This window comes from Polyergus mexicanus, unplaced genomic scaffold (genome assembly GCF_030449975.1).
Source record: "Polyergus mexicanus isolate NDT 795.1 unplaced genomic scaffold, iyPolMexi1.0 SCAF_26, whole genome shotgun sequence".
In the NCBI taxonomy this organism is placed as follows: Eukaryota; Metazoa; Arthropoda; class Insecta; order Hymenoptera; family Formicidae; genus Polyergus; species Polyergus mexicanus.
This window is the reverse complement of record NW_027223346.1, coordinates 2,225,660-2,288,387: the sequence shown is the minus strand read 5'-3', so window position 1 is coordinate 2,288,387 and position 62,728 is coordinate 2,225,660. Positions and strand designations below refer to the sequence as shown.

Sequence of the window (62,728 nt, the reverse complement as noted above, 5' to 3'; positions counted from 1 at the left end):
AAGCAGTGGTATCAACGCAGAGTACTTCCATTTTATATAGGAGTTGCATAATTTGGGACCTGTCTCCAAAGTATCCGTTTATTATATATACATTTGTCCTCAAAGTATGCGGTAAATATATGAAAGATCTTATATATGTAGAATATCTCATAAAATCCATAAAATAATTTATTAGCGCGTTGTAGAGGTAAAATAGAATAAAACATTGTAATACAAAAATGTTGAGTCTGCCATAATTTTTGTGTTATAAGTGATCAAAGTTTGCCAATGATATGTAGAACTTAGGCGCTTAGGTCCGTAATTACACATACACATGTGCCGATGTCATCTGTTATCCATTTTTGAAATAATTGTGATATTGATTTTTACGGCAAGGCTGATTTTATTTTATTGATTGAAAAAATCAATGACGAATCGGTAGTCCATCGGTCGTCTATATGTAGTTAGGCGCCTGAGCACGTGAGATCTACGCGATATCAGTGGTAAACTTTGATAGCTTATAACTCAAAAACTATTGCAGCCTTATTCTTGTTTAGAATTTTTTATTCTAGTTTGATTCTAGCACACGCTAATAAATTATCTTTTGTATAATAAACGAATACTTTGGAGACAGTTCCCAAATTATGCAAAGAGGAAGTTCTTATTCTGTCTATGAATTATGCGCGTTCAAACTTGAAATCTTTTTAAAATTAACTGTATATACAAGTTTTAAACCTTGAAATAACTGTTTAAGTCTAGAAACTAGCTTGATATTAACCCATATTAAGTTAGCTCCCCCCCCCCCACCAACGCCAAATTAAGTCAAATACATCAAATAATTTAGTGCTAATTATGTGCTAATTAGTTGCCGTAGTCCGAATTTTGTTGCTCAAACCGTTTAGCAGGAATTTACATTCAAAGTGGGGGGTGCTAGCTTGACATTAAGCCAGCCCCCCCCATAGTGAAAAAAATATATAGAATGCTCGAATCAAAAAATAAAATACACTAGAATTTGTTGCTATTTTGTTGCTCTAAAATAACATAAAAATATTTTAAAAAAAGTATATTATTTAATTAATACCACTATATACTCAGTCTCGCCGCGCCGTACCATTCACTTGCGCGAAGTAAAAGTAAATAAAAAAATGTATTGCTCGCATGTTTTTGGTATTAAAATAATCTGTGGACGATGTACTATCGAAATATATAAGAAACTGAATTTGTTGCTCGTCTTAAAGTATTAAAAATCGATACTTTATCGCCGCGGACCCTATATGACGCGCTTTCCTAATATATAAATTAACTAAAAGAATTTGTTGCTCGCATGTTTTTGGTATTAAAATAATCTGTGGACAATATACTATCGAAATATATAAGAAACTGAATTTGTTGCTCGTCTTAAAGTATTAAAAATCGATACTTTGTCGCCGCGGATCCTATATGACGCGCTTTCCTAATATATAAATTAACTAAAAGAATTTGTTGCTCGCATGTTTTGGGTATTAAAATAATCTGTGGACAATATACTATCGAGATATATAAAAGTCTGAATTTGTTGCTCTTTACAGAATACATATGATTATCTTTTATCGTTCTATATCTCGAAATTTCATTTTTGTTAATTTCAAACAGTTTTGCATATATGTATATATATAAAAAGGCATAGTAGTGTCTTACGCCAATATGTAGTATATATGTTTCTTGAAAAGAGAAGCCTTTTCATGTCATCGTGCCGAAATGTTCGGCAGCGCTTTGTATTGTCTGAAAGTAGATAAAGGCACGTTTTGTTTTGACATCGGATCCGCGTCGCGCACGACTATCTCGCGTTCCTTCTTTTTTATAGATTCTTATATATTTCGATAGTACATCGTCCACAGATTATTTTAGTACGCAAAACATGCGAGCAACAAATTCTTTTAGTTAATTTATATATTAGGAAAGCACGTCATATAGGATCCGCGGCGACAAAGTATCGATTTTTAATACTTTAAGACGAGCAACAAATTCAGTTTCTTATATATTTCGATAGTATATTGTCCACAGATTATTTTAATACCAAAAACATGCGAGCAACAAATTCTTTTAGTTAATTTATATATTAGGAAAGCGCGTCATATAGGGTCCGCGGCGATAAAGTATCGATTTTTAATACTTTAAGACGAGCAACAAATTCAGTTTCTTATATATTTCGATAGTATATTGTCCACAGATTATTTTAGTACCAAAAACATGGGAGCAACAAATTCTTTTAGTTAATTCATATAATATAAGAGCGCGTCGTATAGGGTCCGCGGCGACAAAGTATCGATTTTTAATACTTTAAGACGAGCAACAAATTCAGTTTCTTATACATTTCGATAGTACATCGTCCACAGATTATTTTAATACCAAAAACATGCGAGCAACAAATTCTTTTAGTTAATTTATATAATATTAGAGCGCGTCGTATAGGGTCCGTGGCGACAAAGTATCGATTTTTAATACTTTAAGACGAGCAACAAATTCAGTTTCTTATATATTTCGATAGTACATCGTCCACAGATTATTTTAATACCAAAAACATGCGAGCAATACATTTTTTTATTTACTTTTACTTCGCGCAAGTGAATGGTACGGCGCGGCGAGACTGAGTATATAGTGGTATTAATTAAATAATATATACTTTTTTAAAAATATTTTTATGTTATTTTAGAGCAACAAAATAGCAACAAATTCTAGTGTATTTTATTTTTTGATTCGAGCATTCTATATATTTTTTTCACTATGGGGGGGGGGCTGGCTTAATGTCAAGCTAGCACCCCCACTTTGAATGTAAATTCCTGCTAAACGGTTTGAGCAACAAAATTCGGACTACGGCAACTAATTAGCACATAATTAGCACTAAATTATTTGATGTATTTGATTTAATTTGGCGTTGGTGGGGGGGCTAACTTAATATGGGTTTGATATTAGTTAATTTTCTGCAAAATAATTATTAATTAGACATTTATATATATAAATATGAACATATAGATCAACATTGTGATAATATTCATATTATAAATTTTAAGAAAAATACGTTTAGTAAAAAAGCAAGATTTTATTAATTTTTGTCGAGTGTTACGCAGCTTAGTATGTAAAAAATTAAACTTGAAGAAATTGAAACTTTTTGTATGTATAAAAAAATACTTAGAGAAAAAGACTTTAATAAGCAACGAGCGACGATTAAATTAGAAGAAAAAGTTACTCGGGGTCATGTCCTTGACAACACATGTCAAAGTCAAGGTCATCGGAGCTGGCTCCCCTATACTGCATAATTACCATCTTTTTTTGTTAATAACTTTTTAACGAATCGCGACCGCCACTTATTTCAAGGTCAAGGTCACTTAGGACGATGACTTTGACAACATATGTATGTCAACATCACTATCCTGCGGGGGTGGGACCTTAATATGATGTTATAGCCCAAAACGGCTATAACCAAATTAGCATAATTATTAATTATTAAATATTATTTAACGTCTTCCGACTATAACTCCAAGCCGAGGAAGACGTCTAAAATTAAGAGCGCAACCACTGACAAAGCGAGGCACGCGCGGAGGCCACGCGATCGCAAGACTTGAAGAACGACCCGCCGGAAATGCAAGCAAAGAATATACATAGCTTGCATCCGGGTTTTTCCACCCAAAATCGAGCGACACGACCACCTATGGTCCTGTCGCTAAGCTATCCCCTCCGAAAACGAATCAAACAGGAGGTGATAAAACTACCCATCTCAAACGAGCGCTAGGCAGTCTTAATCGCAAAATCACACGAAACAGTTATAATCATACAATTATATAGTGCGAATAGATTAACAATAGTAACCACGAGACGAACAAACGTAAATGGTTTATTAATAAAGAACTTCTCAGCTGATCTCGCGACGGCAGCCGCGATATCAGGCATGCGAAGCAACTCTATACCGCGATAAGCCGAGTTGAAGTGCGAGAAAGAAAAGAAGATATAAAGTTAATGTATTCGAATAAACGACCTTTTATTCTAATACGATTCCATAATTAATGAAAGCGACGAGAAGACCCTGTACGATCCTGAGCTGCTAAGTTCCAATTGGCCAACGATCCCAACAAAATCTCTGTACCTCCACGGAGGCACAACAATGCATATTTACCTTTTATTTTTAATTTGTTGTAAAAATATTACTATGTAAGAAAGTGTTCGGTAATTTGCGCCCCACTCATCACTTGCATGTGAAGCGGGTTAAACTGAATAGGAAGGTTTTTTACCATTTCATGCGATTTTTGCAATAATTAATAAGAAATTAATTAATAAAAATCAATCAATCCGCGCGAGTACAATTGCGCGACGAAACAACCCAATCTTACGCGGCGAAAAGAAACAGTTTAATGTTACATAAGTGCTCGGCGTGCGACGGGGGAGAGGGAGAAGAACGATTTACAAAAGACAATAGCCATGTATGTACATACACGTGCCGGTATGAATGGTGTCCGTTAGATGTGTGTGTACGTGTAAGCAACCGAAAATCATACATACGTATATGGATGTACGAAGTGGCACCCCTATGTTACGATACCATAGTTCTGTTAAGAGTTCTGAGTTATTTAGAACAAAAGAAAGAGTTCTTGATAATTTTTATAAAGAGTTCTGTCCATTATCACAATGAAAGCAGATTTCGAAAAATGGGGGTGCCAATTTCACGATTTTTGACACATCAAAATTAAATAGTCCTGAGCATAGTTCTGATGCTGTTTTGAATAGTTACATAGTTCCTCATACTTTTTTGCAAGAGTTCTGCAGTTTTTAGTTTAAAAAATTAACTTCAAATATCAGAGATATTTTCGAAATCACGAGTTCTGATCGAAAATGTCAGAGTTCTGAATTACATTCGATAAGATAAATATAATCGCGAAAACCGTATGGTCCTAGCTATTATAGTTACCGAAATATTGAATTTTTAAAATTAATATACTTTTATAAAAAATTTTGGAAATCACGAGTTCTGATTAAAAATGTCGGAGTTCTGAATTATATTCGATAAAACAAGTATAATCGCGAAAACCGCATGGTTCTAGCTATTATAGTTACCAAAATATTGAATTTTTAAAATTAATATACTTTTATAAAAAATTTTGGAAATCACGAGTTCTGAATAAAAATGTCGGAGTTCTGAATTATATTCGATAAAACAAGTATAATCGTGAAAACCGCATGGTTCTAGCTATTATAGTTACCGAAATATCGAATTTTTAAAATTAATATACTTTTATAAAAAAATTTGAAAAACACGAGTTTTGATCGAAAATGTTAGAGTTTTGAATTACATTTGATAAGACAAATATAATCGCGAAAACCGCATGGTCCTAGCTATTATAATTACCGAAAGATCGAATTTTTAAAATTAATATACTTTTATGAAAAATTTAATAAATACAAGTTCTAGTAAAAAATCTTAAGTTCCGAACCATACTCGATAAGACGAAAAAGAAAAGTAAAGATTTCATAACTCTAGTTTTAATTGCATAACTCTATTATATCATAGTTTCTGAGATATCGCGTTTTAACTATATTTTATATACAATATATATTGGAAATCTGGCGGCGCGACTTTTGTCATTTGATCTTAGGAGAATACCATGTTTCGCCGCTATCTCGCAAGAGTATCGAGCCGCGCGATAGCATTGTTGTCGGCTCGATCCAAGGAAAGTCGGGTATTTCAGATCTTAATCGTTATTATTTATCACAAGCTTTAAAGATATCCCTACAAGTTAAATTTATTAATTATTTAAGTTGCTCTTAAATAATAAATTGTCAATTTTCTTTGTCTTTAATTTGACAAAAGATCATTTTAATAAAAAAGAGAAGTATGAGATCGAAATGAGATAACGAGATAATGATAAAGACAGCGCGGTGTCCTATAGCTGTCTCGCTACACGCGCTGCATTCAAGCATAGAGCGAGTGAGATAGCTATTGGACACCACTAGCCGACATCACGTTTTGCATTGCTTTCTCTCTCGATCGTGCGACATGCGATGCAATGAATATCGGAATACCCCCCCCCCCCGCCTCCTTCCACTTTCTCCTTCACTCCTTGATTTTCTTTGCGCTTCAAATTACACGTGCGTACGCGATTTTCATTTGTATACGGTGATGCTTTCGACTGTACATACACACCCGCCACCAAACACCATTTTTGCTGGTGTATATAACCATACAATATGCGAAACACACAGGGAATTTATTTTACTAATATTATTTACCAACTTATACATTATAAGCTGCTTTCAAAAAAAGTATAATATTGATTCAATATTTTTTTTTAAATACGATAAATTTTTCAGCTTATGTTTTTGCTTATCTTCGGTAATACAATTTATGACATTAAATTATTTGATACATGTTATGACTCTAAAATATGCTGTTGTTTATGAAACATTTTTGAAACTTAAATATTAGAACGTTTAAGTAGTTTTTGAATGTCAAAATCGATATTTTAAATGTATAAGTATAAATATTTTTTAACGTATATAAAGTTTTTTGACATGTATTTAAAGCATGATTTGAATATCATATTATGTTTTTTTTTTAAATAATAATAGAAAGTAAATATAAATAGAAAAATGTAGAGAGAGTAGAACTTCATTGACTTTTTTAATTTGCAACATGTTATGTCCATGTCTGGATCATTTTTATTGTCTGCACTTATTTTTTTTTTTTACTTTATTTATGTGTTTCATTTTTCTATATTATCGAAGATAAGCAAAAATGTTTGTACATGTTGCAAAAAAATTGACTCAATATCTTTACTTTAAAAGTAGAGTATAAAGTATGAAGTACTGTTTTATATACTGTATAATCAGAAGACAAATGCATCATTTGAGATCATACATTTATAGTTTATTACTTAATCTATTTTTTTTTCAAAATGAATTCTTCATTTTTTGTAAATAAATCGCATATTGATTTTGATCGTCTTTTACAAGACAAGCAGAAATTACATGGAGTATTCCGCCTCGTTCCCACTCAGGAGACACTCTATTTTGATTATTATAATATTAGTGGCGCCATCTGTTAGTGACCTCGAATTATACATTTAATATATATGCGTAATGTCCTCAAATTAAACATTTAATATATGGATACTTTGAGTCCTGACCCCGAAATATGCAAAAGTCTCCAAAATATTCATTCGCCCGACATTTTGTCCCCAAAGCAAACGCTTGACATATATATATATATATATATATATATATATATATATATATATATATATATATTGGGTGATTGCATAAGTTCGTGCCCGATTTAAATATAAACTTCAATAGATTATATTTTAGAGATAACACTTTTATTAATCAATTATATAGTCTCCATTCTTTTCTACAATGGTTTTCCAACAATCTATAAGCTTGTCGATTCCATTTTTGAAGAAAGAACTTGGTTTTTCTTGAAAAAAGTTTGTAAGGTGGTTTTCGATAGCTTCCTCGGAATTGAGATTCTTGCCATTTAAACTATTCTGCAAAGACCGGAACAGATAAAAATCTGAAAACGCAATATCTAGAGAATATGGCGGGTGCTGCAGAATTTCCCATTGCAACTCCTGCAGTTTTCCTGCAGCTTATTCCTTTCAGTTAGGAGATGCGGCACCCACGTATCAAGCTTGGAAATGTATCCAAGCTTTTTTAAATGACGAAAAGCGATTGAATTATCGATGTTCAGCCTCTCAGCAATATCCTCAGTTGTAATCCTTGGATTTCTTTCCACTAAGGCATGCACAATGTCATCATCAATGCCAGAAGGCCGTCCAGAGCGGGATTGACCCTCCATGTTGAAATCACCATAAATTGACATAAGACAACGTCATCTATTCGGTGTAACCAACAACTACCACACGAAAACAATAGAACTCCGCTATGCAGTAACTTAATGCCATCTATGAAAATCGGGCACGAACGTATACAGGGTGTCCCATTTTAAAGGACCCACTCAAATATCTTAGAAACACTGCGTTAAATCAAAAAATATTTCAAACAAAAGTTGTGTGGCTTCAAGGGGGCCATAAGATGGTGACAATGATTTGACCTTGGAAGATCATGTGAAGGTCAACTTTAAAATCTTAAATGGAAACTGTTCAAGAAAGTAAGCGTTTTATAAACTATATTATTAATTTCGTTTCTCGAACGTTCTAAAGCGAGACGTTACGTGCGAAGCCTTGTTTTCATTCCGTGTTTGCGGTTTCTTCGTATCGTTCGATTCTGACAATCACCTCGTTGTCGATAGCCGATTGGCTCTCGGAATCGAACGATCGAAATTCCTCATTTTTTGTAGTACCCGTATCAACCAGGACTATTGTACGTGGATCGAAGAGAAGGTTTTTCGTTAAGACACTTCGTCGCAAGCCTTCACCGGGAGCACACCAAACGCCTCACGCTCATAAAGTTATAATTAAACGATAATTCGTGTGTCCGCTCATATCTTGCTGTCGCGTGCGATTACCTAAGACGGTCCGGGAGTTGGTGTCGAAAGGAATAAATACTGTTCAACAAACTAAACCCGGACAAATCAATTACGTCCTATCTCTCCGATCGGCGAAGCAAATAAATTCTGTTAATGTGGACGTGTAAATCGAAGGCGCGGCTACATTATATGGTCCTTCGAGCCGGATTTTGGAAAAACAGATAGTGATTCGGTAATCAGTTCGCGGAGTGCGAGTGAGAACGCTGACACGCTAAGGTAACAGCACTTATAAAAACTATCGCGAGACGGAGACGGTGCGCGATATCAAAACATCTATCCGCATTCCGCTGCCGTAAATAATAACGCGAGTGCGTTGAAAGGACTTCCGGGAAAATAAAGTGCGCGAAGTCAACCTTGCATCCCTTTGCATTATTAAAGTTGTGCTCTTAAGCACAACGTATCATTATTATTTGCGCCCTGCGTAATCCGCAGTGCCGCGCAAATCTCGCGCTTCTTAGCGCTTTGCACAGCTTAAGTGCAATCTTTGTGCTCTTTAGCACTCCGCACCTCAAAGTGCGTCCTGCGTAATCCGCAGTGCCGCGCAAATCTCGCGCTTCTTAGCGCTTTGCACAGCTTAAGTGCAATCTTTGTGCTCTTTAGCACTCCACGCCTCAAAGTGCGTCCTGCGTAATCCGCAGTGCCGCGCAAATCTCGCGCTTCTTAGCGCTTTGCACAGCTTAAGTGCAATCTTTGTGCTCTTTAGCACTCCGCACCTCAGAGTGCGTCCTGCGTAATCCGCAGTTACACATAGTTGTCGCACGCTTTAGCGCGCGGCACTGTTAAGTGAAAATTATAGTGCGTCTTCGCACATCCGCGTGCGACGGACCAGTCGTCACGCTTCAGCATCTCTACAACCCAAAGGTGGTGAATTGTTGCTGAAAGGCTTCATCTTATCGGCCTACCATCATGACGGACTCGCTGCAGGGCCTCCTCATCGAGCAATCTATTACAATAAGCTCGATGAAACGAGTGTTCCCCAACTTTAAGAAAATGGGCAAGGCCAACGTCACGCAATACAAGGCGAAGAGTCGACTGGACGCCTTGGAGACATTATGGGAAAGGTGTCAACGTCTCAACGTCCAGCTTCAGCAAATAGCAACGGCCGACGAACAGCGTACAGTCCCATACTTCACCGAGGAGGAATTCTTTACGGCCGAGGACGTCTACCACGAAGCGGCGGACTACCTCGCAGACGTGATAGGTAAATTCTCCCGGTGCGACCCAAATGCGGCATCAACGGTAAGCGACATTTCTTCCCGCGAATTGTCTGGTGCGGTTTCATTGCAATTACCACGCATCCCGTTGCCGAAATTTTCCGGTAATTTCGCGGAATGGGAAAACTTCCGCGGAATATTCGAATCGCTCGTCGCCTCGAAAGAATCGCTGTCAAATACGCAGAAATTACATTATTTAAAAGCCAGTGTCACGGGCGAAGCTGCTGTATTAATTAATCATGTTAAGATTGCAGACGCAAATTACGATAGTGCGTGGAAATTACTTATTGAAGAGTACGATAATCAAAACGCGATTATTCATGCGCATATTCATGCTTTCGCTGATTTGCCTATTATGAAAACGGAATCCGCTGTCGAACTCAAAAGTTTACGCGATACCGTTGCCGCGTCATTAGCCGCGTTAACAAATTTAGGCAGACCTGTTGAAAAATGGGATGACTTATTAGTCTATATTGTTTCGCAAAAATTTAGTCCACGCACACGTAATGAATGGAATCTGCAACGCGGTAAATCAACCGCATCTCCGACGTACGAAGAGATTCGAGATTTTATGACGTTGCGAATTCGAGGACTAACCGATCATTCTAAGTTAAATGCCGATACTTCGTCTCATAAAAATAAAGGCTCTAATCGGGCCTCGGTGAATAACGTAGCCATCGAAAAATGTTTGAATTGTTCCGGCAATCATAATTTGATGTTATGCGACGAGTTTAAGCGTAAATCCGTCGAACAGAGAACTCAGTTTCTCAAATCACACAAATGTTGCTTTAATTGTTTAAAAGTCGGCCATTTCCCGACCTCTTGCAAGAGTAAAAAACGCTGTAATTTGTGCCGACGAGCACATCATACGCTCTTGCATCGTGCATCAAATATACCAGTACAGAAGATTAGTGAAAATTCTGTTTTGGAAAACAAAACTCTTAACGCTCAACCGAGCGGCTCGGCCACCCCTGAGATAAAGAACGAGACCGCCGTCGCTTCCGTTCAAACGATTCATTCGCCGCTGAAAAATCCGCCGAACGTGTTACTAGCCACCGCATGGGTAATACTGCGTACCATCGAAGGACGTAAATTTAAAGTTCGTGCGTTGTTAGATCAAGGCTCGGCTGTTAGCTTTATTTCGGAATCGTTGTGTCAAACTATGCGCACGAAACGTTCTCGCGCAAGCCTCCACGTACAGTGTTTCGGCGAACGATACAGTGGCGTAGCGAAATCTCAGGTGTCTCTTACTCTCGAGTCTTGTAATGGGCGAGGTTCCTCAACCTTTTCTTTGACTGCTTTCGTATATCAAAAAATTACGTCATACGTTGGCTCAAAGACTAAAACCGTAGATTATTGGCCGCATTTACGGAAATTATCTCTCGCGGATCCGGATCCGTTTAGCAATCATCCGATCCATCTGCTCATCGGATCAGATTTATATGGATCGTTATTAAAGCAAAAGATAAAACATGGTCCGACCGGAACTCCGACGGCCCAGCTTACTGCTTTAGGATGGATATTATCCGGTCCTACCGGAACTTCTAATTCAATTACCGGTTCCGCGACTTCATTAAATTGCGTAACAATTCCTTCGCTCGATTCTCTCCTTCAAAAGTTTTGGGAGATCGAGGAAATTTCTTCCGAAATTCAGCAGTCGGAAGAAGATAAAAAATGCGAACAACATTTTATCGAAACACATCAGCGTGCCGAAGACGGCCGCTATATAATACGGTTACCATTTAAAACAAACCCTCCGCTCGATATAGGATCTTCGCGCGAAACTGCCGCGCTTCTTTATTCGAAATTAGAACAACGCCTACGAAAAAATCCGGATCTCGCGAAACCCTATCATTCTTTCTTAAATGAATATAAATCTATGGGTCATATGAAACCTGTCTCCGACGAAAATCCGACGCTTAACCAAGCGGTGTATATACCGCATCATCCGGTACTACGCGAGTCTAGCAGCACGACGAAACTTCGCGTAGTATTTAACGCGTCGTGCAAAACGAGCAATGATTCTACATTAAATAATCATTTAATGACCAGGCCTAAATTACAACGCGATTTGTCCTCAATTATCCTTCGTTGGCGTCAGTGTCGTTATGTGTATACTGTCGAACTCAAAGAAGCTTCCTTGTTTTGGCTCCGTTACGTGCAACAACGTCATTTTCCATCCGAAATTCAAGCGTTAAACGATAAAAGTTTACTGCCAAGAACCAGTTCTTTGTTATCGCTTTACCCCTTTCTCGGGAAAGATAAATTAATTCGCCTTGGCGGGCGGATTGACCATTCGTCACTCAGTTATGATGAACGGCACCCTATAATTTTACCGAAACATCGAATTCCGGATTTATTAATCGCTCAAGCTCATAAAGCCTCTCTTTATGGAGGCACTCAATTAATGTTAAGAATTTTACGCCAAAATTATTGGATAATTTCAGCGCGCACCAGTGTAAAATCTCTTATACGTAGTTGTGTAAAGTGCGTACGCGAACGCGCACGTACCTCGCAACAGCTGATGGGGAATCTCCCCCAGCCCCGCGTCACGCCTTCGGCTCCGTTCTCGCACACAGGCGTCGATTACGCCGGGCCGATGAATATAATTCCGTCAGTCGGCCGCGGTCAACGATCCAAAAAATATTATGTTGCCGTTTTTATTTGTCTCTCGACAAAGGCCGTCCATTTAGAATACGTAGATGATTACGCTACTAACGGTTTTCTCTCCGCCTTTCGGAGATTTGCAAGCCGTCGCGGTCTTCCATCCGACATGTACAGTGATAACGGCACTAATTTTCAAGGCGCGGACCGCGAATTAAACACTACCTTTCAGCGACTTGTCGCTGACCCTCAAATACAAGACGCTATCGCTAATGATAACGTAAAATGGCATTTTATACCTCCCTCTGCTCCGCATTTCGGCGGACTTTGGGAAGCCGGTGTCAAAGGATTAAAGTTCCATTTGAAACGAGCGATTGGTTCCCGAACATTATCGCAGATCGAGTTCGCTACGCTGCTGTGTCAAATCGAGGCTTGCCTAAATTCCCGCCCGATTTCCGCGTTACATGATGATCCGAATGACTTTTCCGCGTTAACTCCGGGTCATTTTTTAGTCGGTCGCCCGTTAGTAAGTCCGCCTGAAGAATCTGTTTTAGATATCGATTCGAATCGGCTGTCTCGATGGCAGCAAGTGCGTGCGATTTTAGAACAGATCTGGCGTTCTTGGTCTTCTGATTATTTGCATACATTGCAACAAAGGCGTAAATGGCAAGAAAACAAACCGGAGCTCAAAATTAACGAGCTGGTATTGTTGAAAAATAATTTGGCACCTCCTTCGAAATGGGAACTTGCCCGAATATTAGACGTACATCCGGGATCGGATGGGCATGTCCGAGTAGTTACATTGCGTACTGCCAAAACCACTCTAAAGCGACCAATAACGCAGATCTGTCAGCTACCGATATCAAGTGACACTGGCTCTTAAATTAACTTGCGTTTTCTTTATGCGTTAATAATTAAGTTTGACTTTAATTATCGTCACGCTCTGTATATGTACATATATCTACTCTAAGAACGCTTATGTAAATAACCCTATGCTAAGATTTACTGATTAAGTTGATTCATGTATTTCGATGATCTTTATCTGTACTCTTTCCTATTATTGTATGTTGAAAAATTTGCTGTAGAGCTCTTCGGACCGTCTGATCGAGAATTATCATTAAGATGTCGTGTATCGATTATAGTGGTAGGATTTAACCAGTTATTTCGTAACCTACCCGGTATACGAGGCGAGCGGGATGTTCAAGAAAGTAAGCGTTTTATAAACTATATTATTAATTTCGTTTCTCGAACGTTCTAAAGCGAGACGTTACGTGCGAAGCCTTGTTTTCATTCCGTGTTTGCGGTTTCTTCGTATCGTTCGATTCTGACAATCACCTCGTTGTCGATAGCCGATTGGCTCTCGGAATCGAACGATCGAAATTCCTCATTTTTTGTAGTACCCGTATCAACCAGGACTATTGTACGTGGATCGAAGAGAAGGTTTTTCGTTAAGACACTTCGTCGCAAGCCTTCACCGGGAGCACACCGAACGCCTCACGCTCATAAAGTTATAATTAAACGATAATTCGTGTGTCCGCTCATATCTTGCTGTCGCGTGCGATTACCTAAGACGGTCCGGGAGTTGGTGTCGAAAGGAATAAATACTGTTCAACAAACTAAACCCGGACAAATCAATTACGTCCTATCTCTCCGATCGGCGAAACAAATAAATTCTGTTAATGTGGACGTGTAAATCGAAGGCGCGGCTACAGAAACCCCTATTTTTTATTTAGTATTCGTGTAGTTTATCTCGAGAGCTTTCCAAAACACTATAATAAAATATTTTTTATTAAATACTTTTTGAATTATTTTATATTTTAATCTGACATATTTTGATATAAAAAATTAAATATCTCGTAAAATATTTAGTTTTTGATAATCTTACCGTAATACTTCTATGTACAGAATAATGAGACAAATCAATTAGCATAAAAAAAAATTGTTTTTAAGAAAATTATTTACAATGTATTTTTTAAAACAATTATTTGTTTTTTTTGGCACTAATTAATTTGTCTTATTATTCTGTACATAGAAATATTACGGTAAGATTATTGAAAACTGAATATTTTACAAAATATTTTATTTTTTATATCAAAATATGTTAGATTAAAATATAAAATAACTCAAAAAGTACTTAATATAAAATTATTTTATTATAGTGTTTTGGGAAGCTCTCGTGATAAGCTACAAGAATACTAAATAAAGAATGGGGATTTCCATTTAAGATTTTAAAGTTGACCTTCACATTACCTTCAAATGATTTTCCAAGATCAAATCATTGTCACCGTCCTATGGCTCCCTTGAAGCCACACCACTTTTGTTTGAAACATTTTTCGATTTAGCGCAGTGTTTCTGAGATATTTGAGTGGGTCCTTTAAAATGGGACACCCTGTATATAATATATATATATATATATATATATATATATATATATATATATATATTTATATTTATATATATATATGTAACACTGAAGTAAAGTTCTGGTATCTCTTTTCAGAATTATTTGAATTTGTGGAAAATGGAAAAAAACAAGCGGTTCAATCCATATGTCAGCGTTGATGCTGAAGAAGAAATTGTTATCTCTGGCATTGCCGGACGATTTCCTAATTGTAACAATATAAAAGAATTTCAGGACAATCTTTTCAATAAAATGGATCTTGGTTCGAGCGATCATCAACGCTGGACCAACTGTAATAAAATTTTTTCTCAAAACTATCTGGGGAAAAAGTTCACATATAATCACATGCATAAATAAATAAAATTACATATATAAAATATATTTACAAATATTTTAGTATAATTTGTTATCTATGATTTAATAGTATGACAATATTATATTTATTCAAATTATTTTAAATTTTAACAGTTATCTTCGAGATGCCTCCTCGAATAGGAAAAATCAATAATATAGAAAAATTTGACGCAGAATTCTTTAACATATCGGTCGAAGAAGTTCATGTGATTGATCCTGGATACAGAATCTTATTTGAGCATACCTATGAAGCAATTATTGATGCGGGTGTAAATCCTGCAGAATTACAAGGAACTAACACAAGCGTTATTACAGCAATAACTATTTGTGATTCACATCAGTCATTAATATAGGAAAAACCTCACGTATGTGATTCATATTGGTTATTCAGTAAGTTAATATCAGAAATCGATAAAACAAACGCGCTTTTAAAAGTATATAAATATATTATTATGTATACAAAAATATTGCTAAATATGAAGAAAATATTTATATGAAATATTTATATATGTATACACGTTGTCCGATAATTTTCACACCTGAAGTGTGAAGGTAGATTGGCTCAAACTGAATTGAAAAATCCTGAATCATTTTTTTTTATAACGCTTAATAAAAGAGTTATTATTGAGTAAAATCAGCACCATTTACTCAGACGCACGTCAGTGAGCCGCGCGCCGTGAAGTGTGCACCGCCGCATACTACCAAGTGCGCGGCTCACCGACGTGCGCCCGGCTAAAGGTCAGCGCTGATTGATCAGACTTTATTCAATAATAATTACTTTATGAAGCGTTATAAAAAAAAAATGGTACAGGACCTTTTTTTTCAATTTGGCCCAATCTACCTTCACACTTCGGGTGTGTCAATAATTATTGGACACCCTGTATATAAAAACTATATTATGTTTGCTAATAGATTGCTGGACTACCCATTCTTGGATGCCATAAAGGCATGATAGCAAACAGAATTTCTTATTGGCTCGGCGTTACTGGACCATCGTATAATATTGATTGTGCATGTAGCTCGAGTCATTTCGCTATGACGGAAGCTTACAGGATGATTCGATCTGGCATTTGTGAAGCGACTATTATCGCTACTGTCAACTTGTGCCTCCATCCTTTTGTAACTCATCAGTTTTTTCATATGGGTATGTGGAAAATAATATTATTAGGTTCAAAGATGTTGCGTTGTTAAATGGAATAAATATTTATTCATACATTTATCAAAATAATAATATTTAATCAATGTTTGTTAAATTATGTTTTGTTAAATGTAGTAGTTTCTGTTTTTGAACAACATAATTAATTTGCTTATACAGGGTGTCCGATAATTCTTGATACACCCAAAGCATGAAGGTAGATTGGTTCAAACCGAAAAGGAAAATCCTATACCGTTTTGCAGAATTCGCAATATTGTTGAGTTATTAATAAAAGTTAGTAGTGATAGTAGGCCGGTTCTAAGCCAGGTCCTCTGAGGGGGGTGAGGGGCGAGAGGAAACCGGCGGGGGGGTATGACGTCACGGGAGGGGAAGGGGGGAGGGGGGTGACGTCACGGGGGTATGACGTCACGGAGGGGAGGGGAGGGGTGACGTCACGGGAGGGGGGTGTGACGTCACGGGTGGGGGGGGTGACGTCACGGGAGGGGAGGGGGATGACGTCACGGGGTGGGAATGACGTCAGGGGGGGGTGACGTCACGGGGGTGAGTATGACGTCACGGGGGTATGACATCACGGGGGGGATGACGTCATGGGGTGGGAATGACGTCACGCGGGGGGTGACCGCGGCGAGGGGGAGGGGGACCGCGGCGCGGGGTCCGCGGAGAGGGGGAGGGGGACCGCGGCGGAACGGTAGGCGCGGGGTCCGCGGAGAGGGGAAGGGTGACCGCGGCGGAACGGTAGGCGCGGGGTCCGCGGAGAGGGGGAGGGGACCGCGGCGGAACGGTAGGCGCGGGGTCCGCGATGAGGGGGAGGGGACCGCGGCGGAACGGTCGGCGCGGGGTCCGCGGTGAGGGGAGGGGGAACGCTGCGAAACGGTAGGTGCGGGGCCGCGGGGAAGAGGAAACGCGAAGGTACGATGCCGCGAGTAGGTGTGACAGAGATAGCGCGAGGCGTCCGCATCCGCAAGTTAAATTTTTCAAACTGTGCATATCTATTACACCGTTTTTATTCATGCATAAAGAATGGGATAAATAATTAAATTCACAGATAATTAGTAAAATAACTTATTTATTACAAGCCTCGTGAAGAATATCATTTACAGCACATGTCAATAACTCGCAATCTATGAGCGATTCGCTGTTAAACATATCACTTTCATGTATAGTTTTTGTAGCGTCGCATACATTAGTGATATTATTCTGTTGTAAAACAGTTACAAATTGTTTGAATTTTTCATTTACAATATGCGTATTTTCGCATAACCAGCAATACATATGATCTATACATTTTTCAAAATCGAATAAATAGAATAGAGTTGGCGGCTTCATATATAAAGAATTATTTGATAATCCAATTTTTATCATATTCGAATCAGATATTTTAACCACTTCGAATGTCAAATCTCGAATCCGCAATGGGATTTCAGCCGATTGTAGAAGTCGTTCAATGTCCGCACGTTTCTACATTAGCGATTTCCACGTTTCAAAGGGCAATATTATTTGATTGCCCCGATTATCGCCGAGAACCAATTCCACGCAAGATACAGCTCCAACGTTTATTCCAATGTCCAAATATTTGTACGACGTCGGAGTTAAGGCGTATCGTCTTCCGAGTATACGAACCGCGCGACGAGACTCGGATGAAATGCTAGGGAGTAAAAACAATATTATTTATATAAATATTTAAAAAGTATAAAAAATATTTAAAAAGTATAAAAAATATTCAAGTTAATTAAAACTTACTTGTTACATTTCTTCTTACACGGTGAAGTTTCATCAGCATCTTGAATCGGAACGTAATAATTCATGCGGCTTCCTTCAGTGGGATACATTTTATATGAACCTTTCACACAAGTGGTCGATGCAATACTGAACGTATTGAACATATTTAAAATATGTATTAGCGTTTCAAAATTGCAATGTGGTGGGGGATTATTGATGACGCGATATTTTTTTCAATTTTTCCATTCAAGCGCCGATATACGGCTGCTTCGCGATGACATCATCACCAGGTGTGAGATTTAGCCGAATGCACAAAAATGCAAAGTAATATAAAATTTGCAAGCGCCGATGTGCGGCTGCTTCGCGATGACATCGCCTATAGATATCAGATTTCAAACGCGCGTGTCAAAACATGACAAAATCCTATAATATAAGGATAATCCTCATGATTAAATTGCACTAACATTGGACAGCTGCATGTAATTTGAAACTTTTGCGATACATCTGGGATTTGACATCATCTCTAGACGACAAAATGCAATAATCGACATTAGCCAAAATGTACGTGACAAATCGCGAAATAAAGATTTAGATACACATGATGGAAAGAGACATCAAGATAGAATATAAAATCATGGTAAAGAGGCACACCCTGTCAGTATTTTCGCCAAGAGTTCCGAGACAAGAGCTGTTAATAAGCACATCTTGTTAGCAAAAAATTTTTTGTATAAATTTGGAAATATGGCGGAAAACAATGCCGAACGAAATCTACGCGAGCAATCTGCAAGGGTGAATTCGATAGAGGAGTACGTTGCGTGGGAGCAACGATGCGACGAATATATCGAATCATTAGAAGGACAAAGTCGAATCAAACGTCCACGATTATCGATTGGGATTCGACAATCGCTGATTGCCCGAATTGCACGACTCGAGGGATTGAAGAACTCGTTACGCACACGTTTTGTACACGCGGGTGCAGGATGCAGCACGCGGCAACACGGATTGATTTGGCGAGAGATCGATACGGCGTTCGAGAGCCGCATATTGACTGGTGCGGTTATAAATCATAATCACATCGAGCCTCGTCAATTTTTCGAGGATGCTAAAGACATTGTGCTCGAACACGTGCAAACCGTGCAGAAAAAACACTTTAATGTGAAAATTAATACAGTGTTCAATGGTGAATTTGTGACGGGTGATAAACGCGCAAATAAAAGTATCAATACGAGAAACTATGAACTCTTTCGCACATCCGATTTACGCGAATGGTACGAGCGGCGCGTTGTCGAGCCCACTCTAGCATCGCTCGAAGAATTTCAAGAACGCGATAGTGGGTGGGCATTATCACGAATACTCGATTTAAATGTAAATATAAATAAATATAATCCATTGCGCGCGGGATGCCACATAAAATTACCGCGAGAAATAACGATGAAGAGAGCGGTAATCAACGTGCAATCTAATGACAATGCGTGTTTTGCGTGGTCTGTGGTCGCCGCTCTATATCCAACTGAAGATCATGTTTATCGGGAATCTTCGTACCCACATTACACGACAGTGCTGAATCTCCAGGACATTGAGTTTCCAGTGACTGTGAATCAAATTAAAAAATTCGAACATGCCAACAATATCTCAATCAATGTATATAGTATCGAGGAAAAGAACATTGTCCCGATACGTCTGAGTGAGCTGAAAAAAGACAAACACGTCAACCTGTTGTACGTGGAAGACAACAACGTTGGACATTTCGCGTGGATCAAGAATCTATCCCGCCTCGTGAGCTCGCAATTGAGCAAAAAAGAACACAAGAAATATATCTGCGATCGGTACGTATATATTTAATAAATTATATTACAGAAATCTTTGAACAAAAATTAAAAAATATTTCTTTTACAGATGTTTGCACTACTTTGGCTCGAACGACAAGTTACAATCACATACGGTGGACTGTCGCGAGATGAACGAGTGCGCTATCCAATTACCGAGCGATAAGGACAAGTGGCTCACGTTCAACAACTATAATCGGAAGGAGCGGCTTCCTTTCGTCGTGTACGCCGATCTGGAGTGCGTTTTAGAGAAGACGAAGGAAGAGAGAAACTACCAACATCACAAAGTATTTAGCTTAGCATATTATGTACATTGTTCGTACGATGATTCGTTATCCGCGTATCATTCTCGTCGCGATATCGATTGCATATCATGGTTCGTCGAAGAACTTAAAAATTTAGCACTGCGTGTAAAAAGTATTTTATCGGCTAATGTCCCCATGGTAAATTTAACATCTGATGAATGGGAAAATTTTCATAGCGCGACACAATGCCACATTTGCGAGAAACCATTTGTACAAGATGATACACGCGTACGCGATCATTGCCATCTGACCGGGCGATACAGAGGTCCCGCGCATTCAAATTGTAATCTAAATTATAAAGATTCTTTTTGCATTCCAATAGTTTTTCATAATTTATCCGGTTACGACGCGCACTTCATTATCAAGGAAATAGCTACAGCGTTCGAGGGGGGAATCAAGTTACTTCCAATAACAAAGGAAAAATATATATCATTTACGAAAAATGTTAATCTTACCGAAGAGAAATTAAAACATCATATTAAATTGCGTTTTATCGATTCGTATAAATTTCTCACAGCTAGTCTCGATAAATTGGCATCATTCTTGAATAAAGACAAACTCAAAATTTTAAAATCTGAATTTCAAAATTTATCGAATGAAAATTTCAATTTATTAACACGGAAGGGCTTCTTTCCGTACGAATATATTGACTGCGTCGACAGGTTGCAAGATACGTGTTTACCGCCGCGCGAATCATTTTACAGTTCCTTGACCGGTGACACGATATCCGAGAGCGATTACGCGCACGCCGAGAACGTGTGGGAGCGGTTCTCCATTCGAACGCTGGGCGAATATAGCGACTTGTATCTCAAAATTGATGTTTTGTTATTAGCAGACATTTTTGAAAATTTCCGCGAGAGTTGTATTAAAAGTTATGGGCTCGACCCCGCGTATTACTACACTCTTCCCGGATATACGTGGGACGCCATGTTGAAGCATACAAATATTACATTCGAATTGCTTACGGATATCGACATGGTTTTATTTATCGAACGCGGAATACGTGGTGGTTTGAGTCAATGTTCCAACAGATACGCACATGCTAATAACAAGTATATGCAGTCGTACGACCCATCGAAACCTTCAACGTATCTTACGTACTTTGATGTAAATAATTTGTACGGATGGGCAATGTGCCAACCCTTGCCCTATGCAGATTTTCGATGGGTCAACGACGTATCCGATTTTGATACATCATCGATCGCGCTCGATTCGCCTATAGGCTACATCCTTGAAGTCGATCTCGAATATCCGCAACGTGTTCACGATGCGCACACTGATCTACCGTTTTGCCCGACACGCGACAAACCACCTGGTAAGCGGCAGGATAAGCTGCTCGCAACCTTATACGATAAGAAACGTTACGTAATACATTACCGCAACCTGCAGCAAGGCACGCGACACGGACTTCGCGTTACAAAAATACATCGAATATTACAGTTTTCGCAATCTCCATGGCTTCGCAGTTATATCGAACTCAATACACAATTCCGAACACTCGCGAAAAATGATTTTGAAAAAAATTTATATAAATTAATGAATAATGCGGTATTTGGCAAAACGATGGAAAATGTGCGCAATCACGTTAATATTAAGCTCGTGACACATTGGGATGGAAGATATGGCGCAGAGGCGATGATCGCAAAACCAAATTTTCATAGTAGAAGCGTGTTTTCGGAGAATCTGATCGCCGTTGAATTGCGCAATCTCGAGGTGAAATTTAATAAACCAATCTACGTGGGTATGTGTATACTCGACATATCCAAGATATGTTTGTACGAGTTTCACCACGATTATATGATACCTATGTATCGAGAGAAATGTAAAGTCATGTACACCGACACCGACAGTCTCATATATCACATCGAGTGTGAAGATGTATATGAGAATATTAAGCGCAACGTCGACAGATTCGATACCAGCGATTATGCGGTGGACAATGTGTACGGTATACCGCTCGCGAATAAAAAGATACCAGGTTTAATGAAGGATGAAAATAATGGTGCCATCATGACCGAATTCGTCGGGCTTAGGGCAAAAATGTACGCGTTGCGAGTAGATGGTAAGAAAGACACAAAAAAGGTAAAAGGTGTCAAGAGTAACGTCGTCGCGAGAACGATAACGTTCAACGATTACATGCGGTGTTTGAACGAAGAGATTGAAATGATGCGTCAGCAGTCTTGTATAAGAACTAAATTACACGAAGTATACACTATTCGCGAGACAAAAATTGCTCTAAGTCCGTACGATGACAAGCGGTATCTCGTACCCGAAACCACCGACACGCTACCGTGGGGACATTACAAAATACCGTTGTAAATAAAAATCATGTATATTTATTGTAAATAAAACATTACGTATATTTATTGTAAATTAAAATTATATGTATATTTATTGTAAATTATATGTATATTTTATAAAGTGTACAATTTTGTTTATATATTTGTAAAATATCTTTAATATTATGTATTATTGTTAACATATTTATAATATATTATTTTTATGTATCCAAGAATTGTGCGTTGCATCAAATCCCAGCCATTTCACATAAACCTCGTCACCCTTTTTGCGTATTACCTTTTCCACGAGATGTATGTCGGGATTGGCAACGCGTTGTAACTCATATTCGTAAAATCCGCCGGCGACGGCATTTCCGCGCGAATCTTTGAGTACATAGGTCACGGGATTAGTTTTCTGCACTTTAACGATCTTAAACACTTCGGTCGATCAATTTGGCGTATAACCTTTGTCAAAAATGGTCTTGAATTTACTCACGCGTACCGGATCGCTTACTTTGAATCTTGCCGGTGCCGCAATCTTTACGTTGTTGTATACCGTATTTAAAAGTTTATCGGCGATCGCGGGGGTAACATCGATAGGTCTCATGCCGATAGTGCGATGTTTTCGCGCATTGTACTCTCTAACGAGCCGGGACAACGCGTCGATCCACTTGTAATTTCCATTAAACGTAAACATTTTCCACATATTGCTCTTTAACATTCGGTTGAATCGTTCCACGACCGAGGTTTTCATGATAGAATACGTTGAATAATGATTAATGCTGTGTTTCTTCACGAGTTTCTGTACATTTGCATTGTAAAATTCTTTTCCTCTGTCGGTTTGAAAATTTTTCGGACATCTTCCATCGTCTCGAATTATCTTTGCGATAGCATCAGCCGTCTCGTTTCCACTCTTACTCTTGAGCGGTACAGCCCACGCATACTTGCTCAACACATCGATAACTGTGAGTATATAGTTGTAGCCTTTGTTGAATCGTGCATATGGACGCATCTCGACCACGTCCGCCTGCCACAGATCGTCGTATCCGCGTACTATGACACGTCTACGTGGGAAATTTTTTCTCGCTGGAGCATGCAATTCTTCCACGAGCAGCTGTTTTTCAGAGGTCTTTTGCGACATATTTGATCGAGGCATAATTTGCAATAATGAGATAATTCCTCCACATATATTCTTTATATATCTTTCTTCTCCTGCGCTGAATTGGATGTAGTCTGCGTGTGAGTTGCATACCGAAGCATTTTCTGCATCTCATCCATCATTATTTGCAGCGTTTGCACATTCGTCTCGAGCATGACTATTTTTTTCTCAAGTTCTTCCTGTCTGTCTTCCAAAAGCTTGACACGTATTTCCACGTACTGTTTGTTTGCTGCATCAGTATCATCTTCCGGTTGCGCTACGCGTCGTATCTTGCGCGACCTTGCGTCAAAGCCGGAGGCTGTCTGACACAGAGCGTTATCGCGCACGTAATTTCTTAGTAATCCATTCCATTGATAGTATGAGTTGCTGGGTGTTCCCAACGATAATCCAAATTTATTAATCGACATTTCGATACAAACAATAATGACAGACTGACTCGTTTCGCCGACGCATAGATTAATTTATAATAAGGCCAGCTTCGTAAAGTTCCTCAATAATTGATAATATTTCATTGTCGTGGGCATTGTTGCCGGCTTGACGCGAAGCTTCCAGCAATCGCAAGCGATCAACCAACTCGTTGGGATCATTCCAATGCACGTAATCGATCTTATTATCGTTTAATGTCATAGCGCGCGGTATGTTTATACCTCTTCCAGCTTTTTTAATAGAGATTAATGGTGCTATTATATTTTTATACTTGTATCCCTTGTTACTTAACACTGGATTACGCATATCATTGCCACGTCTATGCGCATTTGTTGCCAGTAATATATTTTTGTATTTAATTTTATCATCATCATTGTATACGTCACCGTCGGGTATTCTCTTGAAAATCAACTCATAGAGACCTGGTGTTCCCACATATCTTATTCCACCGATAATTATATTGTCATCTTTATCCACATCAAAAATTTGATCACCAATCATCATTCCTTCGTTGCAAAATTTAACACCGTAAACATAATCCATACTGTTATTTTTATCTTGACTCAAAATAGCTTCAACATATTTTTGCCCTAGTGGACCCAGATGTGTGCGCAATGTATTTTGACCCTCGGACGTTTGTAGCAGATGTTGAACCGATGTCACAAGCGTTTCAGGCATGGTTTCGAAAACTTCTTCCACATACGGAGACGATCTTTCGTGCAATATTTGACTCGATTGTACATCTTTTATGGGAGTAGAAGTTATCACATTCGATAATTGTTTCATTCGCTTACGTTTCGATTGATTTGGAGTAGAAGTTATTAGCGAATCGTTCAATGATATATTTGACCTTGTTCGCTTTGTTCCAGACTCTTTTTTCAGATGCTTGTCTTCGAGCATACTCGATGGTTCGATTTTCGCTTCATTAGATTCCACATTGATTGTATTTTCGACAAGTTGTTTTAGAGGTTCGATAATTGGTTTAAAGTGCCTCTCCAATGCGACGTCTTCCTCCATTTGACCGGTTTTTAAAGAACGATATTTTTTGCGGATTGATTCGCTCGTTTTTACAATCTCTCTCGCAATTTTCTCACGATCGTCACTGTCAATCGTCATCATCATGTTGCTCGATCGATGTATCGATAGCGACTAACCACTTTACGGTATTGCAAAATCGTTAAATCCTTTTCGATATCTTCCATTAGTCTGTAAACTGTCTTTATCAATCACTACAAATCCATACTTGTGTTGCCAACATTTCTGACAGAATGCGCGAAAATCGCCGTAAGACATGTCAGTATTTACATGATCGTTGTATACATGTTTCAAGTTTGTACCATCTTGTTTAAATAAAATCAGTAAATTTGCATTGTCCCGTATAAGATGCTTGGGTATCTTGGCATACGTTTGACAAAGATAGAAACAGTCGACGCTCGAATGTCGACCCATTGCAAAGTACTCTCTTATCGTATCTTGCTTATCGCACGCCACGTCGTCAAAGATAAAAATGGAATTCGGAAGCGCCTCGCTCGGTGGAATAACGTCACTATTATTAGAGAATGTAAAATAGCCAATTTCATCGATCGATAATAGCAAATTTTCCAAGTATCGATATTTCGGTTGTTGAAGCGATTTCGAATATACGTACACATTCTCGAAATGTACACCGTGTGGACTTTCTATCAAACTTATCAACACGTTAGTCTTACCGCAATTCGAAGGACCGCAAATGATACCGCGTATAGTAGTCGGCAGCATGTTTCCATGCTTGCGTATTTCTTTCTCGGACATTACTCGTGTTTTATCATCAAAATTTATCACTTTGATTATCGTCGCTTGTCGCGCGAACCGCATGTTTGCTCTCGCGAATCTCAAATCAGATTTTGGAAAATGAGTCATCGGGGCCCTATTTATAGAGGCGCACCGAATCGAAACCGCTCAGTCTCGAAAATGTTTCTTCTTCTATCGGTTGACAGCGATATTCTCGAGCTTACCACCGAGCAGTTACAGATTATCTCCAAGATTGTTTTACTGCGAGACTTTGGTAGCTACGTGGAACAATTGTGGGACAAGCTTCCCGAACATATAAAAGCTGACTCAGAGGTTCAACAGTATCGTCGATGCACGCGACATTATAATTTGTCGTGGCAACAAACACATTTCGACGGTCCAACACCGTTAATAAAAAATTGTGACAAATGTCAGCAAAAATTATAAGAGGTAGCGGTTTGTTAAATCGTGCGATAAACGCACTTCCTATCGAATTACATATTCCAGGCTATCAGTTTTGCGGACCAGGAACTCATTTAGAAACACGATTGGCTAGAGGCGATCGAGGTATCAATCCATTGGATGCCGCGTGTCGCGAGCACGACATAGCTTATTCCCGAAGCAACGATCTTGGTCAACGACACGTTGCGGATAATATACTCGCTACAAAAGCGCGAACGCGTATTACCGCGAGAGATTCGACTCTTGGCGAAAGAGCAGCCGCTACAGCTGTTTGGGCGGCTATGAAGGCAAAGACAAAATTCGGTATGGGGCTGAAAACAAAAAAATCATCGATGAAGAAAAAGACTGCGAAAAAACGAATACTTCCTATAGCGAAGCGCGGTGGTATCTTATCAATTTTACCATTATTGGGAGTTCTCGGTTCGTTGGCTGGCGGAGCAGCGGGAATCGCGAAGGCGGTGAACGATAGCAAGGCGACGCAACGTCAGCTCGAAGAAATGCAGCGTCATAATCGCGCCATGGAAGGTCACGAACTTTATCTCGCTCCATACAAGCGTGGACGAGGGTTCTCAACAGCAGCCAAGAAAAAAAAAATGTCAAAATAAAAATGCCTGCCGGTGTAACAACCAATGTACAATTGGAACAGCTTGCAAGACGTATGCGTATACAATTTTTTAGAGGTGTTTTCATGCGCAATAATTTACCGATAAACGGTGTACGACGAAATGAGAGCGGTATCGTCAATTTGGATGAGGTCGATGGTTCCGGTACTCATTGGGTTGCGTATGCAAAGAGGGGAGATCGTGTAGTATATTTCGATAGTTTTGGAAATCTGCGACCACCCAAGGAATTAGTGCGATATTTTGGACAGAATGTTGCAAATATACATAGAATACAATCACACGGCCTATCAAAATTATAATCAAAGTTTTTGTGGACAATTGTGTCTTGGATTTCTTCAAACGGTCGATGATCGATATAAATTTAAAGCCTGACAATTCACCATCGCGACTCAGTATTCGTTTGACAGTTTTCCAGCATGTCACTTACACTTACGTTGACCGGCAAGAGTAGCGCGCTTGCTGTAAGTTACTTTCCAGCTATAGATTTAGACGATGGCGATTACGAGCTTGGTTTAACGGACTTTGAAACGTATCATACGATATCGAACGTGAATTCTTGGAATAATAAATTTTATTTTGATAATGACGATAAGGAAATTACGATTCCTGAGGGATCGTACGAATTACACGCTATAAACGAATATCTCCGACATGCAATTTTACGACATCGACGCGTAGTTGATTCCAACGATATTGTTGATGACGAAGAACACGATGAATATCCAATAACGCTTCGCGCTAATCATAATACGCTAAAAAGTGAAATCAAATGTGTCTATAGAATAAATTTTAGTAAACCGGGCAACGTTGGATCGTTGTTGGGATTCTCGTCGAATCGTATATTACAACCTCGGAAATGGCACGAATCGGATGTACCAATAAATATTATTAGCGTAAATATTATTCGTATAGAATGCAGCGTAACCACTGGCGCGTACAGCAATGACAAGCGCGTACACACGATACATGAATTTTCACCGAGCGTGCCGCCAGGATATAAAATATCGGAAACGCCAGCACAGATCATTTATCTACCGATCGTCGCACGGAGCATTACTGATTTAACGATACGCATTGTTGATCAAGAAGGACATTTGCTCGATTTTCGAGGAGAGGAAATTACCGTAAGATTGCATATACGGCGGCGGCAAAAATAAAGCCTTTGACAAATGAAATGCTTGTGTTGAACGGAAGCACGGAGCACGCGAGAGACAATATCTTTGCGAGGGACAATATTTTTGCGAGAAGGCGAGTGGCTGCTGTATCGTTTGACAATAATCAGATATCTGGTTACGCTAAAAAGAAGCTCAGCGCGTTGAATCGCGAGTTTTTAAAATTATTGGGATTCGTCGTACGAAATACATAACAATATGATTGACATCTTGAATATCGGAGATGAGCCAATCTTTGACGACCGTATCATCAAGATTGAGACTCATACGTACAATCCATACGCCAACACAACGCTTGGATATAGCGACGAGATACGGATACCGATACAACATCAAGATTTGTACACGTTACCATGTGAAAGTTTTCTATACGTCGAAGGAAAGTTGATGGTGCGTAAAGTAGCTGAAGAGGGAAGAGTGGTATTGGGAAACAATTGTGTCGCGTTTATGTTTGATGAACTTCGATATGAACTCGACGGTGTGGAGATTGACCGCAACAGAAACGTTGGAATAACTTCTACGATTAAAAACTATATCTCTCTAACAACCGAGAAAGGTAAAATCTTGGGGAATGCTGCGTGGAATATGTCACATAATGCTGTTGAATCTTACTTCAATTTTTGCGTGCCGCTAAACATACTATTGGGTTTTTGCGAAGATTATAAGCGAATTGTGATCAACGCTCGTCACGAATTAATTCTGATACGTTCGCGCAACGATAACAATTGCATATTTGGACATGCTTCGGCTGAAGCTGATATCGAATTATTCAAGATACAATGGCGTATGCCACATGTAATATTGAGCGAGGTCAATAAACTATCCTTGCTGCGCGCGTTGGAAAGCGGGCGATACTTGAATATCAGTTTTCGCTCTTGGGATCTATACGAATTTCCTCTATTGCATAATACGACCAAGCATTCGTGGACCGTGAAAGCCGCCTCTCAGCTGGAGAAGCCGCGATACGTGATCTTTGCGCTGCAGACTGGTAGAAAAAATGCTGTGTCAAAAGATATTACTACATTCGACGACTGCAAATTGACCAACGTTAAACTCTATCTGAACTCGGAATTTTATCCCTACGATGATTTGAATTTAGATTTCGATAAAAATAGATTCGCCCTCTTGTTCGATATGTATTCTCGTTTTCGCAAATCTTATTACGGATGTGATAATGATGATGTGTTATTAAACATTTCAAAATTTCTACATTGCGGTCCTCTCGCGGTTATCGATTGCTCGCGACAAAACGAGTCTGTCAAAAATTCCACCGTGGACGTGAGATTAGAGTTTGATTGCAAGGAGGATATACCGACAAATACTACCGCCTATTGTCTCATCTTGCACGATCGCGTTGTCGAATATTGCCCATTGACCAACGTAGTTCGTAAAATTACCTAAATCAGCAAATATCCCCTCCAATGTCAAAATATAAAAAGATTGAGATTTTGACGATCGGCAACAGTCGTACATCGTTCTTGCAATTGTACGGTAATATTATCAGCATGATCGCGCCAACGTTTGTGGATCTGCAGGGATTCATTATCGGGAGAAACTTTGTCGTGAAGGAAGTAGCGATATTGAGAAATGGATCTGTTCTCTCTCATTACTTTTTTGCAAGTCCCGTACCATGGCGTGCGCTTACAAAATCTGAGAGATGCCAAGCTTCATGGTTAATCGGACATCACCATGGACTTCAATGGGAGGATGGAAACGTTCCATACAGCTTCGCTAGGCGTTTAATTACGAGAGCTGTGATGGGCGCGACGGAAGAGGAAGATGGAGCATCTCCTATCGTGTACGTTAAAGGATGCGAAAAACGAGAATGGCTGGTCGATATACTTGACGATGATGCGAGAAACGACGTTATTATTGAGACCTTGGATGCGGACTATGAAGATATCACTTCGTTAAATAAGCTAGATGTTACTAATACTATGCGCTGTGAAAAACATTTGAAAAATTGCGCTTTACAAAATGTATTTAAAATATTCAATTGGTGGACGAATCATCATAAAGATTCGTCCAAACATTATTTAGAATAAACTATTGTTAAAATATATTTTATTCTCTTTTATTCTTCCCTTTTCCTCTTTCATATCCCAGTATGCGAGTATTAAATTTCAGTACGTGACGTTAGATAGCAGCGTCAGCCACCTTATCAGGCTATGAATGTTACATTTCAGTACATGCACATAGACTTTAAATATTTGAATGGTGTATAAATAATTGTTTTGTTGTTTAATTGTCGTTCGTTAGCCGTTCAATAGTCGTTCAATAGCTGTTCGATTGCCGTTCGATAACCGTTCAAAGCCGTTCGATAGCCGTTCAATAGTCGTTCGATAGCCGTTCAAAGCCGTTCGATAGCCGTTCAATAGCCGTTCGATAACCGTTCAAAGCCGTTCGATAGCCGTTCAATAACCGTTCGATAGTCGTTCAAAGCCGTTCAATAGCTGTTCGATAGCCGTTCAATAGTCGTTCAAAACCGCTCGATAGTCGTTCAAAAGCCGTTCAATAGCTGTTCGATAGCCGGTAAAAAGCTGTTCGATAGTCGTTCAAAGCCGTTCGATAGTCGTTCAAAGTTGTTCAATAGCCGTTCAATAGCCGTTCAAAGCCGTTCAAAAGCTGTTCAATAGCCGTTCGATAGTCGTTCAAAGCTGTTCGATAGCCGTTCAATAGCCGTTCAATAGCCGTTCATAGCCATTCGATTGCCGTTCGATAGTGGTTTACATATTATAATAATATATTATTCATATTTAAAAGACTTTAGATATTTGCTCGTGGAAACATGCTAAAATTTGTTTTGTTATCAAGAGCTGAGAGTAAGCGTTCTTCGTAAGTGATACATCTCCTACTCTAAAATGTTTGAGACAATGCCTTTTCCTACATGCACGCCTCGCGCTATCTCTGTCACACCTACTCGCGGCATCGTACCTTTGCGTTCCCTCTTCCCCGCGGCCCCGCACCTATCGTTCCGCAGCGTTCCCCCTCCCCTCACCGCGGACCCCGCGCCGACCGTTCCGCCGCGGTCCCCTCCCCCTCATCGCGGACCCCGCGCCTACCGTTCCGCCGCGGTCCCCTCCCCCTCTCCGCGGACCCCGCGCCTACCGTTCCGCCGCGGTCACCCTTCCCCTCTCCGCGGACCCCGTGCCTACCGTTCCGCCGCGGTTCCCTCCCCCTCTCCGCGGACCCCGCGCCGCGGTCCCCCTCCCCCTCGCCACGGTCACCCCCCGCGTGACGTCATTCCCACCCCATGACGTCATCCCCCCCGTGATGTCATACCCCCGTGACGTCATACTCACCCCCGTGACGTCACCCCCCGACGTCATTCCCACCCCGTGACGTCATCCCCCTCCCCTCCCGTGACGTCACACCCCCCCTCCGTGGCGTCACCCCCTCCCCTCCCCCTCCGTGACGTCATACCCCGTGACGTCACCCCTCCCCCCTCCCGTGACGTCATACCCCCCGCCGGTTTCCCCTCGCCCCTCACCCCCCTCAGAGGACCTGGCTTAGAACCGGCCTACTATCACTACTAAAGTTTAACTGAGTCCGGCCTACCACTTTCTACGCGCTTATTCGCTCAGACAGTTTATTTATTAAACCATCTGAGCGAATAAGCGCGTAGAAAGCGATAGGCCGGATTCAATATGCCAGAGCTCGGAATTAAATGCCCTTTTCGGACCTATATCTGAGGCGATGCCTACAATCCTCCCTACTACCATTCGAGACTCGATACTGGAACCGCCGATCGCACGTGTAACGCTGTGCGGAAAGCTGTCAGGAAAGTCTCTATATCAAAAATATGCTGGGATCGTACCTTTCACCAAATCATCATAAAAATTTTCTTTGCTAGATAATTTTTATTTTCATAAATAATTAAATATCAAAATTTCTATTATTAATATATTATATTTATATGTAATTTATTATACATATATATATTTATATAGAGACTCTCCTGAGGCATAGTGTTACCCACGCGACCGGCGGCTGCCGAGCCTTGAACAATAGTAGGGGAATTGTAGACGTCGCCTCAAATATCAACCCGAAAAGGGCATCTAATAGGGTATTATAACGTTTTTCAAAAATATATTTTTTTAAAGTTCATACCCTATTTAGTTATTAAAATTTTTTCCGTTTGCTTCAAAACATTCGATTTGTATTATTTTTTAATTATTTAAAATATCATAATTTGAAGCGCTACGAAAACGCGCCAAAAGCAGCCAATATGGCGCCGGAGCTGCGTGACGTCACTTCGTTACTGTTGGTGATAGTACTGTGATAGATCAAGCCATAGAAGTTTGTATGTAAACCAGTAATAATTTATATTATAATAAAGATGTTCGCGAGCGGAGGAGGATCCCCGCGCCGCGAGAATGCGAATGCGAATACCGGCACAAGCCTCGAGAGAGGCACGCGATCGGGAACATTGCGCGATATGAATCGCTATCGGATCGGAAGGGGATGCGAGAATGACGAAACACAAAGTATAACAGGCACTGACAGAATACTTTATTGCACAGACAGTTACATGAGGCGGCCGACGGGAATTGAAACTGACGGAACGCTGAGGCGCGAATCCGACGATTGACGGAAATCTTGACGAGCGACTTATGTTGTGACGTAATGTCCGGCTCGGTAACCGAGCGGTAACGCGAGAGCGGAAATCTTGTCGGGGCGCGGGATGGCCAGCGCGATCGCGTTTACGCACCTCAGACGCGAGTCTTCCCGTCGATCGTCACAATAATAATTGCGCTTAATGGAGAGCGACACAGAGTCCTGAAGATCGAAACGCGCCCTGAGCCGCGAGCGCGGGGCAGGGCCGACGATATAGAGTCAAGCGCGGCGGCGGTGCACTCGGCACGATTCAATCGCCCGCACCTTTTGTATTTGGTTTCCGCACTGGTGCAGGGCAAGCGGTTCGGAATATCGCTGCCGCTGGCGAAAGACGCGAAACTTGCGTTCGCGACACTGCTGATGCGATGTGTCGCGTGCGGCCTTCCAAGAGGAACTAAACTGTAGATGATCCCAAATAGGATCGGCAACTACGGACTAAATTATAAAAACTGACATTCCTTTCGGTCACTCTCGTAGAGCATGATCACGCACTTAGCCGGAGAGCGACAGGAAACATTCGAAACATACGCGAAAGAGAGCGAACGAAAACATACGAACGCGCTAGGCTCTCTCTCTCTCTCGTCCTTCCGCGATACCGCGACAAGTAAACACGCAGGAATTTCACGGCCGTTTGACATGAGAACTAAAGCGAACGAATAACGCGAAGCAAATATGTTCGATCTTGAACAAAAGATATGAATAAAGTACGAGCCTACCGACGGTGCTTTGTACCAATGTGTAAGAATACACAAAAAAAACACCAAACAAGGTGTTTGTAAGTGTACCGCAGGACAAAACTAGACGGCAACTGTGGTTCAAACTTGTCCGTCGTATAGATGAACCAACGTCGTCAAATTATTATTGTTGCGAAGATCATTTTAATGTAAGTGCTGCATTAAACAATTTTGTAATTCGTATTATAACGGATTGAAATAAAATAATCGCATTCTAATGTAAAGTATATAACTAATAAAGTAATTTTTTTGTTAAAAGAATTATTATTCTATTATTTACATACATATTTATATTATAAGAATTTTAATTTTCCTGTTTTAGTTGAAAGAAGATATGGAAAATTTTATGATTTTCAAATTAATGGGAGCACTAATAAAAATGAAGAAAAATGCAGCACCTCATATTTTTGATTGTCAACCTGACCGTCGAACAGCTGCAAGTACTTACGACCGAGCTGCATTTAAAAAATTAAATAATAAAAGAATGATATCCGAAATACTATCTCATTGCGAAACTCATGAAAATAGATCACCAAATGTTAAAAGTAACAATGAAAGAGTTCCAAAAAAAGTATGCAGACAAAAAGAAATTTCAACCAATGAAAACTGCTTCGATAAGTTTTTCAATACTTACAGAAAATAATAAAATAAATGATGAAATTGATTTTTCAAATATACCGAGCAAGTGTCAGATAGTATTAATATTGAAAAAAGCAATGCAGTTCCATTAATCGTTACAGAAAAAGAAGGAGAAGTATTATTGCAATCGAATGACAAAATAGAAATTAATAAGAAGTGTACTTGGGATAAAGAAAACAAGAACACGAAGGTTTTTTTTAGAAGTAAAAAAACTCAATGCAATATAAAATGCAGTACTGTTGAAGAAAGTTGTCAAATACTGCTTAATATTGTAAATAAAATGTGTTCACCCATTAATGTACCAACGGAGAGTGACAATAGCAGTGCAGTTGTAACCGATTCTTCCAAAACGATTACAACTGGTACTACTGGGAGCGAATATGAACCATGTCATGAAGATTATTTGCAGTATTGTGAAGAACAAGACCTACAAGCAAAAAGAAGCGCTTTACATTTACCAAATTATTTTATTAGCACACAGACAAAACAATACATTGGAATTCCAAATGACTGGTTATGGATTGTTGATGAACTGCATAAACGCACTTGTTTATCAACAGAAAATATAAAATTGACTTTGATGAAAATCAAACTGAATGACAATTTTGTAAGATTAGGTAACCAATTTGGAATCAGCACAGCAGGAGCATCAAAAATTTTTCAAAATAGTGTACCAAAATTATGTCATTTCTTAAAAACTCTTATTTATTGTCCTCCTAGAGAAAGCGTTAAAATGGCATTATCTATACCGTTTTGTGCAAATTTTGCTCACGTTTATGGAATAATTGACTGTTTCGAAATTCAAATCGAGAAACCATCAAACGCTCTTCAACAGTCTTTAACGTGGTCAGAATATAAAAAGTGCAATACATTGAAGTATTTAATATGTTGTACACCGGATGGATTTATTAATTTTATTTCTTCTGGTTTTGGAGGTCGAGTAAATGATGTTGAGTTGTTTGAACAATGCGGTATAATGGATGTTTTGCCAAAAAAATATGGAAGGAGCGCGGTCCAAATAAACGCTTTGAATATTTTTTTGTGCAATCCCAACACTCACGCCTTTCCGAAATTCATATAGCATTACATGCCGCAAATGCACCTTTTCATTCTCCATTTTTAATGATTTCTCTTATGCACAAATGGATTTATCTGAACAATATCTGACGCTAAATTGACATAAGACAACGTCATCTATTCGGTGTAAGCAACAATTATTATATGAAAACTATAGAACTCCGCCATGCAGTAACTTAATGCCATCTATGAAAATCGGGCACGAACTTATGCAATCATCCAATACTTTGGATGCGCCAGTGATCCGCTGTACAAGACTTCCATTTTCGGTGTTACAATTTGCAGCTTCATGTAATATCGATGCAGTTATTCTACCGTAGCAAAGTTCGAACCATAAATGGCTGTTATTTTGCATTTTAGTTGCATTTTCCTCTTCAAAACATAATTCTTTTGACATTTTGGAAATACAAAATATTAAAAGATCATCTGTAGTTTTAGTTCAAAATAATGTTGCGATAACTGACTGTCAAGTTGCTTCTCCTTGGCTATTTTCACAATGTCCTGCAGAAATGTTGCGTTGTCAGGAAAATTTTCTATATTCTGTACTTCTTTTTTGTATAATTCCTTAGTTTCAATGTATTTTTTAGTTGCTCCAATAGTTGATAAAACAGCCTTTTTCCAATAACAAGCAACCTCTGTCGGTGCTGGATTTTCTGTTCGTCTGTGGATCCACATTAAAAAGGCTACCGAATGTTTACAACCACCTAAAAATATAAATAATAACATTTACTAATATCTCGCAGTAATTTGCTTAAGTTTATATGCAAATATGAAATCAGTGTTGTCATCATATAAAGCATAAAAAGTCGAAATACTTCTTCAAACACCGTATTTAAATGAGAAGTGTTTATCCATAGGACAAAATATCTTTTATATAATAAAAACATAGTTTTCATTCTTGAAAAATATAATTTTAAACTTTTTTGGAATACTGCATGCAAGTTATAGTAAACATTGATTCTATATTTTGGTTCTGAGAATAATGAAACTATACCTAACGACGTTACACAATCATGGCATTCAACACTGAACACTTTCTTTTCTTCCTCATCCACGATTAAAGTTACTGAGTAACTTTTACTTCTTACTCGATGCTCCGGACAAATCCTTGCCTTCACAGTGCATTTTGAACTCTCTCGTTTTAGGCAGACGTATCCTATTGCTGAATCTCCATATGTTTCTCGACATGCTCTGTATTTAAAATCATTTTGTACATTTACGACTAGTTGTTCAAACACTGATTAATAGATATGTACTTTCAACAGACAATTAAAAACATAACCTTAAAATATACATAAAACACACAGACCTTTGTATTTAAAAGTGGATATATATTTTAACTACAAATACAACAATTGAGTCTTAATATAAATTAATGAATTTCTTGTTATGTATACTTACGTAGATGTTTTTACTCCTCGCATTTCGGCAGCATTAAAGCGGTCTAATAAATTGATACACCATTAGCGCATCAATTTTTGGCAGATTTGTTGAATTTGCCTTAACATACCCTGCTTCCATTTTACTCAGTTTGTTAACTACTATTTTTCTTTAAAAAGGGTCAAAAACGTTAACAATCTTCTTGTTTCCTGTACTAGATCGACGTCTTAGTAACGAAGTCACGCATGAACTAACCAATAACGAAGCGTTTACAAGTCACGTGAAAATTTTAAATTTTAATCATCTTTCTTTATTTATTTTAAATTATTTATTGTTGATGGAAAATCTTCAAAGTTTGGAAATAATTTTTTTATAATATATACTTTTGATTAAAAATAAAATTTATATGACATTTTTTTTTTATAATACCCTATTCCGAGCACTGCAGTAGGCATATAAAATGACTTATTGATTACGTCTCCTAATGACGTTTAATAGCCACGTCTAATAACTTTTCGGCGCGGTATCGTATGACACGCATCGCTCACCGCGCGCTGCGTGATCCTACTTCTCACTATTAAATGTTGCTAGGAGACGTAAACAATAAGACATTTTATATACCTATCGAGTCCGATCTACCGCTTTCTACGTGCTTATTTGCTCAGACGGTTTAATTAATAATTCAACAATTATTGCGAATTTTGCGAAACGGTATAGGACTTTCCTTCTCAGTTTGAACCAATCTACCTTCATACTTCGGGTGTGTATAAAATTATCGGACACTTTATATATATTCATCAAATTTTTGAAATACTGTGTATGTTATTTGAGAAACAAAATTATATTATGTTTATTCGATTGAAACAAATCGTCGTACAATTAATGTTTTGCGCCCAACCACTAAGGAGGGGGTCTTTCAGGATTTGTACGCCCAAAGGATTAGAATACACGCTCTAAATAAGACACTTCCAGACTTTTGTTAGAACTATATTTCACAAGGTTTATTACACTGTTCATTTGTTTGCGATTATAATGATCGGACGCGATACGTACAGTAGAGTTATCGGATGATTTTTGGATAAGTCCGCGCTTGATGTTAATAAACTACATTACTGAGCTAGCGTCGGTCCATCTTGCACTCAATATATATTAATTAATTAGATTGTTAATTAGAGAGGAATATAGTAACCCTAAACAGAGCATGTCTCGTGCTCCGCTTGTCAGTCTGTCTCGTCAGCTGCTTACTCAATTTCCGAGATATTGACCGTGACTTCCTTCTTTTTAGTCACGTCTCTTATTTTTATTTTATTAATAATCTTTTATTACTTTATTCTTTCTTAATTATTTCCTTTATTGTCCCTGGGCTCTTTTTCCAATTTTAATGCTTTGCTTTATTCAGCTCTTTGTTAATCTTTCCTGTGTTACTTTACTGTTTATATGTATTTTAATATTAAGAAATTGGTCGGGTTACAACAAAATGAACTATTGCTATTGTTTAGGAATTCTATCTAAAGATAGTTACTGTAAACCTTACGATGAAGAAGGCTGTGGTTATATGCGTAGTGATGCAGCTGTAGTAATGTACCTACAAAAGGCAAAGGATGCAAGAAGAATATATGCGACTTTTGTCTATGGTAAAACCAACTGCGATAGTTTAAAAAAAAAAGGAATTACCTTTCCATCACTTGACAAGCAAAAGATGTTATTGGAAGAATTTTATAAAGAATGTGATATATCGCCTCTTGAGTTATCTTACATAGAGGCGCATGCAACTGGTACTCTAGTTGGCGATTCTGTGGAACTTCAAGCCATTGATGAAGCTTTATGCGCTAAAAGACAGCTTCCTCTGTTATTGGGTTCAGTAAAGTCGAATATTGGACATTCAGAAGCTGCTAGCGGTCATTGTCAAATTGCAAAGGTAAATTTATAACAAAATAGGTTAATAACACGGGTTAATAACAAGCACATGGAAAAAAAATTTCGCTACCATAACTGATCATGGTTTGCAAAATAAATTTCCAAACTGCAACAAAACGCTGTTGTACCTAATAAATAGGTATCACAGCTAAGATGTTCGCTATCGATATATTACGACTGAAATCTAGTTATCACACGCAGTTTTTACCTACAAAATTTTTTCAGTGCAATAGGCTTATAATATAAAATACAAACAATTAACAATTTTAAGAAATTAAGGCTCTCGAGTGACATCACAAATTTCAAATAATTGCGGGCTAGTAAGAGTCAGAAGGCGGATCGTAGTGTGTCAGTTTTATATAATAGAAAAATAACTTTTCTTTGAAACTGATTATGTGCACAGGGTACGAAATTTACTTGGCGCTATACCAAGATTTTTAAAATTAATCTCAATTCGAGATTTATAATAACTCTTCTTTACGCCCCTGGAGAGACAAAGGCGAAAAAAATATCGGGGCGAAGTCGCTGAATCGGGAATCGAACCCGAGTCTTTCGCTTGTCTTTTTCTCGCCTTCGTCTCTCTAGGTAAAGAGGAATTATTATAAATTTAGAATTGAGATTAATTTTAAAAATTTTGATATAGCACCAAGTCAATTTCGTGGCCTATACACATAATTAGTTTCATAAAAAACTTATTTTTCTATGAAACTAACGCACTATCATCCGCATTCTGGCTCTTACTAGCCCCTGATTATGTGAAATTTGTGATGTCACTCGAGAGCCTTAATTTCTTAAAATTGTTAGTTCACGCCGGCTGAATGATGATGTTATTAGTAATAGATATTTACATATAAGATGAATGAGAAGTATCGGTAGGGTAGGATTTGAATAGCTTAGAGGTAAAAGTAGTCATCCGGCAAGCGAAAGACTCGGGTTCAATTCCCGATTCAGCGACTTCGCCCCGATATTTTTCTCGACTTCGTCTCTGTAGGGGGTAAAAAGGGGTTATTATAAATCTCAAATTAAGATTAATTTTAAAAATTTTAGTATAGCAGCAAGTAAATTTATCCTATGTACACATAATCAATTTCATAGAAAATTTATTTTTCTATGGAACTGACGCACTACCATCCGCATTCTGGCTCTTACTAGCCCGCGATTATTTGACAAACAATTAAGTAAAAATGCTGGCAGATAATAGCGCAGGTATTGGTACGCGAACTTATTATTGTTAAGTTTTATTAACAACTCAGGAAAAAATGGTCCATGTATAATTATATACATCATATGATGTGTATATATATAATTCTGTATGATATTATATATTGTCATATATAACCTTATATGAGATTATATATATTTATATATAATTTTATACAATTACACACACACACATATATATATATATATATATATATATATATATATACTTTTATATATGAATTATACTGTATATATTGATACATAAATTATATATATTTATATATAAGTATATATAATTATACATGGGTCATTTTTTCGCGGATGATTGCCATACATTCCAGAAAATTTGCCCATATATAATTATATACAAATATATTTGATTATATATAATATATAATATGTTATATTCAATTGTATAAAATTATATGCAATTATATATAACATGATATATAATAATATAAAACTATATACAGTCACAAAAAGAATGATCATAAAGATAGTCATAAACAAAGATCAAAAAACAAAAAACCAAGAGAGAAAGACTAATGCGGCAAGTTTAGTTAATTTTTAAATCCAATTCAAACTTTGAAATCAAGTTCAAATTTAAGTTTTTCAATCAATCAGTTCCTGAACTTTTAGCAAATTCTCTATTATAAAGAAGATACATATAGGTCACAAAAACAAGTCATAAACAAAGTCATAAAACCAAAAACGGCGAGAAAAAGGCAAATGCGACAAGATTAATTAATTTTTAAATTTGATCCAAATTTTTGAATTTAAATTAAAATTCAAATTTTCAAATTCATCAATTTTTTTTAATTTGGTAAAATAGTAATACAATTATATAGTAATGCTTACATATTACAAGCTTATGCAAATATTTCTTTATTTAAATTAAATTTTTGGATAAAGGTTTTAATAGCGATGGAAACTGGTATAATGGCGCCTACTATACATTTTAAATGTCCACGAAAGGATATGACTGCTATCATTGAAGGAAGAATAAATATAATCATTGAACCAACAGAATATAAAGGTAGTTATATCGGTATTAATTCCTTCGGATTTGGCGGTGTTAATTGCCATATATTATTGAAATCAAATTCAACAATTAAAATCCATAATGGAGGAGACGATAATTTACCTAGGCTCGTAGCTATATCTGGATGTACGGAGGAAGCAGTTAAAATTATATTAGACGATGTAAGTACATATTACAATTTCTTTCAGAAATAATATAATTTTTCTTATATTTATCTTGTATATTATTACTGTTATTTTAAATTATTTACAAAATTATTCGTTAAATATTTGTTAATAACAAACAATAAAAGAATAACTACACATGTATTGCACACACAAAAACACAAACACATGAAACACATACATGATAATGATTAAATGCATAAAATATATACAGAAAGTTCATTTGAAAACTTCCCAGACAGCACAAAACATCCTCAGGATCATCCTGAATATGTCCAGGACGGTTCAGGACATTTGTAGGATGTTTTAAGATATTATTATAAATATATTTATAAAAATTTAATATGCATATATAATTATTTTTAGTTGTGTTGGTTATTTAATATAATTTAGAAATCTTAAGTATTATAATAAGTATTAATGTCCTATAAATGTCCACTGGATAACCCCTGGATGTCTGTAGGATATATCTGCCCTGTCTATTGTATTGGATGTCTTTTGGATTTCCAGAGGACATATATTGTACATGTGCTATTAATTGTTAACAATAATTTCGTTTAATATTAATAATTGAATTTGGTGCGCACATTTTCATATATCCAAAATTATTATTTATTTAATATTTCATGAGAAATGTTACTGTTCGCAAAAACTTTACAAACAATAGTATTCAACCGCTAGTTCGTTTGTTTACCGCCATGCGACACGCGAACTCGTATTTGAGATTTGGTCATGAGAATTATATAAAGCTTGCAAAGAGCAACTGACAGGAAATTACAAATGTAATTATTTTCTATCAGTTCAATTTCTAATGCAATCCCAACATAGGGAATTCAGATATTGGATTGTTTAGAAAATATTACACAACTCAAACCCAGGAGCCAAACCTGAAATATTCATGTACAGCATGAAAGCCTCAAATATTAAAGAACGTGAACTATTTTTAATATTAAATTTTTAGTATTGGCAGTAAATAATAGAACCCAATCTTAATTTATATTTAAATTTTAAAATTTGCTCCTTGAAACATACGAAAAATATCCCGAATATATCCTATAAAAATCCTTAGGATGTTCCACAGGATCTCCCTGGATTCTACAGAGGTTAATATACAGCTATTATTTATTCTTCCTCAGGACATCTAGAGAAGATCTGAGAATTACAATAAGATATCCTGAGGACATCCTACATGCATGTCCTGGATGCCCTTTGGACGTCCTAAGGACATCCTTGTGCTGTCTGGGTTTCCACCCTATTTATATTGTGATCGACTAATTTTTACGAAAAATGTTTCATACAAAAATTTTATGACTTCAAGGAAGACATAAAATAGTGCCATTGGTTTGATTTTGGATAATCGTTTAAAGATCATATAAGAGTCACCTCCAATTTTTTAAATAGAAACCCCAATTTTTCATTGCCTATTACGCAATAAAGCTTACCTCAATAGCTCTTCAAAATACAATACTATAATACTATAATAAAATTCATTAAGCATTTTCCAAATTATGAGGTTTGAAAGGTATAGTACTGTCAGTACCCAGCAAGCAAAATGATGCAAACTTTGCAGCAAACTCGAGCATGCCTTTACAGCAAAATTGTGACAAGGTGTGTCCACAAAAAGCTTAGCTTTTGCTGGCAAGGCTTGTCGCAATAGTGTGACGCACATTTTACGCAAATAATAGAGCAAACCTTGCGGTGCACGGCATGACAGCAAATTTGTGGCAAGAACAGGACAAACCTTGCTGTGTACGGGATGACAGCAAATTTATGGCAAGAATAGGGCAAACCTTGCCGGGCACGGCATGACAATAAATTTGTGGCAAGAATAGAGCAAACCTTGCCGTGCACGGGATGACAACAAATTTGTGACAAGAATAGGACAAACCTTTCCGTGTACGGCATGATAGCAAATTTGTGATAATTCTCTGTATAGGATAATTCAGAAACTCTGCGACAAACTCTGAGGAACGATAAATCTCGCAGAGAGGAATATTTTTTGTGAAGCAATCCATCATGTTTTCTAACGCGTCGTTTAAGAATATGCGACCGAGCAGACAAGAGTCTTAGGTGGCATTTATTATAATTATGAGATGATGAAAATATATGAATAATTGAAAATGAATTCATAATATAATGAATATATGAATTATATATATATATATATATATATATATATTTACATTTTAAGTAAATAATAAATGGATGATTTAAACTTTTTTTTTTAGACATTTATCTGCCCGATCTAAGAGAGACAATCAGTCCAATATCTTAACTCCCTATGTTTGGGATTGTATCAGTAATTGAACTGATAGAAATAATTATATTTTTAATCTTCTGTCAGTTGCTTTCTGCAAGCTTTATATACTTCTCATGACTAAAAATCAAATACGAGATGGATGCATATAGCGCGTCACATAACGATGAACAAACGAACTATCGGCTGAATACTATATTTTTGTAAAGTTTGTAATAAAGTAAAGTTGTAAATTTGCTGTCATGCCATGCATAGCAAGGTTTGCTCTGTTATTTGCGTGAATTTTGCATCTCGTTGTGCCAGAGTATACTTTGTTCTGTTCTTGTCGTAAATTTGCTGTTATAGCGTGTATAACAAAATTTGCTACTAATTGATGTAAAGTTTGTGTTACACCGTGAATAGCATCATATGGGTGTTCTTCTTTGCGTAAAATTTACGAGCAAGCTTTTTTCTATTAGTTACAGCATCGTGAAACAAAAAATTTTGCCGTCAATTTGCTTCAAACTTTTTGACAAACCAAAACAAGACAAATGTTTGCTAGACAATTGTTGTCAAAATTAAAGCACACCTTGTCGCAAAGCTTTGGCAAAACCTGATTTTAACATTCTTGGCTATCTGGGTATTAATATTGTACTGTAGCAATTCACAAATGACTGTTCCACTGACCGGGAATCGGGACAACAAAATCAAATTAGAAAAACATGTAGACGTATTTTTTTTTGTTGAATAAAAGTAATAGCCCGGAAAGAACCTATTCGACCAGCTGATACACATATATAATAACACATATTTTGAAAACTTGGTTAAAAACAGTTCAGTTGTTTAACTTACATAAGTTAATAGAGAAATACAATTTTTTGTGAGCTTATAAATTAATATAATTTAAAAGAAACTAAGATAATTTAAAGAAATCATAAATTCAGAAGATGAAAATTATTCAAATGCTAATAAAGATTAATACTAATGTTAGAATAACATAAAGAATGAAGAAATAACTTATTGTAAAATAAAAATATTCTAAAATGAATTAAATACTAAAATATACATAGGAGAACTATATAAATTAACGAAAAACTATAATTAAATTTAAATCCAGATATTCAATACATAGTTGAAAATTTTTTTTTTCAATGATATGAATATAACACAAAATTTGGAATCGCAAAATAACTGTGTAACAAGAATTTAAAATAATCAAATCTTTCTGTCAATATTCATAAAAAATGATTTCAATGATATATCATTATATCATTATTTAAATCCAATAAAATGGGTTCAATTGGCAAAGGCAATGTATTATACACTCTGCATACCTCCTTCACCAATCCCTTTCTCGGTCAAATAGCGAATATTCTCAAAAAAAACATGGTTGGCAGTATCCAGCTGGTTACATGACACACAAATTGGGGAGTTTACAATACGGAATCTGCACAAACTCTCGCTAAGGGACGTATGTGAATTTCTTAATCTGCAAATGTTTACAACTATTTTCCTACTAAGAGATAATTTATGAAACCAGCTGCGTTTAGAAAAAGAAAGGTAATTAATAAAATAAAAAGATCCATGGTCAAAACCAGAAGTCTTATATCAATCAAAGAATTTTTCAAACATTTTATCTTTCCACAGAAGCTTAAAATCCTGAGTGGGAAAACCAATTCAAGTATCAATACCTAATCAAACTGCTATTTTAGCTTTGTGATTCGATAATTTGTTACCACGGATTTCTTTATGAGCGGGAATAGTTTAATGTCAAATCCTGTATTTTTAAGAGAGAGAAGATCTTATCTAATATTAGAAATAAGATAAGATTTCTTGCCAGAAACATCAGAACGAGATAAAACAGAAAGGATCGATTTGGAATCAGAAAAAAATTGTAACAGATTTAATACCCCTTTCACGAATAGAACCAATAGCCTTTGTGGGTACGGGTATGGGATAGGAGATCTATCGCTTAGGATTCGCGGTAGGATATTACCCAACTTATCCTACTGGTAGGTAGACGAATGAATGAGTCGGCTTTCAAACATAAGGTGTATTTATTTCTCCTTATACATCAGTAGCGCAAGTTACGATTGTACGCATAATGGTTATTGTTATTGCACATGGGCTTCTGTCTGCCCCCGCGTCTCTTCGTTTGGGTCGATGCGTCGGCCGTCCTCTTAAGGCCTGGACACGGAATTAGGCTAGTCTGTGTCCCACACGTTCTCTGCTTTGAATACTCCTTCAGAGGTGAGATTTTGATAGGCGAAATCAGTGGCGGTATTTTCCACGTCTTTGCTGGGGACGCCAAGATTCGCTCTAGTCGCGGCAAGGAGATCGGACGGTCCCTCTTGGTTTTCGGGCCGGAATGCCCGGCAATCAGCTTTGGCGGGCTAGCGCCGAATAGAGCCTGAAGCCGGTCCTTCCTTCGCTGTTTCCTCTCTGCGTGGGAGTCGCTGGTTGACTGGGCGCCGGAGCGTACGTTCTCCTTGGCGTGGCCACTGAATGGTGGCCAGCGGCCGGAGACCACCGGTGAATCAGCCCCAATAGGCGACAGTAATCCGTCACTGATCGTGATTGGGGAGCAGCTACCGGCAATCGTCGGGGAGCAGGTCCCAGTGGGAGACGGCGACCGGGCGCCTGATGTCGTACGGGCGCTGGGTGACACTGGCGGCTGGGCGCCGACTGATGGCGGACGAGCGCCGGGTGATGCTGGCGACTGAACGCCGATTGATGGCGGACGAGCGCCGGATGATGCTGGCGACTTGGCGCCGATTGATGGCGGACGAGCGCCGGAAGTGGTTGGCGATCTGACGCCTGGTAGTTGGGAGCTGCTTGTATTTAGCGAGCTCTTTTCCACTTTCCTCCTCTTGACCACCTTGTGGAGTGACGTTGGGCGCGTCCTTCGCCGGATAGCGAATTCGGCTACCGTGGGTAGCGGAACGGTATTCCTTCCCCGTGGCGTCGTGGATGGTAGTGCGGCGACTGGCGCCGTGTTACTTGCCAACGTTTAAAGCGCCTTGCGCTTGAAATTAGGCGACTGGCGCCTATAACTTTCTTCGTGACTTGTCGTTCTTTTCTCCGCAGGGGGTCTGACCTATATTTCGGCCGGACGGCTTTTCACTTGCAGGTTGGCCCGGGCGCCTTGCGCCGCCTAGCGGTGCTGCCCGCAACTACGCGCGGACGCGCTATATGCCCGCCGGACTGCTTTTCACTTTCTTGTTGGCCCGAGCGTCTTGCGCCGACTAGCGGCGTCTCCCGCACTACGCGCGGACGGGCGAGCGCTTGCGAGAAACGATAATTATTTCGTAAATATCGCGCTGTCGTTATTTTGTGGTTGCTGTAGGCCGCCACAGCCTTTAACAAAGCCATTGCCTCGACCGTAAAAATAGAGATAAAATTTAGAGCTCTGAAAAGTCTGGATAAAGATTCATCAAGATTAGTAATAACCAAACCAGTAAATCTAGCCTTCTTTTGTTTCGAGCCGTCTGTAAATAAACAAAAGGAATTATCAAGATCGACAGCAAATTTATCTCTAAAAACTAAATCAGGCTGACAAACATGAGAAAGATAATGCCCAAATTCTAAATTGATAAAAGATATATACGAGATAGATTCATAGTTTTTAGAAAAACCTAAAAGTCTTCCACTTTTTTCCAAAAGATGAGAGTAATTTTTCAATTCTAAAGTTGATAACCAGAGGAATATTCAAAAATCTGTTGATTATAGTGGGATTATCACAATTAGCACAAGATTTAGTTAAAAAATGTTTGCAAATATAATCAAATCGAATAGACAAAGGAGGCTCTTTGGCTTCTCCCAATATTACATTTGTGGGAGTTGAATTCCTCAATTCCAAAGCGAATCTAAGAGCTTTATATTAAATTCGATTTAATTCCAGAAAAAACTTTTAGAAAGTTTGTGGAATAGAAAACCTCCATATTCAATCCTAGAACGAATTAAAACAATAAATGATTAGTAATCTAGGATCTGTATCCCACCAAGTGTGTCTAAGGCATTTAATAGTATTAAGAGGATTCTGACAATTATTATAAATGTGGTCAATAATAAGAGTCCAGTTCAAAGTCGACATAAGAATTAAGCCTAAAAATTTGATTTTCGTTGAATTTTTAATAAACGAATCCTTAAAATGAATACCTAAATTATCACTAAGTCTTTTACCGAAAGAAATAAAAGTTTAGTTTTTTCTGAGGATAACTCCAAACCTAAATTATTCAAAGTGAAATTCACTTTGTTAATAGTTTCTTCCAAAATATTAAATTTTTCTTGAGTAGAATTTATGGATGAATAAATAGCCATATTATTAGCATATTGTAAAAAGTTAGAGGATTTTCCAAGAGTGACAAATCAAGAACATATAAAGTATATAAAATAGGGCTTAGAACACTACCCTGTGAAAGACCTTTGAATGTCTACAATATCTCATCCATTTCACTATATCTACAAAGCAATTGACGAGAAGAAATCAAATTATATATAAATTTAAGAGTGAGGAAATTTCAGCTTAACTAATAAATTAATCAAAATGTCAGAGAGCACATTATTTTATGCTGCTTTAATATTTAGAAATAGGAAAGAAGTAGTTTTACCTAGTTTAAATGATTTAATAATAAAAGAATATAAAATAGATAAGTTGTCATTACAGGACCTATTACGACGGAAACCAAACTGAGAATTTGGAATAATATCATAAAATTCAACCCACCAAATTAATCCATTACAAATAAGTCTTTCCAGTATTTTATTAACATAAGACGCCAATGAAATAGGTCTCATTTTGCATTTATCTTTTTTCGGTATGAAACAAACTAAAAATCTATGCCATTCCGGAGGAAAAATCCCAAATGCAAAAATATCATTTAAAATATCAAGCAAATGAATGAGTCCTATTTGGGGAAGAGACGAAATTATCCGGTAGTCAATACTATCAATGCCTGGGTTAGAATTGTGTCTTACATTCTTAATTCCAAAATCTAATTCTTGTTGTGAAAGAAGAAAATCCAAGAAAGGATCATAAAGATGTTGATCAAGAATAGGGGGTGCTGGGGCAACCCAAGGAGGACACAAATCTGAAATTAAATCTCTAACATTCGATTCCTTTTGAGGGTTAAACATGTTATTATTGTCTTGATAATTCCATCTATTATTAAAACCTTTGACCGTAGCCCATATTTTTGAGGGATTAGTCTTTACGTAAATTTAAACAAAAGTCTCGGAATAAGTCTTTTTTAATTTTTCTGAGACCTGCGCGGGCTTTAGTTTCACATTTTTTAAAATTTATAAAATTATTCCAAGAACGATTTCTTTTGAAATTAATTAACGCACATTAACGCACATTTTCTAGCGCTGATCAATTCGTCACAATCTTCATTCCTTCATAAACATAGTAGAGGTTGACGAATATATTGTGAAAACATTCTATGCGTCTTTTACCAGGAGTAGCATTCTTGAGCGTCTAGGATGATGTTCGTAAAAGCATTAAATCTAGATAAAATATTAGGAAAATTTTCTTTAGAATATAAATCTGAATTAAGCGAATTTTCTACAATATTCTTAAATAATTTCCAATCAGTTTTGAGAGAATAAATTTTTTGTGATTTCTTATAAAGGCTATAATAAGAAACTCTAGAAAATAATGCGATAGTGATTGGGAGGTGATCACTACCCCAAGTATCATTACATATAGACCACTCTAAATTCAAACAAATATCCGAGGTCGCAAAAGAGAGATCAATATATGATTCAGAACCCGGATTAATCGAACTACGGAAGGTGGAAGAATTTAAACAAACAACCCTTAATTCAACTTAGCTTTTTATTAAAGAGTAACCCACCGAACATCTGTCATCACTCCAACTAGAATGATGTGCATTAAAATCATTATCAACAATACTTCTATCTTGAAATTGATTGAAAAATGACTTCCAGTCGGAGGTACTAAGTCTAAGACTATTTGGCAATCCGTAACATGAAACAACAGTAAATTCACTGAAGGAATCATAAATATCCGCAGCACATACTTCTAGAGAATTATTACAGTCAGATACATTTCTAATGTTATATTTAAGACCATTTTTAATAAGTATTGTATTATTACTCCTTCTGCTCCTCTATGACCTATTCGATCTTTCCTTATAATATCGAATTCTTTAATAATCACAAAATCAAAAGAGGTAAGCTATGTTTCCGACAAAATTGCAACATCATAATTTCTAATTTGATAAGAAAACTAACTTTAAAACTTCTATAATTCCATTGAAGGATTTTCATAAGATCGATAAAGAAGTCTCCCCAGAAGAAATAAGCGAAATTAGAGAAACTTTAGAATTTAACTTTTTAAACCATCCCAGTAAGCAATTTGATAACAAATTGTTGCCAAATTGGCATCAAATTCGCTCAAAACTTGGTAACAAATCCAGTGCCATCTGTGTCCGCATTAAGCTTATGTTTTGGTGACAAAGCTTGTTGACATAACCTGACAGCAAATTGACGGCAAAAACCGAGCAAAGCTTGACATAATTTGTCGTCAAATTGATGGCAAAAATCGAGCAAGATCTGCGCAAGACAATCTGATAGCAGATTGTCAGCGAAACCCGAACAAATTCTGCAGCTTTTGGTCATTCATATAAAAGTATATATTTAAATAGATTTAAAGCCTTAACTCTAAGTAACAAAATGATAAGTTTTGGTCATAAAATGACCATTAGATAATTAGACATTATATAAAATCATATATTAATATGTTAAAACATATAGGTAAATTCAAATAACTTAATTTATAAAATTAAAGATCTTTTTGAACAGAAATTGTTTGAATAAGTGAAAATCGAACAATTATCTGTCCGATTTGCAAGAAATCAATTCAATATTTGAATTTCCTGTATAAGAATTGTGTCAAAAATTGAACTGATAGAAATATATATATTATAATATTATTAGCATTTTGTAGGTTTTATATACACTCATGACAAGAATTTGAATACGGGTATAGATAATGAATAACGCGCCGCATAGCGATGAGCGACTGAACTATTTTATAATACTTTGTAATAAGCTGCAGATTTTGTTCGGTTTTTTGCTGCCAATTTGCCATCAGATTGCGCACTCTAGATCCTGCTCAGTTTTTGCTGACAATCTGATGTCAGTCATGTCAGGAAGCTTTGCTCGGTTTCTGCCGCCAATTTGCTGTGTAGTTATGTTAGCAAGCTTTGCTTGATTCTTGCCGACAATCTGCCAGTTTAATCGGTAATAACAACTCTTGTACCAAATTTGTAGCCTTTTTACTAACAATAATTTGTAGCAAGCACTTGGCAATATCTGTTAGAACAGACCTGGCTGACTGGGATAATTCTCTACCAGGAAAATCTGGTAAGGAATTTTCAATGATATCAATAATAGATTTTATAATATCTGTCAGTTGAGGTGTCTCCTTGGGAGGGGGGGAGGGGCGATTTACAATCGTCCTTGCCTGTTCCGCTGCAATCTTCCTTGCATACGAATATCTATCTTTAGATACAAAGTTCTTCAAATCCTTGGATTGGGAAAGATTCGGGAAATGTTTTGACGACAGTATAATAGAAGAAGGGTTTAATGAATGTGATAAGTTATTAGATAAACCATCTATGGATTTTCTGGCTTCCGAAAAGGAAATATTGTCTTTAGCCATGAATTTGAAGATATTAGAATGTCTAATATACGCCGGGCATCTTTTATCTAAAATGAAATGAAAGCCACCACAATTTATGCAGTATTTCTCCGCCGTATATCTGTTTTCTTTGCTGATAATATGAGCCTTACCACAATTTAAGCACTTTTTTTCTTTATTATATGTTTTACTTATGTGACCAATAGAACCACATTTATAGCAGATCCTTACCGAAAATATATAAGGTTGGACTGAAAAGCTGATTCTCCAAATTTTGATTAAATCTGACAATATTTGACCTTTAAATTCAAGACAAATACTGTTTGAGTCCTCTCATTTATCTGACAATCTGTTGCGGCTTAACCGTTTAAAACGGAAAGCATTTTCTGCAGTGAAATTTTTTTCATTTTTAACAAGAGCTAAAATTCCTTCTAAAAAAATGTCCAAGGGGACTCTTTGAATAATCCCTTTTCGTTTTTTAAGGAATCTTGGGATATAGGTTTTAAATTTTCTATCTTTTAAAAATTTATTTTGGATAGCACGATTTGCTTCCGCAACAGAGTTGAAAGTAAGCTTCCAGCAGGATCTAGATATGGATAACATATCAACGTATTTAACATCAACCACAAACAATATTCTAGCAAGTTCAAGGATTGGAAGAGGTCTGGGTTCTTTTTCATTTACATTGAGGAAAATGTAAAAAGATCCTTTGTCTTTACTATCAAAAAGACAATCTTAAGCAATGTCTAAATCAGTTTTATTATTGACATTAGGTGAACAGTCTGAGCTAATAAAACTAATATCTGAATCTTTCTTAAGTTTTTTAGTATTACGTTTTGCTTTTATTTAGAAAACTTTCTGTTGTGCTTCTAGCCGCTAAGGAAGAGGTCTTTCGGGATTTGTACGCCCAAAGGATTAGGATCCACGCTCGAAATACGACACTCCCGGATGTTAGGTAAAAATTAGTATATTTTGCAAAATTCTGTACACTTTTCACTTATTCGCGATTATAATAGTTAGGCGCGATATATACTTCGATACTGTACGATAATATTACTGAGCGAGCGAGCGAGCAATATTACTGAGCTGTGTTACTGAGCTATGTTACTGAACTACTTCGCGGTGCATCTCGCGCTTATTATATATTTTAATTAATTAGGTCGTTGATTAGGGAGGGGTGTGGTATCCCTGACCGCAGCATGTCTCGTGCTCCGCTTGTCAGTCTGTCTCGTCAGCTGCTTCCGAGAACTTGACCGTGACTTCTTTCTCTTTAGTCACGTATCTTTACTTTATTTTATTAATAATTTTTTATTCTTTATTCTTTCTTAATTCCTTTTTCTTAGGTTCTTTCCCTAATTTTAATGCTTTGCTTTAGTCAGCTCTTTCCTAATCTTTTCTCTACTTTGCTTGTTTTATCCTTTAAGAAATTGGTCGGGTTACGACATTTCTTCAAGATTACTCTTGCTCAAGCCTATGCGAGAGGTCAAACTCTCGCCTTCAGGTATCGAAGATTCTAGAAACCGCTTGGATTGTTGATTTTACTCAGATTCAAATTCCAACTTTTCTTCTTCTATTCTGATATTTGCATCATTTTGAAATGAATTAGGATCATTATTGGAAGATTTGTTAGCAGAATCTACGAAGACTCGCAAGCCCTCTCTTCCTCTCGCGATTGTATGATTCCCTTGCGCTGGTATGATTCCGATTTCGTACAAATTACAAATATACGAAAACTAGGATTAGAAATAATAAATGTAAACAAACTTTAAATAGAAGAAGATCGTTTGCGCCCTTGAAAGATATATAAAAATACAGAAAACTCTCTTTGATTCTTGTTAAAGGGACTCAAGGCTTGTCTGTTTTACCGACCAAAACGATTATTATTTTGCACGATTATTATTTTGAATTATCATAAATATCTTAACATAAATTGATTCTTTACACTTAATTTGACATATAAAAAATTTTTATAGTATAGTCAAAAATTGAATGGTTTACGAAATATTTTATGCTTTATTATACATGATATTATACATGACGATTATGATAATTTTTGACAAAAAATATGAATTTTATCTTAAAAATTTTCTGCATAGAATAATCATATACATCAATTGATGTAAAGAAAAATACAATTATTTTTAAAATGGATATGTAGTTGCATATTGCAAATTGTATATTTTTAATAACAAAAATGTTTATTTACTGTAAATAATTTACCTCATTATTCTGTGCAGAAAAGTATTAAGATAAAATTATAGAAACATTTTACAAAATATTTCAGATTTTTGTGTCAAAATGTGTCAAAATGGAACATAAAATATCTCATAAATCATTTTAACTATTATAATCTAATTATATTTTATGTCAAATATTGTCAATGTCGATTTATATATTAGGTGTACAACTTTGCTTCTGCCGTTTTTTTTCCGAAATTCGAGGCTTTATTGTAAAAAACTGGTTATATTTATGATTCAAAGTATTGTCCATCGTTGGCCACTACTTTCTCCCATCTTTCGGGCAGCGTACGAATCCTGCGTTGAAAAAACTGGTCATCTTTTGAAGCGATCCACGAATCGATCCAATTTCTTCTTCATAAGACCGGAAGGGCTGGTCAACCAGGCCGTGTGCCATTGATCGAAACAAGTGATAGTCAGAGGGAGCAACGTCTGGAGAATACGGCGGGTGGGGTAAGACTTCCCATTTCAACGTTTCCAAGTATGTCTTGACCACTTTCGCAACATGGGGTCGAGCATTGTCATGCTGCAAAATCACTTTATCGTGTCTCTCGTTGTATTGCAGCCGTTTGTCTTTTACTGCTCGGCTCAAACGCATTAATTGCGTTCGATAACGATCGCCTGTGATTGTTTCAGTCGGTTTTAACAGCTCATAATACACTACGCTGAGCTGGTCCCACCAAATACAGAGCATGATCTTGAAGCCGTGAATATTTGGTTTGGCCGTCGACGTGGAAGCATGGCCGGGATATCCCCATGATTTTCTGCGCTTGGGGTTATCGTAATGAACCCATTTTTCGTCCCCATAAGTATTTGAGAGCATTCGATGAGCCTTAGCCGCAGATTTCTTCATATTGAAGCAGAAAATTAAAACCTTCCGCAAATGACGAGAATTTGGCTCGTAAACTGACATTTTCAATCAAGAATAACTTTATAATGCAGACACAAATCGACTAATGTTTCTATGGGGTTATGTTGACAGATGCCCAAGTTTATTGCATGACGTCTATGATTTATTTATTTCGACTACTACTTACCGCTAAAGCCATCTATAGGAAAACGGCGGAAGCAAAGTTGTACACCTAATAAGAAAATTATAATAGTTCTATTTAAAAAAGTAATTATGACTTTAAAATGTTGAAAATACCTTCATCTCTGAATTTCCTTAAAAATAAATAGAATAGGAAATTTTTAGATTAGTTTTTTGAAATAAACACTTTATATGTGTTTCTAACACAAATATATTTTAATAAATTATATTTTAATAATGAATTATCAGTTTGAAATAAAATTATCTATGTAAGACATGTCTTTTTATTTAATTGTTTCTATCTAATTATTTTATTTATATTTAATTATTTTTAATTATTTTATTTATATTTGATTATTTGATTTATATTTGATTTTTTTTAAATCGTCTACAAACTGCTATGCATTTAATTAATAAATATAGAACGTGCGTATAAAAAACGTGCGTATACCAGGTATATAAATATGAAACAGGAATTTGCCCATAGATGGTCAAATGTCCCTAACTGTCAATGTAGTTAGCGTCAAACCGCGTCATTTTCTTGTTTTGACATCTGATAAAGATTTTCAACTCACAACAATACAAGTTTCATACAAAAGCATAGTTTTTAATAGCGTTGAACATGTCGAATTTTGTGCCTGGAAACTACGATTTGCGGACAGCATTGATTTTCTGTTACCATTTGAAGAAAACTGCTGCAGAATCGCATCGAATGCTTGTCGAAGCTTACAGTGAGCATGCTCTTGGTAAATCACAGTGGTTTCAGTGGTTTAAAAAATTTAAAAGTGACGATTTTGACGTGAGAAACGAAGAAGGGTGTGATCTATTATGAGCTGCTAAAACCTGGCGAAACCGTTAATACTGAACGCTACCGACAACAAATGATCGATTTGAATCAAGCTTTGCGTGAAAAACGACCAAAATATCAAAAAAGGCAACACAAAATGATTTTGCTTCATGATAATGCACCATCACACACAGCAAAACCGGTCAAGGAAACGATTGAGGCGTTTAGTTGGGAAATACTTTCGCATGCGGCTTACTCACCAGACTTGGCTCCATCCGATTACTACTTATTTGCATCGATGGGACACGCACTTGCTGAGCAGCACTTCACTTCTTACGAAAATGTACGAAAATGGCTCGATGACTGGTTTGCCTCAAAGGAGCAACAGTTTTTTTGGCGTCGCATCCACAAATTGTCAGAGAGATGGGAAAAATGTATAGCTAGCAATGGGCAATACTTCGAATAAAATATTTTTTATCATTTTCATACAATAAACGTGTATTTTCTATACAAAAATTCCGGTTTGATATTTATATACCTGGTAAACTGATAGAATTGTGCATTTGTAAAAACGGCTGCTGTGCGCCTATAAAAAGCTGCTGTGCGCTTATAAACAACGGCTGCTGCGCGTCTGTAAAAAGCGGCTGTTGTACGCCGATACAAGGCTGCTGTGCGCCTATAAACAACGGCTACTGTGCGCCGATAAAAAGCTGCTGTGCGTTTATAAACAACGGCTGCTGTGCGCCTATAAACAATGGCTCTTGTGCGTCGACATAGAATTGCTGTGTGCTTGTGAGAAGCTGTTATGTGTAAATAAAGCTAATTTATATAAAGTTTTTATAAAATCTATATAAAATCTATATAAAGCTGTTGTTTATATAAAGCATTTATCTTATCTTATATATATATATATATATATATATATATATATATATATATATATATATATATATAATGTCTGTAGAGACAAACAAACGCATACGCACGCACACACAAATAGTCTTAATGCCAAGAGAAAAAGATATAATTATTCAAGGCGAATAGTTAACTGACTTGCATATGGAACATTTCAACCATCCTTTAAAAAACTGTTCCGATTATAGGCCTATTGAAACATGGCGAATGTCCTGATACGATTCTGCCTGCGCCAGAGGATAAAAAATATATACAAATATTGTATAGTTCGTCAAGTTTATATGATGGACATTGGGTATGCAGTTATTATAATAGAAAGAATATATTTATCTATGATTCCTTAAATTTTAAGAAATTACATAAGCATCATGAAAAATTCTTGAAAAGATTGTTTCCAACATATGAATTTAAAAAGTACTCTATCAAGTTTCCAACTGTGCAACATCAACTAAACGGTAACGATTGTGATGTTTTCGCAATAGCCTTTGCAATTTCATTGTTATTTAAAGCCAAGAAAGTTAATATAATATAATCATAGTTTAATACGTTCACATTTAATAAAGATTTTTGAATCTAATATTATTGAACATTTTCCACAAGATCCACAATATGCTTTTCAAAAAGCGTTTCCAGTAATAAAAGCAAAAGCGACTGAAACAGTTTGTATACGTACTATATACGTCAATGTGAAACGGAACAACAAAAATTGAATCGTTTAGAAAAACAGCGCCATATTGATCAACCTACGAAAGAATTAAATAATAATCAATTACAATTAATAACGGAAAACGCTCCAAAGAATTTCATTAAAACAAAGAATGATATTTATGAAGAAACTAATCAATGTTTCCAAAGTAAGGTTTATATTAAATGTAGTATCGACTGCAAAATTAACAGCAATAATGATTTGTCTAATAGCAACGAAACAAATATTCCAATTTACGAAGAAATGTATACAAATAAAAACTGTGAACAAAAATGTGCTGAGAAATGATTTCGAGGTGAAGATAACGTTCAATTAAAAAATAAATATCAGCATGATTTGGAAAATAAATACGTTAACAAACGGGCACGCTATATACAAGATTTAGAAAATAATAAGGCTAAAAAACAAGATTCATATGAGCAAGATTTAGAGAATAATCAAACTGAATAGTGCGATCTATATAAACAGAAACTAGAAAATAGACACGCTAAACAACGTGATTAATATACATAAAATTTAAAAGAAAATCGTGTTAAACAGCATGATCGATATAGACAAAACTTAGAAGATAATCGCGCTAAAAAACGCAATCGATATCAGCAAAACTTAGAAAATAAACGCTTTAAAGACCGATATCGATATGAACAGGATTTAGAGAATAGATGCGTATGCGTTATTCGATAAATTTTCAGCGTGAACGAGATAGACTAAAAAGATTGGAGCCTGATTGCAAATGGCTTTCTAACAAACTATATTACCAGAAAAGTAAAAAATCTGTACCTGTAATAACAAATTGTGATACTGCCAAAAAAATCACTAAAATGTATGAAAAAAATCTGGTCGAGAAATTCTATAAAACTTCGTCATTCTTTAGAAATATTTATAAAAGATATTGTAAAGAAGCTCAGAATTAAAGACCATATTAACAAATGATTAGAAGCCAAAAAAATCATACGTTGGTGCATGTGTGTCAGAGACAGTTATATCCACGATATGTATAAAATGTTAGCTTCGATTAAAAGGAAATCAAAAGTGAGTTTGACTCTTGTTGCAGAATATTCTACAATTGAAGAAAAATTACATGCGTTATGTGGCATATCTAGACACATACGGCCTCATCTGAAAATTATTTCATTGATTCTACATATCATAATATAATTTCATCGGAACCTTTGGTAATGAATACGGAAAGACAAGTAGTGAATATATTACCGTTAATAAATGTACAAGCAAGAAAATCGTGGTTCTGCAATACTTCATGTAAAATAAAGGATCGGTTCTTAATTGGCCATTACCAGAAATTTCTTGAAACTATAAATACATGTACTTTAAGGAATGTATCAAAATTGATACAAAATATTCATGAATGTACTATGAAAATTTCAAATGAGGAATTGGACCATACGCATAGTTGTCATATTGATTTAACACTTTGCAAAGGAATGTTTTTTCCAGTTCAATTATTATCCTCATTTTCCAAAAGTAAGAATTATCAAACGTTTAATTTATCAACTTACACATTTTTATCGAAAGATGGAAAATCTCGATAAGGCATTAACTCATGCTGATTTAAACATATTAAATGAAATTGTAATTTCTGTACAAGAAAAAGAAGATACGTACACACATCAACAGACTGATACAATTCTGAGTGATGATGATATTATTTCTAAATATCGTGAAGCGTTTAAGGCTTTGATTAAACGTTCAGCAGACACCAGGGTATATTTGTATATCATGTGAGAAATTATGTTATAAAAAAAATGTTTCTAAAGTCAATAGTTTTCAAGAACAAATAAATATTCACATTTGGAGAGATTTAATGACACATGTATAACAACAAAAAATTATTGCGGAATATATATGTAATTATTGTATAAGCAAATTTCGTAAAGGCCTAATGCCTGCATATTGTATCTTGAATAATCTCTTCACAGATAATGTGCCCGCAGTAATATCATCTCTTAACATATTTGAAAAATTTCTTATACAGAGAGCTAAAGCATTTCAAACTGTCCTTAAAATAGGAACTGTTATTAATAAAACACTACCTCAAAGCAAAAGGGTACAGAAAGTTAAAGGTAGAACATTTCATTTACCACTTCCGTTACAGGAGACATTGAATAAATTATGTTGATCCAATAAATTATAATCACGAGTAGAGTAGGCCGGTTCTAACACAGGTCCTCTGAGGGGGGGGGGGGGTGAAGGGTGAGGGGAAACTGCCGCGGGGGGGTATGACATCACGCGGGGGACCGCGGCGACACGGTTGGCGCGGGGGCCGCGGAGAGGAGGGAGGGGACCGCCGCAAAGCTGAGTAGGTGCGCGAAAGATAGCGCGAGGCATGCACGCGTATAGGAGAAGGATAGCGCGAGGTGTCTGCAATGTGTGGGAGAGGGATAGCGCGAGGCATGCACGTGGATAATACAGCGTTCGTAAAGCAGTGTGAGAGAGTTAGCGCGAGGCATGCACGTAGGAGAAGGATAGCGCCCGCATTGGCGTGGGAAAAGAATGACGTTCGGGAGAGAAAGGGAGAAAGAGAGATAACGCGAGGCATGCAGGAGTAAGAAGAGGAAAAAAGGAGAAATAATCAGCATTTTATTATATATAATAATAATAATATTTATTTTTAAAAATGTGTGTATAATACAAATGTGTGTGTTTGTGTGTGTATGTGTGTGTATGTGGATTAAAAACAATAATAAGGTAAAAATAATAAAATAAAAATATAAAAATAATAAAATAAAATTATAATAATAATAGAAATTTAAAAAATATAAAATATGTATAATAGGGCGGCGCTCCTTTTGAAACAGAAATATAAAAGTCTTATTAATATACTAATTTAATTTTTAATATTTAATATTTTTAAAAATAGATAATTACAATGTTCACCAATTCTTGAACTCGACCAATAATGGATAACGTCTCAGGTAATCGTCCAAGCATGCTATATACAATTTCTTTAAACCGATTTCTCGGCCTTGTATCATTTGTACTACCGAATTTACTGGGATGTTACTTGATAGCGCCGGGACACAGACATCTAAGCATTTGTATTTTTTACGTAACGAATACCTTAAACTTTGTAGTCACGCAATTCGGCCAGGCAGCGATCAAATCATAAGCCCCTTTGACACTCTGAATCGATATTGTGCTTCTAATTCATCGAAACATTTAAGGCATTCCTCTTCCCATAAGTCGCATAAACTCGCCGAGTTTACCCCTATGAAATCCTCCCATAGATATTGTTCTAATCGCGCAATGTATTTGGATTCCTCCATAGTTCCCATTCAAATCTTTTCACAACACAAGTTTTGTCCAGCTTATATAGTGCAAATTGGACACATATTACAAGACATTATCTGATACAGCGGTTTTCTACACTCTCCGCAAAACGATCCCAGGATTAGGTCATAAATTGCACTTTCATGTTGTCGCATAACACGAATATTCGAAAATAAGTCTGAACTACGCATAAAGCAGCATGTGCAAATTTTTTCGTTGTTTTCACTTTTATTACGTCCAAACTCGAGGAAGGATGAGTCAAGAATGAGTGGAAGGGCGCAACCACTATCTTTATGATCGCGAAGTTAAACGTCTCGAAGCGTTAGAATTGGGTCGAAGGAACTTGACGGTCCGAAAATCAGGTAAACGACCGTTAGGATCGCTATTAGTCTGTTTTTCAGAAGTTCGTTCGGCGGTCTCTTTTTGGTAAAAGAATTTAATCTCTATTACGCGGGATGGGACCAGGTGCGATCTTTTGACTGGAGAATGAGAAGGGTTAATAAAGATTGGATTTAAATTAGAATATAAATTTATTCATAATAAATTAAACTACTTTGGTATACATTATATTAAAATGATGAGAACAATAGTTATTTTAATATGCGTAGGGTGTGTGTGTGTGTGTGTGTGTGTTTGGTTTTTCGCGGTTCTTACAATCATACGGAGGACATCAGTCAGAATAATGAGGCAAGATTCTATTATTAATATTGAATTTCTGACTGGTTATTACAAAATATCTGTTAAAAAAAGAAAATAAAACAATTTGTGTGAGTGAGAGTGTGTAGGAATATTAGGAGGTTGATTTCATAATTCTAAGATTGGTATGAGGATTCGTCATCGAGATCTGGGAGTTCATTGCAGAATTCTTCCAGTGCTCTTTCGAATTCGTCGGATTCAAGAGGGGAAAAAAACAGAGAGGGAGTGGAGATTGATAGCAGGATTCGTCCTCCAAATCAGGGAGTTTGTTGCAGAAATCCAGCACTGCCTTCTCGAACTCGTCTAATTCTGAAGGAGGAGAAGGAGGGGGTGAATCTTCAAGGATGATCGTTGACAACGAGGAGAACGATCGGGGGGAAAGCGGCAGTTCAGGAGAAGATGGTTCCAAAGGATATATTGGGGAGTAACTAGGGGGGAAGTCAATGATTGTTTCTATGTGTGCGGTGATTGAGTAATTACTCCTACTACTACTAGCTACGGTTGATTTAAAGTCTACAGAAGTTCGCGTCTTCCGACTCGCGGAACGGACCTTTGCGGTAGCGGGTTAGAATTCGTAAGTTTTTCCCGATCTGGTTCTCACTATGGAACCGGTGACAACGTTATTTATAGCGGGAATAAAAATATAATTAAACTGAATTATTAGAGACCTACTTTCGATGCTGACCCTTAATTGGTAGGTTGAGTAGGTTGACAAAACTTGTCGTCCTTCGCTAAGATGTAACGCTGTACGGGTGCCGGGTTGCCCTGGAGACGACGCCAAGATGAGGACACTGATGTTGAACTGGTCACTCTTTTCTAATTATGAATTTTTGCTCTTAATGCGCGCACACCAGACTAATTGTCGACAGAAATGACTGAATGAATGAATGAATGAATCCATGAATAAATCTATGAATGAATCTATGAATGAATCTATGAATGAATCTTTCAGTCTTACGAGTTCTTTCTTTTATATAACCCTTTTTTGAGGGCGACTTCTAATTTTAAGAGTGGGATCTTTCAAAACTTTAACGAATTGAAATTATGCAAAAGTAGGGATTCTTCAAGATTTTAACGAATTAGAATCGTGCCAGTGTCCTCATTCGGCAGGGGGTGTCTCCTATTTTCGTATTTTCACCCGTACTGATCGTCAGTTGGTGAGTTCGATATTAGTTGAAAAGTTCCTTAAACATTAGCCTTTCCGGGGGAACCTCGCGCACATGATCTGATTAGAAAAGAGTCTTACTTCCTTATAATTATTTTTGTCAACGTTGATGCAGCTGTGTTTATTACTTGTCCGTTAGAAAATTATTATCAGTATTAATGCAGCTGAGTTTATTAAACATTTCGTTAAAAGTTCTTGTTATTTCATTGTTCTTCCGCCGGAAATTCTATTGCAAAGGGTAACTGTTATTTTTTATTTATCTCGAGACCGGCATGGTTTCCATCACCGATTTCCTTGCGTCTTTCCCACGGATACTCGTGGATGTAATTACTGACAAATGACAGTGTTTAAAAGAAACGTATGGCACAAGATGCTTTGTTTACTGAACGGTTCGTTCTTATCACCAACTGACGATCGTTACCGCAACGTCGCGGAAGAAAGGAATCGTGGAGTCGCCAGGATGTAACACTTTTATAATAAAAGTATATACAGCACATTTTCATAGCACCTAAACTATTCATTTCAACTCGGCTTAAAGTACGTTGATTTATGTCAGTAATATCACTACTGCAATCACTATTGTAATCGGAATCCTCCGAAAGTACGCGATCTTCGTCTGCTGAATCGTCCAACAAATTTTCAATTTCCATCAAGTTGTCATCTTCGAGAATGACATCCTCATCATCAATAACCATAACTTCTTTGTCAACCATAACACATATTATTAAGATCGTCGTAAGGTCGCAGACGGTTGTGTACTATAACGTTGCACGCTCCTCTCGATTATATACATTTTAATTTCATATCTTTTGTCTCCTTCTAACTAGGGTATCACGTCTCATCTACCTCATCATTTTTCTACATCTTTAGCAGAGTGTGTCAAGAGAAAGATTTTTTCATATCTTTTGTCTCCTCTAACTAGGGTATCACGTCTCATCTACCTCATCATTTTTCTACATCTTTAGCAGAGTGTGTCAAGAGAAAGATTTTTTCATATTTTTTTTTCTCCTTCTAATTGTAGTATCACATCTCATCTACCTCATCATTTTTTCTACATTTTTAGCAGAGTGTGTCGAGAGAAAAATTTTATTCATACGTAAAGAATGGGATAAATAATTAAATTCACACATAAATAGTAAAATAACTTATTTATTACAAGCATCGTAAAGAATATCATTTACAGCACATGTCAATAACTCGCAATCTATGAGTGATTCGCTGTTAAACATATCACTTTCATGTATCGCTTTTGCAGCGTCGCATAC

The 62,728-nt window shown here is 37.0% G+C and overlaps 2 protein-coding genes and 1 pseudogene across 2 annotated transcripts; all 3 read left to right on the top strand.

The window, feature by feature from the left end:
* The first annotated feature begins 9,400 nt into the window (after nucleotides 1-9,400).
* On the top strand, nucleotides 9,401-13,195 carry LOC138943448 (uncharacterized). The gene is made up of 2 exons (XM_070314302.1): nucleotides 9,401-9,695; nucleotides 10,176-13,195. Exons 1-2 carry the CDS (start codon nucleotides 9,401-9,403, stop codon nucleotides 13,193-13,195), a joined length of 3,315 nt encoding a protein of 1,104 aa, XP_070170403.1.
* A 1,656-nt stretch (nucleotides 13,196-14,851) lies between these two features.
* Nucleotides 14,852-51,619, top strand: LOC138943285 (fatty acid synthase-like). Its single transcript, XM_070313984.1, is given in 6 exon segments — nucleotides 14,852-15,005; nucleotides 15,182-15,432; nucleotides 15,980-16,211; nucleotides 37,911-38,329; nucleotides 40,444-40,734; nucleotides 51,513-51,619. Coding segments are annotated over 6 exon segments (1,326 nt in total). The 5' UTR covers nucleotides 14,852-14,965; the 3' UTR covers nucleotides 51,606-51,619.
* A 4,079-nt stretch (nucleotides 51,620-55,698) lies between these two features.
* On the top strand, nucleotides 55,699-56,318 carry LOC138943447 (uncharacterized; annotated as a pseudogene).
* The last annotated feature ends 6,410 nt before the right edge of the window (nucleotides 56,319-62,728 follow it).

Coding starts and splice junctions, on each gene's coding strand:
- LOC138943448 (XM_070314302.1), top strand. CDS start 9,401: ATGACGGACTCGCTGCAGGGCCTCCTCATCGAGCAATCTATTACAATA. Junction 9,696..10,175: donor CTACCTCGCAGACGTGATAG/GTAAATTCTCCC, acceptor ATGACTTATTAG/TCTATATTGTTTCGCAAAAA.